General features: G+C 41.3%; 7 protein-coding genes across 8 annotated transcripts in view; 4 read left to right on the top strand and 3 right to left on the bottom strand.

Moving 5' to 3' along the window:
• tbcb (tubulin folding cofactor B) overlaps positions 1–5,179 on the bottom strand; it is a 5,581-nt gene extending 402 nt beyond the window's left edge. Inside the window, exons 1-7 of the mRNA XM_083886671.1 lie at positions 5,065–5,179; positions 4,315–4,442; positions 3,721–3,864; positions 3,351–3,447; positions 2,798–2,989; positions 2,085–2,157; positions 1–1,980 (exon numbers count right to left, since the gene is read on the bottom strand). The exon at positions 1–1,980 is cut by the window's left edge and continues 402 nt beyond it. Of these exons, the coding sequence (XP_083742797.1) occupies positions 1,866–1,980; positions 2,085–2,157; positions 2,798–2,989; positions 3,351–3,447; positions 3,721–3,864; positions 4,315–4,434 (741 nt within the window). The 5' untranslated portion in view covers positions 4,435–4,442; positions 5,065–5,179 and the 3' untranslated portion in view covers positions 1–1,865. The remainder of the gene's footprint in view (positions 1,981–2,084; positions 2,158–2,797; positions 2,990–3,350; positions 3,448–3,720; positions 3,865–4,314; positions 4,443–5,064) is intronic.
• A 2,552-nt stretch (positions 5,180–7,731) lies between these two features.
• six5 (SIX homeobox 5) lies at positions 7,732–14,088 on the top strand (the record flags this gene model as incomplete). The annotated part of the gene is made up of 3 exons (XM_083886132.1): positions 7,732–8,454; positions 9,735–11,251; positions 13,403–14,088. Exons 1-3 carry the CDS (start codon positions 7,769–7,771, stop codon positions 14,086–14,088), a joined length of 2,889 nt encoding a protein of 962 aa, XP_083742258.1. The 5' UTR covers positions 7,732–7,768.
• A 5,148-nt stretch (positions 14,089–19,236) lies between these two features.
• On the bottom strand, positions 19,237–24,835 carry LOC310924657 (arsenite methyltransferase). The gene is made up of 10 exons (XM_083886447.1): positions 24,686–24,835; positions 23,500–23,633; positions 22,041–22,191; positions 21,724–21,860; positions 21,532–21,601; positions 21,360–21,441; positions 20,579–20,710; positions 20,347–20,489; positions 20,116–20,238; positions 19,237–19,927 (listed from the first exon to the last, which is right to left on the bottom strand). Exons 1-10 carry the CDS (start codon positions 24,719–24,721, stop codon positions 19,850–19,852), a joined length of 1,086 nt encoding a protein of 361 aa, XP_083742573.1. The 5' UTR covers positions 24,722–24,835; the 3' UTR covers positions 19,237–19,849.
• Positions 24,836–25,070: 235 nt separating this feature from the next.
• On the top strand, positions 25,071–40,163 carry prpf8 (pre-mRNA processing factor 8). 2 transcript variants are annotated; one of them, XM_083886509.1, is made up of 43 exons: positions 25,071–25,219; positions 25,815–25,935; positions 26,046–26,214; positions 26,353–26,517; positions 26,652–26,870; positions 26,963–27,175; positions 27,301–27,426; positions 27,577–27,682; positions 27,948–28,138; positions 28,293–28,412; positions 28,528–28,717; positions 28,845–28,964; positions 29,111–29,245; positions 29,356–29,485; positions 29,597–29,793; positions 29,949–30,155; positions 30,576–30,739; positions 30,841–30,967; positions 31,243–31,435; positions 31,579–31,766; positions 31,882–32,120; positions 32,224–32,370; positions 32,503–32,713; positions 32,827–32,943; positions 33,052–33,299; positions 33,408–33,587; positions 33,737–33,872; positions 34,094–34,263; positions 34,438–34,567; positions 34,654–34,800; positions 34,895–35,055; positions 35,209–35,400; positions 35,785–36,022; positions 36,186–36,314; positions 36,468–36,581; positions 36,681–36,854; positions 37,030–37,223; positions 37,353–37,592; positions 37,717–37,858; positions 37,966–38,106; positions 38,217–38,356; positions 38,710–38,912; positions 39,677–40,163. In XM_083886509.1, exons 2-43 carry the CDS (start codon positions 25,827–25,829, stop codon positions 39,829–39,831), a joined length of 7,017 nt encoding a protein of 2,338 aa, XP_083742635.1. In that variant the 5' UTR covers positions 25,071–25,219; positions 25,815–25,826; the 3' UTR covers positions 39,832–40,163. The 2 variants fall into 2 exon arrangements, with proteins under 2 accessions (XP_083742635.1, XP_083742636.1); XM_083886510.1 differs by lacking the exons at positions 37,966–38,106; positions 38,217–38,356; positions 38,710–38,912; positions 39,677–40,163 and adding an exon at positions 39,212–39,630 and having other exon boundaries at positions 37,717–37,790.
• Positions 40,164–42,242: 2,079 nt separating this feature from the next.
• rilp (Rab interacting lysosomal protein) lies at positions 42,243–52,402 on the top strand. Its single transcript, XM_083885981.1, has 8 exons — positions 42,243–42,868; positions 44,272–44,395; positions 46,255–46,376; positions 48,073–48,258; positions 49,319–49,488; positions 49,581–49,706; positions 49,796–49,894; positions 51,278–52,402. The coding sequence occupies exons 1-8, from the start codon at positions 42,524–42,526 to the stop codon at positions 51,402–51,404; spliced, it is 1,299 nt and encodes a 432-aa protein (XP_083742107.1). The 5' UTR covers positions 42,243–42,523; the 3' UTR covers positions 51,405–52,402.
• Positions 52,403–53,020: 618 nt separating this feature from the next.
• On the top strand, positions 53,021–63,044 carry scarf1 (scavenger receptor class F, member 1; the record flags this gene model as incomplete). Its single annotated transcript, XM_083886430.1, has 11 exons — positions 53,021–53,121; positions 53,678–53,739; positions 53,858–53,959; positions 55,553–56,093; positions 56,598–56,816; positions 58,183–58,311; positions 58,825–58,931; positions 59,026–59,137; positions 59,902–60,026; positions 60,422–60,559; positions 61,805–63,044. The coding sequence occupies 11 exons, from the start codon at positions 53,021–53,023 to the stop codon at positions 62,905–62,907; spliced, it is 2,739 nt and encodes a 912-aa protein (XP_083742556.1). The 3' UTR covers positions 62,908–63,044.
• Positions 63,045–64,576: 1,532 nt separating this feature from the next.
• Positions 64,577–69,279, bottom strand: vtna (vitronectin a; the record flags this gene model as incomplete). Its single annotated transcript, XM_083886945.1, has 8 exons — positions 64,577–64,695; positions 65,547–66,062; positions 66,152–66,304; positions 66,405–66,561; positions 66,659–66,798; positions 67,634–68,116; positions 68,210–68,329; positions 69,216–69,279. The coding sequence occupies 8 exons, from the start codon at positions 69,277–69,279 to the stop codon at positions 64,577–64,579; spliced, it is 1,752 nt and encodes a 583-aa protein (XP_083743071.1).
• Positions 69,280–70,049: the final 770 nt, after the last annotated feature.

Genomic DNA, 70,049 nt, shown 5'->3' with positions numbered 1-70,049 from the left:
GTACATTGTAGTGGAATTGGAATTCTGTCAGAAAAAAATAAAGAATTGCATCATATATGCAATTGGAAGCCTAAATAAGAGCTGTTTTACACACCAGGTTCAAACCTTAAAAAAATGAAATAAGCATTAAACACAATTTAGAAAAGGAAATGCATACCTAGTTTTCTTGATTCTTTGTTACTGATCTTATTAAATGACTGGAAATGTCTGTCCACTATAACTTACAGGGACACTGCCACTTTTGATTTAGTGGCAATAATATTTTAGGGTAAATTTGTATTTTAGGGTAAACGTTGGAACCACTCAGTTTACAGTCCTCAAAAACTGTAACCATTACAGAAAAATATACACAGTTATATACAATTGTCTTTGTACAGTACACAACAAGTGTAAACTAAACAATAAGGCAGAACATTGAATTAAAGTGTATGGAGCGAATAACTAAATGTGGACCTCTCACATGGAAATTGTCTCTTTTTATGAAATGCAGTTGGTGGGAGCTTCGACGGTGAACATCCTGTATAGCGATCACATCCAACACACTAAGACACTACCAATACAAGACGGGCCAAACTAACAAGAAGTTTTTGTTTTTGTGGGTTTTTCCCCAGTATTTAAGCAGCTGTGAACCCTGGCTACGATAGAGCAGAGTCAAAGTAACATTGAGTGTACCAGAGATTACCAGAGAACAAATATATCATTTTATATGGGACAACTTTGGTTACAGTTTGGCATTATTGAGGCATTACATTGCAGATAACTTTGCTATGCTGACAACATGATGACTTGGCCTTGCTTACAGGCATGGTCACTAGTGCTTGAAGCAAGCCTAGACAAAGAATTGTGGGTCAATAAATGTAATTTATGCTTTCAGGTGCCACTTTTTCTCAAAATGTGTTCGTAATGGGATTTTGCCCTAATGATAATAACCAAAACAATTGTTTCAAGACCCAATGAAACAGCACTGAAACTCAAACAGTACTTGACTCTGAGAATTTATTTGAACAACACCTTCACTCCAGATCCAGGAGCATTTTTATTTCTTTACCGCAGTCTCTGTGACAAGGGATGAAAAAAAATCTTGGTGCCATAACAGATTTTAAATTATATTGTGTGTCGACTAGGTCAGACATGGTTTTGTCAGAAGGCAATTTTCTACTCTAAACACAAAACGACACAATTGAATTTAACAATTGGAGCATCTAACTCCTCTCTGCCGTGAGCTAACTTAGTTTTTCTGTATGGACTGGTAAGGAGAAAGTCATCTAATGATGAAATGAAGTGGCTAACATGTTGTAGCACTGGTACAGAGATGGCAGACCCCAAAGAACAGGGAATGTTTATTGGTTTTATTTTAGAGAGTAAAAAAAAGACCCAACACAAATGGGGTGAATTGATTTCACAGGAACAGAGCTTTAGAGGAGCTATGAGATGCATTTAAGGAACCCCTTAATTTGAATCACTTCTGCAGGCACACATCCACGCCACCAACCAAAAGCCTTCCGTGGTGACTGTTGTATTCAGCTAATCAACATAATTTCTTTTTGCACTTATACATTTTGCAGCCTGCAATCTTTAATAACATATTGCATCATATGACTGACATTTTTTTTGCAATGCTTTATTTTCTCGGGTAGTGAAGAGGCAAAAGGGACTATCACCCAATTGATTGAATCATGAAAAAGCCGATGGCCAAACTATTGATATTATATTGGCCTTTATCTGTCAACCTCTCTATTTCCTGACAATCAACTTGGGTTTTGTAGCACTGAAGTTACTGAGGTTAATATGCCTTGGCATCAAGACTGTCCATGATCTCCAGGTTGGTGAATTGAAAACTGAAACATCATGCTTAAACCTTAGTCTTACATCTCATCTAAACCATATTCCTCTTCAGGGAAGTCTCCCACAGTCACATTCAAGGGCTTCACAAATGCACCATATTTGGCCTCACACTCAAAGTATCTCTTCCCATCAACGCTGTGGAGACACAATTTAAAAAAGGGAGACGGTCATAAACTGGGTTAATCAAGGCCAACATAACAGAGACTAGGTATTGCTTTAAAAGAAAAAAATGCTTTTACCTTCCATTATTCTTTCCAAGGGGCTCGTCGTATTTCACACCCACCCAATGGCCTGGCTTAAAATCTGTTGTACCTGAAATAAACAACAAACATAATTTATCCTGAATTACTTATTGTTAATTGCTTGTTATGTGCTTAAATTCTCAGTCTCCATAAAGTGCCGTTTATGTAGACATTTAACATACAAACTGGTTATAGTACTTTATAGTTTACATAAGATCAGAGGTTGATGTGCCACAATTTTGAGTATGTTTCTTAATCACTGACAAAGTGACAAGTGAAACGCTTGAATAATAACAAATGACAAAAATGTGTTTTTGACATTGCTTTGACTCAGTATAGGCTTATTTACTGTCTGTAAATGAAACAAGTTTCTACAGGTTGAAGTATCTAAAGTGTTGAGGATTTGGTGTGACCTACCCTTGCTACTATGACCCCAGCTCTCTTTAACCTGATGAGTTGAACTCATAAATAATGTTTTTTGTAAAACCTGCGTTTGTCTTGCTATTTCGTGTCAACAATGATCTACTGAAAAAAGTCTGCCAGGGTTACTGATGTGATTAAGCATTGCATACACATATTATACACATGTTATATGAGTTAAACTCATGAGGTGCTTGATAATATACAAGACCAACTTTCAGTCACATAATTTTAATCAAAATGCCAATGATCACAGAATTTGCCAGACATAAAAACAACAAAGCACTTACCAACATACATGACTGTGCCAAGCTTTGTGGGTTGCCCAGGGACCTGAATTTGGCATCGACTGCCAACCGAAATGGCTTCAGCTGCAACCTTATTTTCCTCCTCCTGAGCAGCGAGCTCAGCTTTCTTCTTAGCCATTTCTTCATCGTTGTAACGACCAATGCCTCGTCTCTTCATGAATGCTCTTGCTGTGTCTGGGGGAAGGAAGCTGGATTATATTAGATGCAAGATGCTGCAAAACAAAAGTGAATGCTGCAGAGGCTGCTCTATAGTATAACACACAACACATTTGCTGTGGACACTGTGTGCTGGAGTACTTTTTTGTCTATGACTAAATTACTATCAGGTTTTATTATCAACTGCTCCATGAATTATTATTTAGATATATTTAATCAATCATTTCTCATGGATTAACTTAATCATCAAGTGATCAATTCAGATATAAAAGTCAAAATATCGTTATTGGCTATAGCAATAGCTTCAGTTAAGAAAAATACTACAAGCCTTACAGAAAAAACCTTTATCTTGCGAGAGTGTCAGTGTGACAATCTTTACCTGTTTTCTTTTCATAAGCTTCATCTGAAATATCGAACTTCTCCACTTTGGAAACGTCATCAAACATGCCCATCTGTCCTCCACTTGTATCAGTAACCTGAGCAGGAAATGAGAAAATGCAATCACTATAAAAAAAGTTCCTATACATGTCAATAACTAAACACCGTTTTAGTTCACTAAACACCACATTAGTTGCGCTAAAACAACATTACATCATTGGGGCACTGGATAGCTCAGTTGGTAGAGCCAAGGCCCTGTGAGGCCCCTTTCACACTTCTCTATCCTGTCCTATAAATATCTTTTTAAAGAAAAAACTCTATTCTTCTGCATTCAAGCTAGCTGCATTGATGTTAATACAATATACTCATACATGTATTGTGCAGTTGTCATCCACAGGATAGGAGCCCAGCAAAGCTGTATCATTGTCCATCTTCTGCAGGAACTTGCCTGAGACACTTAAAACTTCCAAGTCCATAGAGGAGGCAGGTGTGCCCACAACCATCTCCAACTTTCCCTGATAAGAGTAAAAACAAAAAGTAAATTAAGTTCATTTGATTACTTACTTAGTGAGGGGTCTATGATAACATGAAGACAAAGGACAGTAAACAGTTCATACCGAAAACCAGTATTAATTTTTTTTACGATATTCACTTTTGTATGTACCGCAAGACTAGTGGCGCAGCAAAACACTGTTCGAAGGGGGCCCTCTCACTGCTGCACCACACATGCTTGCGGTTTAGCTTAAGAAGTGACTGTGGTAGAAGTAATTGCAGGAATAATCAAAACATGCAGAAAACATGTCTGTGAATCACAAGAATGTATACAGTTACGTTACAGTTATGTTTTTTTGGTCGTACCGCTCTTATAGATAAAATCTGGGGAAATCCAACTACATGCAAACTTGGGATAAAATGGTATTGTCAATTTCAAGATGGTGTGTGATTTGTGGTAAGATTGGGCTCACCTTCAGTTCTGCAATAGTAATCCCTCTATTGAACCTGCGCAGCACCTCAGAGGAGGTGACGGTGCTGGTTATGCGCACCTCCACAATTGGATTGGAGACCACGGTCACTTGGCTGTCCATTGTTTAGTCTGTTTGGAAGCGACACAATTATACAAATACATTATATACAGTCCACTTTATAAGGTACACCTCAGCTGTTTGTGAACGAAAATGCCTAATCAGCCAATCCCATGGCACAACGCAATACTGTAGACGAGATGACCTGCTGAAGTTCACACTGATTCATCAAATGGGGAAGAAAGTTGATTGAAGTGCATCATGGATGTGCAGCAGAGCAATGTACGCCGACTGCGTGATGCGGTCATGGAAATATGGACCGACATTTCTGAGAAATACGCACACGCACATGATCCCTGACAAGCACATAACATGACACACTTCACACAAGTCAGCCTCTTTCGTGGTAGCAACGCATGTTTGGACCAACAACAACAGAGACCACGCCCTTCTCCACGCAGCACTTACGTTCACATTGTTCTCTCATCATTGAGCATCTTCTACCACAAATTTCACGACACACGATCTTACTTTAACTCGTCTACTCTCGTAGTTAAGAGTTAGAGTAGTTAGCTACAGACTGCGTTAGCTTTTTGGGGGTAGCTAACGGTTAGCAGCAGCACAATAGTCACGGCATGGAACGGTCGTTTAAGGTCCAACGGAGAGACGTGTAAGATTACCACGGTTACTTACTCGTGTTATATTCTTCAGTGGTGTTCAAAAATTCTCTGACTTTTCTGTGTCGCAGTTGAAGCCGGTGAATCCGCCGCTTGCACGTTGCAGTAACAGGAACGGTGTGGGAAATTTCTCAAAGTGTTTCCTGATTCGGCCTCATCTCTAGAACGTTCTAGCCCCGCCACACCGCAAACCACCAATCACATCAAAGAGCCCATGAGCTCGACCAATGGTGTCACAAGATGACCGGATATGCGGTCATGACCCGCCCATCAACGTGCTGATTGACATCGCTGCTAACCAATCATCGGACACAACGGTAAAAAGCTAATAGCCTCCGTCACCACTCGATGGCGCTCTGGTGCTGTTTTCCACTCTAAACATGGACTCTTTGTGAACACGCAGCTTACATAAAACGTTAATAATTGTAGTAGTATTTCACACAATATATTGCAATACAATGACTAACCAAATTAAAGCTGGAGAAAAAGACAGATTATGAATAAAACTAGGCATTTATTACTCTAAATTACAGTCATTGATTATTTCACATTTTAAAGCTTGTTTAAACACCAACTCCATATATAAACAATGTTATTTTCAAAGTTTTAGTCTCAAAACTGAAACACCTTATGTATTTTTTATTTTCTAAGTGCGTGTAGAAAGATCAACACTTTAATCTAAAACCATATCACATAGATAATCTATATTAGGATGTGAGCCAATCTTTTTCTTTAGTTTCTGATTCATTCCTATTCCTACAAGTAATATCAAGGCCAATTCCGCCTGATGTGAAAATGTATATATTGTGGATATTAATTTATACAGCTGCAATTTATACATTTTAGGAAGATTATGATTTATTTATCTTCTTCCTGCTGCATGCTAAAATAATAAGAATTTCCTCAGGTGAGTCACAAAATATTCCATGAATACAGAGAATAGACTGGAGCAAGAATGGGCAGAAAAGGACAGTGGAGAGGAGGGCAGGGGATGAAACAATCAAAGATTTACATTCCTAAGGTTGTTGCTACATTCATACCTCATTTACCACTCATATCTTATTTTATTCTAAAGACTTTACTAATTTCGGTGTGACTCAATCAGTGTCTATTACAAGGTTGCTGGTTAATTCAGGTTGAACCATGAACAAAGAAATGCAAGGTTTTCATTGTAATGGGCTATACAATGCTCTTTCCACTCAGTAAACTCAATACAAAGCATTGTAGGCTTCATTTTCTGTGTTCAGAGAGTATTTGCATTAGAAAATCACATCAGATACTACAAACCATACATGAAATCCAGTTTGGATGACTGGGATGATATTAAATCTAATCTGAGCAAACAAAACATTTGCCTTACAAAAGTCTCATCCATTACACACAACAAGTTGGTAATATTATTTTATAAATCTAATGCTACAAATGTAGGGTAGACCGACTGCTTCCATGCAACAAAAAGTTCTCACGTTTAATATTACAAGTGTATTCGATGTGACAGAGTAGAATAAGTAGAATACATTTAGTATAGTAGGTGTGTGAATGATCAATAATCATTATTATTGGCAGTAACAGAGGGCCCCAAAATCAAATTTTACTTAGGGCCCCATGGAGGCTTAGGCCGGCCCTGACTGCAATGTCATTTATACAAGCAGCATATCAACTTTAATTATTACAGCATAATAATAACAGTGGTGATGATAACATATCATTTTAGTGTGACAGGAGCTTAAAAAGACTGTACGACTCTGACAGAGGCGCTTGTGAACAGGCAAGGCAGGCAACTGCTTGGGCCCCCGAGCCGACAGGGGGCCCCCAACACTCGGAGCCTGAGGGCTGTTTTTACTGAAATGTGCAGTGACCAGCTGTCTCCCTGTTCCCCTTAAAAAACAATGGGTGATTTGCAATGACATCTCAGTAGGAAACCTCCCTAAAGGGGCCCCACCTCACGTTAACCTGTGTGAAGTTATCGTTCTGCAAGTTGGAAAATGGAGAGGATTATTTACATTGTGATGCATATCTTTTTTACTCAGTTTATATGTTTTTTTTTGGTTATTTAAGGTATTTTATTGTTATATATAGTTATATTGTTTTATAATGTGGGTTCTTTACAGTGTAATGTATATTTTTTTACTAAGTTTATATAGTTTTTTGAAAGCTATTTACAGTATTTTATTGTTCTTTACATTTATAGTTTCACATACTTTTTAATTACAAGGTTTTTCCATGTTACTTCATTCATTGCGAAAAAAAATAAAAATATTTTGCACTCATGCATTTTTCGTTGGTGTCAGATTATTTATAACATAATGGTGATGAACACTGGTTGGAAGGGCCTCCTGGGAATTTTTGCTTAGGGCCCCTACAGACTCTAGAATCGCCTCTGGACACTGATATCTGTACCAGAAGGAAATCAAGGTTGTCATATCGGTGTCGGTGTCTTACACAACAAAGTGGTATCGAGTCATTCCCAGACAGCGGGGGCTTTTTAAAGTAAATAAGTTGCCTTTATCGGAGCTCTTTATCGTGGCAGCGTGTGATAAACACGTTTTAGACGTTGAGACAAAGAGACTGTATTAGGAACAGAAAAGGGGCGTGTCCGCCCCTGGTCTGCATTCATGGCTCAGAGACTGGGAGAACGAGCAGAGGGAGGGCGGGAGAGAGAGAGAGCGAGAGAGGGGAGGAGGAGGAGGAACCAGTAGTGGAAAAAAGTTAAAGTAAAAATGGCTTCCTTGTCTTTGGAGTCCACAGAACAATCCGAGAACAGCTCAGACGAGCCGACGGCAGTGGACCCCAAAGAAGAGGAAGACTCGGTTCAAGTTTCGGAACAGTTGCTTCAAAGTTTCCAGAAGTCGGCTCTGAGTTTTTCCACTGACCAAGTATCATGTCTCTGCGAGGCCCTTCTGCAGGCGGGCAATGTGGATCGACTATGGAGATTTCTATCCACCATACCGCCGTCGTCCGAGCTGCTACGTGGCAACGAGACCATCCTGAAGGCCCAGGCACTGGTGGCTTTCCACCGGGAGGAGTTCAAGGAGCTGTACGCCATCCTGGAGAGCCACGACTTCCACCCGTCTAACCATGGGTTCCTGCAGGACCTGTACCTGAAAGCCCGCTACAAGGAGGCGGAGAGGTCCCGGGGCCGCAGCCTGGGCGCAGTGGACAAGTACCGGCTCAGGAAGAAGTTCCCTTTGCCCAAAACGATCTGGGACGGAGAGGAGACTGTGTACTGCTTCAAAGAGAAGTCACGGAATGCACTGAAGGAGTGCTACAAGAAGAACAGGTACCCGACCCCGGACGAGAAGAAAAACCTGGCCAAAGTCACAGGACTGTCCCTCACACAGGTCAGCAACTGGTTCAAGAACCGCAGGCAGAGGGACAGGACCCCGTCCGGGACCCACAGCAAAAGGCAAGACCCACAGCACTGGACTTTTAAGTCTCTTATTGCATGTAACACTCTGTTTCAGATACATTTTACGAGGCGTGTTGCAGCTGCAGTACAGGCCACACATGCTTTGATATTTTCCTTTATTTATATTGGAGATCAATAACAAAGTGGATTCAGAAAAGGGCACTGAAACTTACACAGATGATCCACCTGTAATGGCCAACAATGCCTTAAGGCCAAGCACAGATAATCTCTGCATGTAATCACTGGCAACACACATTAAAACATGTTAGTAACAAAGTCAGCAACTTCAAAAAAAAAGTGAGAGGATGGTCAGAGGAGCTGACTTTTGACAGCAGTGAGGCCACACGGCTCTGGAGAGACCAAGAGCATGTCGCTTTGTTATGAAATGTGAGATCTAGGAGCTCAACGTGGCTCAAGTTTCCTGAAAGCCTGCACTGCTGCCTGCATACAGGGCCTGCACAGTCAGGGGGGAGCCAGCTTAAGCTTATTGTAAGGGGGATGGAGAGGTGACACTCGGTCTACAGTGATGACTGCCCCAAACACAGAGGGAGGCAAGTTCTCTGGAGATGAGAGAGAATAAAGGAGTTTTATCTTATCAGGCTTGGGGGTTTGTGGTGGTCTGCAGAGAGATGATGTGCTGGATACAATCACTTCTAACACATATTAACCGAGGATGGGCACCAAGAGTTTCGAGGAATCTGATCTGGCTTTTGTCAGTCTGGCCAGAGAGTTTTGGTTGGTGTTGTTTTTTGTAGATAGTATGATTAAGAAGAAAAAAGCATTTCCTATCGACGATGATGTAGTGGGGAATGCTGAGCTCTCAGTGGTGCCCTTCTTAATAAATAGTATGATGGAATTTAAGAATAAATGTCAGGAACAAGCTGCATGTTTTCATACCAAAATAAACCAAGTATGTACAAGTAAAAGACCTAAAATGTATCCAACAACTAATAATAATAATAATGATAATAAAGAACTGGAAACCCTTCCAACAAACTGGAGAAAAACTGCTCAGATTCCCACACCGGATGGCCAGGAGGTAAAACTTGATCGCTAAACAAGGAAAAGGTATAATGCTTTTGCAGAAACAGGTGATTCATATTGACATTTTATATAATATAGCTCGACCATTTCACTCCAGGAGCTCAAATCATCAAGGGTTCAAGTTAATATGTTCAAGTTAAGTTCTTATAAAATGATTTGGCTCAGTCCCCATCTGTCTCTAAAGATGCACACATCCATTTTATCTGACCCGTTTTGGTTCTCCTTTATTTCAGTGAATCTGATGGAAACCACAGCACTGAAGACGAGGCGAGCATCATGGATGACGCCCCGGACAAACCGGATGAAGCTGCTGGCTCCACGGCCTCTATCATCTCTCTCTCTGCCGTCCCCTGCAGCACAGGAGGCCAGCTCATCCTCAATGGGTCAAGCGGCTTCCTCACGGCCTCTCAGCCGTTGCTGCTTAATGGGAATTCACTTATCTCCAGCACTGGTGCCGGTGTTATAATTAATGGGCTGAGTTTGAGCGATTGCCAGACAGTCACGCTGAGTCCTGTTGCAGCCAACCCTCCTGTGATACTCAACGGGGCTCAGGTAATAACCAAATCTAATATGAGTGTGCAGCAGCCATTGCAACAACAAGCTGTATCTCTGGCAGAGCAGGTATCAGCCGTGGAGGCTAAGGCAAGCGGTCTTCAAGCGTCGGTTCTCTGCACAAACAACACAGTGGTCTCAAACCCTCCATCGATAATCTCTCTTCCTCTGCAAACCAAGACAGACAGTGGCAATGCAATGGATTACATCAGTGTGCATGAATCAGAGGGCAGCGCCCAGACAGTATCCTCCTCCTCCTCTTCGTCTTTATCCCCCTCTTCACCAAATCTGTCCTCCCCAAACAGTGTCCCTTCACTAGTCTTGGCACAGAACACACACAATTCCCTCACCCTCCCATCCCCTCTGTCGTCTTCAGGCATGGTCATGGTCTCCAGTTCTGCTGGGCCTCTCTCCAATCAGCACGGGGAGTATGTCGTCTTCGCCACTGGCAGCTCCCAGTTAAATCCTTCTAGCTCTGTGGTTTCCTCCAGCAGTACTACCCCCCAGGTCTTCTCTCTGCCCCAGGTTGTGCCTTCCATCCAGGGTATACCTGTGTCACAGCTGGTCCAGCACTCTTCGGGCGCACAGGTGTCCCAGTGCCCTCAGCTGGTCCCAGTATCGCCACTCACCTCGTCAGCTCCTCAGTTTCAAAGTCCCCAGACGGTGAATACTGGCAACAGACTGGTGCATCAGCAGCAGGATCATACGTCACCGCTGCCTGCGGGTGCAACAAATATAGTCTCTATTTCACAGCTCAACAACAATCAGCTGCCGCAGCGACTGGTGCACCAACTGGGGGAGCAAATCACAAACTCCACGCTCAGCAAAATCCAGTCTCCACAGGTTGTTTCCATCTCGTCCCCAACGCAAGTAGTCCCAGTCCCTCAGCCCAAAGGCACCACACCAACACAGCTGGTTCCACTCTCAATGCCTCAGCTGGTCCCCGTCTCCTCCATCCAAACGTCCTCCACGATGTCTTTCCCTCAAGTAGTGCCAGCGAGTCCTTCTCTCTCCATCCCCTCTGCTGGTGTGCCTCTGCAAATCCTGGCTTCAGCGCCTGCACCTGGATCAATCGCACAGGCTCCTCTGAGGATAAACCAGCTACGGCCCATTCAGAATGTGGGTCCACCAACCAGCATGGCCCCTGGCGTGCAACTCCTTAACTCTGGAATCATTCAGCTGCCCTCTGCTTCTCCAGGTATGCTGAAATCAGGTTTTCCTTAATATGTTTTGACGTTAAAAGGGTTTATGTTAGAAATGTATCATAGTAGAGCATGAAATGTCACCAGAGATTAAGGAAACATCCATCCATCCATCCATTATCTACCGCTTTATCCTCGCGGGGGGTGCTGTGCCTATCTCAGCTGACATAGGGCGATAAGTTTGGTCACACCCTGGACAGTTTGCCAGTCCATCGCAGGGCCACATATAGAGCAAACAATCACTCACTCTCACATTCACCTAAGGTCAATTTAGAGTGACCAATTTACCTAATCCCATTAAGGAAACATGTTATATTGAAATATTTGGCTCACTAATAAAAATGATACAAATGGCTGGTTTATTCAAAACATTTAACATAAAAAGAGTAACGGAGCTCCTAACACTGGGACACTTGTAGAGCTGCAACTAACTATTATTTATTTCATAATCGATTAATCGTTCGGACCATAAAATGGTAAAAAATGTTGATCAGTGTCCGTCAAACCTGGAAATTACGTTATGTTCTCTCATGTCTTGTTTTGTCCACAAACCAAAATGATTCAGTTTTAATGATTTCTTTATGTGGAGTGAAGGAGCAAAGAAAATATTCACATTTAAGAAGCTAAAACAATCAGAAATGTTAATGAAAAAAGCTTCAAACCGATGAATCGATGATCAAAATAGTTGACGATCAATTTAGTAACTGATTAATAATTAATAATCGATTAATCAAACACAGCAGAAGCAGTTATGGGTCAGAAATGCAGAATGTTACTAAACCTAAAAAGCCTCTCAACCCAATCTCAAGAAATTGCCTCGAGCAGAGAAGAAAAATGAGGTTCTGTGAACAGACGGCTGAAAAATGATGAGGGAGGTGAAGACAGACGTGTGGCTGTGTGGATACTTTTGTCCTGAGGCAGTTTTAGCCAAGGTTAGACAATGCTCTCTAGCACACATGTTCTCTGCATGACAATGGTTCAGTGTTCGTTGCTGTTTGGGAAACCTTGTCAACCATTTGGATAATCAGTAACTGTTTTAAATGCAAAATATCACTGTTGTACATATTTTCTGCATATACCCTCTCACGGCAACAATCAGTGGGAGTATACTGAATGCACCCAATGCATCCTGAATGTGTTATCACATCCTATCACAAAAAATACATTTAGGTGGTTTGAGGAAAAATGGGGCTTAATTATTTTGAACTGTGGGTGAAAATATACATTTGGTGATGTACCGTTGTCTTTCCATGTGCAATATGATAATCGATATGGCAGGGCAAATACCAATATTTTCATTCACAAATTAAGGCGTTCGTAAACACTCGACCGACGTCACTACATCATGTTTCCTTGCGGCGGCTCTGCTCAAATGAATGAGGGAAACTTTGGCGGAAGTTATCTGGCCAAAGAAGAGGGAGTTTACGGTGGGATAACGGTGGAGAAAGCTGCGGTGAAGGTCCCATATTATGCAAAATCAACTTTTTAATCATTTAAATCCTTATATTTGGGACTCTGGATCACCAAAGTGTGAAAAAAGATGACTCACTCATGTTTTTGTGGTCCTCCTCAGTCTAAGTGCAGGCGATAAAACGTGATGTTGACTTATGCGCTCATTGCGACGTCACAATGCGCTAAATTCCTGGAATTGTTTTCTCGCTCCGCTTTGTCCGTAAAACACGCGAGAGTGCTGGCGAGGGCAGCGGCATCCAAAAACCTGCGAAAAGTTCTATTCTTGGCTCTACAGTGCAGCACAGAGTTCTACACAAACTTCCAGCCTCAGAGGATTTATCTGTCCAGTGGATACATGTTGTATATGACGGCAATATTCCTGCTAGAGCCTGCAAATGATCACTTATCCAAATGCTAACTGCTGTTAGCTCCCATTAGCCTCTGTGGCTGATGTCATTTCCTGTCCCTTAAGTTTTGTTTTACTTTGAACTGCTGTGGTGCTTCATCCTTATGGTGTTTTTACCAAAAGCATGTCACAGACATGTTCATTAGGACACCAGGGAACTAGGTTAACTTGTAGAAATAGGGTATAATATGGGACCTTTAAAGTCAAGGGTGAAAGGTCATACCAATGCTGTTGCATGTATGAATGTTGTTACACAGTCTTGACTTCTGCCACTTTATCACCATTGTAGGTAACCTCCTGCTCGGTGGAAGCCCTTACCTGAGTGTCCAGCAAGGCAAGTTGATTCTGACCATCCCAGCCGGCATTCAGCTCACCAGCTTGCCCCTGAAACCAGTCTCTGAAGCGCCGACCATCTCTGCCAACGGATTGAGCCCCGCCTTCACAACCTCCGCCCTCCCTGTGGCCTCTCAGTCTCTCTCAGCCATGTCGGGACAAACCCCCGGTGGCATCACGCTATCTCCTCTTAACTTCATCAACTCCTCTCCACCATACCATACTCCAGAAACTGGGCTTTTAAGCAGCCAGACACCTGTCACCCACTCACCTCATACGCTGGACCATTCGATCACCTCCACGCTGCCAAACACTCTGACTCCTGAAAGCATGCTCACCCTCAGTCCCATGTACAGTGGCATCACGTCCACCGCCCACGTGACCCAGCCAGCATGGAGTCCCGTGCCCCTCTCCACGTCAGCCAGTTTAACTCTGTTCGACGTCCGAGGGAAGGGGGACCTACCTGTAGACCCGGGTTTGTTAGGCCTCCCTGGTGGAGAGTCGCTACTTCTGGGAAGCCCTTCACCAGAGCAGGATGTGGAAACCAGCTCGCCGCTGGGGGATCCAGACGAAATGGACGGAGACTCCAAGATTCTGACTCAGCTCCAGTCTGTCCCTGTGGACGATGAGCTGGGCTTGTAAAAAAAAAAACACGTAGCAACCCTTGTGTGTCTGAAAACCAAAACAAATGCTGCAACGTCCAAAAGGTTAGAGACCCTGCCTTTTTCGTTGAATCTGAATGATTTCATTTCGTTGTCAACCCTCCAAGACTTAAATGCCCTGACACAGACAATTTAGTTCTCTTAGCGAGACCTGAATCCATCATGGTCTTAGCTGGCACTTATGAGTCAAACTCTCTGCAGCTCTGCTTTACACGGACGTGCAGAACCATGTGGGATAATCATCACCTCTGGTTGAACATCAGAATATTCTTTTTTTTTATTATTATTATTATTATTATTATCATAATAGATGATTTTTTGGGGGAATAAAACCGTATGTGCCTTACCCGTTTTATTGTATTCAATACAGAATCACTAACTCGCATTAGTGTGATGGCCCTGTTACAGATCCTGGTGTTTTAAGACATTATACAAACCGCCATGATTTTGCCTTCTCTCCGATCTTCTTTGTACTTTTGTGGACTGCGTACAAAGTTCAGCTGTCCTTGGTTTGTACTGGAGGTGCAGCAGCAGCAGCAGCAGTACACTGAGGATCCACCACAGTTACGACACAGTTACTGACCGTCAGGCTAAGAGACCCACTCCTGAAACACTCGCCCGTCTGTCCACAGATTCAGGAGTTTGGGATTTGTTGCCTGAACGTGTTCCACACAACACTCCAGGAATATTTGTGTTCCTCACAAACAGAAGTGAGTTTGTGTCGTTTTCTTCAGCTATAAACGACATAATAGCCTATACAGTGAGTGGCTATACAGTGTTTTCTTTACTACATGTTACTGAAGCCTTGGTTTTATTCGTGCAGCCTCCTCACAGTTTTTCGCCACGAGGACGCTGCTCTATGTTAGTGAAAAAAAAATATATATACCACAGGAAATAAAAGGGTTTATACTCTATGCAATGCATGTTTTTTAGTACTTTATAGGACACTAGTGGCACAATGTTGAGTGAAAGGCAGTGGCCTTGGGAGATTTGAAATACTGAGCTTTTAACTGAAGTGAGACAGTGCTTCACACTACACATATTGTACTGTGATCCAAAATTGTGCATTTCATATTGATGAGGGCCTTATATATATATATATATATATTTTTTTTTTTTTTTTAAAGCTTAAATGTTTGACGTTAATGTTTATTTTCCACACGTCTGTAACAAGTGAAGCGTAATGTGACAGCTTTGGTCGTGCAGTGAAAAGCTCAGTCTCCTCTTCTCTTTGTATATTTTGCACATTTCGTCCACACGATGTTTACGCTGTGTTGCCACGACGATGCGACAGTGGTACAGACTCATGTAATGTCCGGCACGTTTCTCACTCGGACGGTCGGGAGTTCGTTACGTCCAAGGATAAGTAAGGATGACGTGAAACGGAACGGATTAGTTTCTGAAGTTTTTTCTTTTCTTTTTCCGTTTTCTGAGAGGATTTCTACTGTCATACGTCGGGTAGCGGTCAAATCTTTGGCCAATTATGGTACACAGAAATATACTTCAATGTCGCGTTTAGTTACAATAACAGCCTGTTTGTTTTGTTTGTTTTTTGGTATGTTTGTTGTTTGTCTCTTTTGTCCATTTTATCTATTTAAAGCATGTTTTTTTAATTATTATTATTTCTTTGTTTTAACTGAGAGGAGTCCTTAAAGGGGTGAAGATGATAGGAAATGATATTCATTTTCACTTGGAACTTCATATTGTTGTGTTACATGAAAAGAATCGCCCCTCCAGTATAAAGAGGAAGGGCAGTTGTTCCCGATTGCCTTTGGTCAGATAATTAAATGGCTCAGACAAATCAATTTTAGATTTAATTTTACTGAACTTTTAAACCAGTGAGGGGGAAGGGAAATGTGCTTCATATATGAAAATGTGGTAACTTTTGTCTGTTCATATGAGCCATTTCTTGCCAAAGTATGTTGTTGATTACAGCCAGTGAGGGTACATGCACATTTGCTGCCCTGTCTGTTTTGTAGCATGGCATTTGTTTTTTTGTTGTTTGTTGTTTTTTTTACTCTCCTTCCTGACATATAACGGCGTACCCAAAGATTTTGTGTTTTCGATCAACGTTTGTCTTTTGATACTTTTGAAAGGGATGATTTGTGTCTTGTTATTCAAGGTTTTTTTTTTCCTTCTCATTTTTATATTAAAATGCATTCTATTTTTTATATTATATGATATTGTAATAAACTACATTCAAAAAAATAAATGGTGATGGTCTTTTTCGTCATTTGCGAGCTTACGAGAGGAAAGCCTTTTTCCGAACAGTAAAAACACTTTTGACAACACAGAGAAAAAACACTAAGGCACTTTGTCTTCAGTTGAAATGAAAACATTCCCTCAGAATTTAAGCATACATACCAGACACACTACGCATCTGGTATGCAATTCTAACTGACGAAAAGGGTGTCTTAGATTTCTTTCTTTCTTTTTTTGCTTTCTCCACAGTTGTCCGTATTATTCAGCGTCTAGAATTTAACATTTTTCAGACAAGTTGTCCCCTAATTTGGTCAGAAAACTTTATTCAAATGCACACTGTGAAACCATCCTAAGCTCTCCCTCCCTTTCATGAGTGGAGAAATGTGTTTGTCATAACCTCAGTTTACCTGTGATGTCATTCTAAAAAGGGTGAGCTATGATAAAATAACATGCAAAACAGATGCTATCTCATGACTGAGCTGGTAGCCTCTGTGTGTGTGTGTGTGTGTGTGTGTGTGTGTGTGTGTGTGTGTGTGTGTGTGTGTGTGTGTGTGTGTGTGTGTGTGTGTGTGTGTGTTCTTGTAGTTGCGATTTACCGAGGACCAGTGAGGGTTTTTAACCAACAAAGTGAGGGTTTTTTTTACGGAGTGAGGACATTTTGGCCGGTCCTTTCAAAAATTGTATAAACATATACTTTCATATTTTTTGTCAAACATTTTTTTCAAAGTTTTTGTCAAACATATTTTTCAAATTTTTTGTCAAACATTTTCTTCAATTTTTTGTCAAACCTTTTATTCCAAATTTTGGACCAAGCATTTTTTTTAAATTTTGGACCAAACATTTTTTTTAAATTTTGGACCAAACATTTTTTTCTAAATTTTGGACCAAACATTTTTTTCAAATTTTGGACCAAACATTTTTTTCAAATTTTGGACCAAACATTTTTTTCAAATTTTGGACCAAACATTTTTTTCAAATTTTGGACCAAACATTTTTTTCAAATTTTGGACCAAACATTTTTTTCAAATTTTGGACCAAACATTTTTTTCAAATTTTAGAACAAACATTTTTTTCAAATTTTGGACCAAACATTTTTTTCAAATTTTGGACCAAACATTTTTTTCAAATTTTGGACCAAACTTTTTTTTCAAATTTTGGACCAAACATTTTTTTCAAATTTTGGACCAAACATTTTTTTCAAATTTTGGACCAAACATTTTTTTCAAATTTTGGACCAAACATTTTTTTCAAATTTTGGACCAAACATTTTGGGTACAATTTTTTTTTTGTTTTCAAATTCTGTACGACAGTATCGTACGACGTTTTTGTCAAATTTTGGGTAAAATTTCTTTTTCAAATTTTGGACGACATAGTATAGTATGCCGTTTTTGTCAAATTTTGGACCAAAAATAATAATAATAAAAAACATAAAAAAAATAAAAGTTTTCCAGCCCTTTTTGCTCTTGGGCTCCACCTGCAGACATGTTATGGTACTGCAACCAGTAGTTCTTTGTAGATGTCATTTATGAAGTAGATATTTGTAATTGTGTTGATTTATAAAGTGGAAATGCTGGTCCTCACTTTGTCAGCACTTTTACCTGGTCCTCAGTATGCCACAAGTACAAGAATGTGTGTGTGTGTGTGTGTGTGTGAGGTCCACACTGCAGAGCAGATGAACGGCTCGTGTCGCTGGCTTCCTCCACGCTCTCCCTTGCTGCTGCTTCCTCCCTTTCTCCCCCCCCCCCTCTGCTCTTGTGGGCTAGAGCGTGTGGCTGAAGGCTATAAAGCCACAGCGACCTTTCACCGGCGACGTTTCCGTGACCTCTCCACCATGCTGGAGGACTTCCCCTTTCCCACCATGCGGCCCCCCTGCTGCTATAGGCGCTCTGGCTCAAAGCCCACGACACAGAGGCTGAGAAGCAGAGGGGTCAACCACTGGAAACACTGGAGGAAAGTTTCCTCACAATCTGACATGAAGAGTAGGCCAACTTCAGCGTCTCAGTTGACAGAAATGCAGTTACTTGGCCTTTAATTACGCACTATTGCATCAATAAGATGTAGTTGTTGTGACTAATCGCTGAAATATGCAGCCTTGAGGGTATGAAGTAATAATGAAAGTAAATAGTTTTTTGGTAGTTTTTCCTTACCCTGGTCGAAGGTCTAAGGACAGAGAATGTTACCAACCCTGTGAAGTCCCGTGAGACAAACTATGTTTTGTAAACTGTGGGCTATATAAATAAAGATTGATTGATTGATTGATTGATTTAAAAACTATTTGGACTAGGATTTAGACTCAGTTGGTCACATGACATGCAAGCGAATGAAATAAAACTTTTTTTATTCAAACTACTATTATGTAATAAGTGATTACATATAGCGGTTGTTACTACATAATGCGGGTGATTTTTTCCCCCGCAAAATGTAACAATTGGTGCATTATTTAATTGCAATTGACATTTAAACAGCCAAATAATGTGTATTTTACTCAAAATTAATACTTAAACAAATACTTTTCCTATGTTTAATGTTTAGTTAAAGTAAGTAAGTATTCTTAAGTATTCATTTTGAATTTTGAGGCTGCACTTAAATTCAAATAATAAAAAAAACCCAACAAGAACAACATAGGAGCTGCATCTGAATGTAAATGTTAACATTCAAACACCATTTCCCTATCCACACCTCAGGGGTGTGCTTCATGACTGGCTCGTACACTAACGTTCAAAAATTTGGGGTCACCTATACAATTTTTTCCTATTTTTGTCTAATCATCCAATAGTCTTCTAACACGATTAGCAAACACAATGTACCATTAGAACACTGGAAATGGGCCTCTATACACCTATGTACATATTCCATTAAAAACCAGACGTTTGCAACTAGAATAGTCGTTTAACACATTAACAATGTATAGAGTGTATTTATGATTCATTTAATGTTATATTCATTGAAAAAAAAGTGCCATTCCTTAAAAAATAAGGACATTTCTGTCCATGTACAATCCTGTAACATAGCACCACCTACTGGCCACACGTCGCTATAGACAGCATCCGACTGAATTACACACACGCTGTAGTTAAAGAAATTGTAGTTCTGCCCAAACTAGTGAATGCTCTTAATCACAGCTTCGTCTTGTGAGAACAGAGAAAATGTCTTCATGGAGCAGGAAGCAGCATTTGAAGGGCAAAAATATGAACTTTGTATGAATGATTTTTGGGGATTTCAGTTTAATTTAGCTGAAATATAGATTTAGAACACGGAGGAGTGTTGCAACAAACAGATTCACCTTTATTTATGTATATAAGATATGCACTATGTTAGTGTCACGTTATTAAATTGATAAAGAATGTCGAACAATGAAAATAGAACTATTAAAATTGCAGCCTTTGCAATTTGCTTATTAAATTCTTTCAAATCACAATGTTGATGTAAAGAAGGCAATTATAGAGAAAACATGGAATTATTATCCTCTAAACTAATGAATCTTTAAAGACAGAGTGTGAGATTTGACTTTGCAGCTGTCCTCAGTCGTCTTTGTCACTTCATTTTCTTGTTTTGGAGCATTGTTTGACAGAGGATCCACATTTGTCAGTCAACACAAATGGGTTGAGGTGGCAGTACTGAGGGAAAAGAAAACAAAAAAAAGAAGAATATCAGCGTGCTGTGTGGTAATGAAGAGCCATATGCCATCATTAATCAGGTTAAAGGTTGTGTCTCACTATTTCTTTTAAATCTTATAAAAGGGCACATTTTTAAATCAAATATGTCAAATTCGATAAAGGATCGTTGTTCAAGATACATCAGCTACCTGTGATGCTGACTCTGAGCTGGACTCTGGTTTATCCAAAGTCTGAATTTCAAAATCAGGGGAAAAACGGGAACTCTGGAGGATCGCTGCCATCTCTCCATCGACCTCCACTGCAACATCTTTCTACACAGCACAAACCATAAGATTATTAACATAAAACATCCATTCGTAAAAACAATGTATTATTATAATAATAATAATAATGATAATAATGTGTTGCTTTTATTATACCTTGAAGCAATATGTTGAATCGAAGCCCAACTGATCTGGGAAACTTGGCACAGTCCCTTTATAAGTAACCAACGCCCGTGACGTGACAGTAGTTTTGGGCAGCTTGAAGAGCCGATAAGTACCTGAAGCATACCTGATGTCTCCTGCAAAATCAAGAGTCACCTCATTTGTAGATTGTTTTTCTTTCAACCCATTATTTAAAGTATAAAGTATTACATCCATTTCCCATTACCAGCTTTCGCCTTGAGTTCACTGTTGTAGACGACAATGTGGCTCGCCGAAACGAGGCGTGGAGTGCTGAAACCTACGCTGTGGGCCAAGGAAATGAGGTCTTGCCAAAACAGAGAACCACCCATTCCTTCACCTAGATCAACAAAAAGAGAATTATTATATACTAGTGCAGTGCACGTAGAAAGTATGTTTGTAGTATGGGAGCTGAAGAAGATTTTTCCGTTATGGTAATGCATGATAAGGAAGGCGTGGCTCACAGTCACAACATCTAGCTACACTAAAGCTAATCGAAAATGAAAACATTTGCTAATGAGGTTGCACGGTGTTATGTTAGCCCTACGCTAATGCTAATCGTAGCCTCGCTAGCTTACCTTTGGTAACAGCTTCGCCAAGTTAGCCGCAAAGTAGTAGCATGCTAAGGCAAAAATAAATATGTGCTCGCATATTTGTGAGGACAGCCTCTTCACTCCCACCTCCCTGCTACAGACAGCGCAGCTGCTGCTGATGAGCCGCTGCCTCCCTGGTGTAGTGTGATGAATCAGCGAAAGCGCACCGTGATAAATCAGTGAAAATTAAAAGTATTCCAAAAAATTAGAAAATCAAGGATGCACACCATCGGGCCATGCTCAACCCATATCCAAAAGTCTTAGGGCAATCTGACTAACGGTCAGTGAGAAACGCCTGTCACAGACAGACTGACGCAACTTGCTTTATAGATAGATGCTATACAGAATCTATACATTCTTACGTTTTAAATGGTAACTTTTGTGTGTTATTTTTACCCCACAGGACTTCATCTTGCTTCATGTGGTCAGGAATAACAGCGCTTGCATACATGTCACTGTAATACATTTCGCCTCCTTCCTGTTTAAAAAGAGGGAGTCGTGAAAAACATAAATAATGAATAATGTTTGAGATGAATAGAGTTATATAGTACAAATTGTTCAGATTAACCTTGAGCACATTGTAGGCCTGCTGTAGGACTGCTCTCTTATCGGGACAAAGACAGATTACACAGTTGGATCTAAAGGTTCAAGAGGCAAAAACATTTTAATCATCAACCAAACAAAGCTCTTTCTCTGTCACAGTCACAGTAAAACCATAAAACCAAGTGTAGCATTATTAACATTTTACTGGTAAACTTACAACAAAACATCCATGGAGTCACTCTGTATGCCGGCGTCACCGAGCTTCTCCATGTACCCGTGCACAAAGGCGACGTTAGGCTTCTCATAGCCGAACTTCTTTTGATGATAATCGATGTACTGACGAGACACGTTCACCTAAAGAACGAGACTGTGTGAGTACAGAGTCTATCTATCTATCTATCTATCTATCTATCTATCTATCTATCTATCTATCTATCTATCTATCTATCTATCTATCTATCTATCTATCTATCTATCTATCTATCTATCTATCTATCTATCTATCTATCTATCTATCTGCTTGCGTGTAACTACCAGCTCCTCTGTCATGTCGAGTCCAGTCACATGTCCATTCTCTCCAACAAGTTTAGAGAAGGCATAGCAGTCTCTGCCGGAGCCGCTGCCGAGGTCCAGCACTCTGCAGCCTTCCAGCTTGGCTGGGAACGGAAGGCCGCATCCAAAGAACCTGGAGACAAGTGATGCCGATGACAACAGTGCATAACCACGAAGGCTCAGTTCAATGATGGGAAGTATACACACATGGCAGGGATAATCCTGTGCAGAAATAAACTAAAAAAAAAAGACCAGCAGTAAATGAGTTTTATCTGCTGGATTACATGTTGAATCTCTGCACACATTACTGTTTTTGAGCGCTGATCAATAACTAATTTGTCATTGAATCTGAGGCCTGATCAAAATGTCTCTTTGATGACGATTTGCAGGTGTTTCATGTTCTGGTCTGTCCTGGACTCTGTGCCTCACAGCTACCGCTGATGTAAAATGATATAAACTACCATTCAAAAGTTTGGGGTCACTTAGAAATGTCCTTATTTTTTGAAAGAAAAACACTTTTTTTTTGGAACTTTATTCATGGATCATAAATACACTCTTTACATTGTTAATGTGGTAAACGACTATTCTAGCTGCAAACGTCTGGTTTTTAATGGAATATGTACATAGGTGTATAGGTGCATTTCCAGTGTTCTAATGGTACATTGTGTTTGCTAATTGCATTAGAAGGCTATTGGATGATAAGAAAACCCTTGATAAAAAAAACTTGGGCGTTCTTTTCGACTCTGAGCTTGATTTTATTCCACACATCCAAAATACTACAAAGATTGTTTTTTTTACCATCTTAAGAATATAGCCAGAGTTCGCTCGGTTCTCTCTCTGACCGGCACAGAGGTGCTAATGCATGTTTATCTCTAGCTGGTTCGATTACTGTAATGCCTTGCTCTATGGTCTTCCAAAAAAGAGTATTTCACACCATCAACTGCACCAGAACTCAGCTGCACATGTGCTGACCAAGACCAGAAGGTGGGTTCACATTACACCAGTTTTAGAATTGGCTCACTGTGTGCTTCAGGATCAACCTTAAGATTCTTTTATTAGTTTATAAGTGTCTTAACTGCCTTGGGCCTTCTTATCTGTCTGACCTGATTTTACCGTATCTGCCCTTCCGGACCCTGAAGTCCTCCGGTACTGGTCTTTTATCTATATAAAGTTGATTTGATTTGATTTTAAAACCCTTGTGCAATGATGTTAGCACAGCTGAAAACAGTTTTGCTGGTTTTTTGACAAAAGCAAAGTTTGAAGGACAAAATTATTGTTTTGAATAAAAATCATTATTGCTAATCTTGACAATGTCTTGACAATATTTCAACTCTTCTGATGAATAAAAGTGTGACTTTTTAATGAGAAACACAAAAAAATTGTACAGGTGACACTAAACTTTTGAACTGTAGTGTATATAAAGAAAGAGCAAGTGCTTTACCTTTTGTCCACCTCTGGGTGAACCAGGCTCAGTGCATCGATGACAGGTTTTGGTACACGGGCAGAGGGCAAACTGCAGCCGGTGGCACTTGTTTGTAAATCGGCAGAAGACTCCAGTCGACTGCCATAGTATTGCTGTACAATCAACACTCGTCAGCATACACAGTCTTTAACACATGAACACAAGTATACTGCTGAGAACCTGATTTATCAGCACTGTCTTTACGTCTGTTGCACATTGCCCAAATTGGACAAGGTACAGAAAAATGTCTCCAGATATTGCTCAAGAAACCTCTGTGCAGCAGCTCAAGTGACTTATTATGTAACGCAGGCGTCAGCACTTTTCAAGCTTTACTGTGAAACCTGATGCACAAATTAATCAAAATAATAGATTAAATATTCTTTCCTCAACCACAGTCAAAAAGATTCATTGATTATCATTGTACTGTAGTTGCAGCACTAAAAATAATTCACTAAATATTGCTTTGCTCCAATCAGTAGGTTTAATTTCTGACTCTAAACTTTTCTGTTGTTCTGCTTTCTTTTCATCTATTTCTGTTTGTTTATAATATTTGGACCTGGTAGTAAACTGAACTGAAAAAAAACCATACTAACCTTAAGCCTATACTTGTCAAATCTGGACTAGATTATCACCTCATTAGAACATTCCAGGGCAAAGTTGGTTGTAAAAGTTTAACTGGATGATAGATTATTGGACGCTAAAGCATTTATTTCGTTTTGCATTATGAAGTAAATATAAATTGCCTAATTGGTGCAATATACCTTGGACACTTGGAGCTTGAGTATTTATTTATTGTATTTGACAATAATAATATAATAATTACTTTATTTTCATATAAATATATCGTTTTACACACGTTCCCATAATGAATTCATTCATGATAAAAACAATAAGATTATATTCTATATTCACAACTACACGTTTTTAATGATGTCACTAAATGGAAATGTTAAAATATTTTTTAATAAGCGCTTAAACAGTAGATTGCATGAAAGGATTAAAAATCAATGCATTTCCCGCTTGCTGCAGCAAATGATTTCAAAGTATTAAAAAAAAATATATATATATATATAAATCTACATGCGCATGAGCAGCTTTTGTGGAATCGTGGCACCGCTGCTTTGGAAGAAAAGTTCGCATTGAATTATAAATACATCTGAAATACCTTCACGTTTCCCCTCACGTCGTCAGCACTCGCCATAGCGTCCGACTCAGAAAAAGTACTTTACTTTAACTGTTGATTATTGCACACGCGCAGTTATTCAAGCTGGATCAAATGTCTTTGGTCAAATTCAACACTTCCTAAAGCGTGATGTGTCCAGATAGCGTGGACGTATCATAAAATGGTCCATCGTACTACTCCGCAACTGCAGGGGGCAGTATTGCACCGGAAACACGGGTCATACGGGCATTTTGCAAAGATACGCTTGTGCTACGTTTGCGTATTTTTCTACGTAGGTCTCATTGTGCCTTGATGATCAGTCCATCGTAGCACGCGTTAGTGAATCCCAGTAAAGTGCGTTCATCGTGTGGCCGCCGTCGTTCGTCGTGCATGCAGCCGCACGCAGACAAGTCAACACTGCAGCGAAACAAAGATATCAAAGAATCGAAGACCACGTCGTGTTGAAAAAGAAATGTTGTGGTAGCCGCGCGTGGAATAAGGTCGAGAGGAAATTACTCTGGGAGTGAAGGTAGCGAGGTATGCGGAGTTTTATTTTCCTACTTAACGTTCAGGTGTTAGCCATCGTGCTAATTTTTAGCATTCGGCTAGCTTACCGCCTCATTCACGTTTGGCCTAAGCAAAAAAAAAAAACAGTATGAAAAACGACCGCGGGTGCTACACAGACCCGATGTGCAAATCACTTTTTGTCACCCACGGAATATTTTTTAGATTTTATACAAATCTAATGAATGTGTTGGTAGCCGGGTGATACAATTGTTTAGTACGTAAGGGCCGTCCAGGAAGCCATGTTGCTGAAATAGTTGACTGTGAAAGTTTACCTCCATTGTGTCAATGGGCCTTATAAACGAAACCTAAAAAGTTGAATGAATTAATATTATAAGAGACTCATTGTCGAGTGCTCTGTATTTCAATGAATTTTTAATACCATTAGAACTCAAATACTATACTAATAACTATAAACACACAATGTGTCCAATTGGAGCACAGACATGCGTTCCTGGAGAGATAGTTGGCAATTCATTTAATACTTGACTTAACAATTAATTATTTAATTTGTGGCACTATGTCAAGTACTTTATGGTGATTTATTTTGTGGTGTGCTTGTTTTTAGTAGTGAGGCATCATGGCAGCTACCTTCCCCTATAGAGGGGTCCCTCCAGCAATGCCACCAGGTGTACCCCCTCCTGTGCCGGTCCCGGACTACATGTCTGAGGAAAAACTACAAGAGAAAGGTTTGTTTCACTTGGTTGGTTTTCACTAAATGCAGCATGTTTATGTTGTAAAATGTGGAGTTTGTAGTGTCACAAATGGATGTGTTTAACTTTGTCGTCCATCTTTACAGCAAGAAAATGGCAGCAGCTGCAGGCTAAGCGATACTCTGAAAAGAGGAAGTTTGGCTTTGTGGATGCACAGAAGGAAGATATGCCACCTGAGCATGTACGAAAGATCATCAGGGACCATGGGGACATGACCAACAGAAAGTTCCGGCACGACAAGAGGGTCTACCTTGGGTAAAAATCAGTCATAAATGTTTCACTTTTCAGCTGAGAATATGAAGTCACAGAATGTTTTCTAGCGGAGTAACATATCAAAATGTACCCTTTTTACTTCTCTCCTACCAATCTTACTCTACTTTTTTTTGTAAACAGTGCCCTCAAGTACATGCCCCATGCAGTGCTGAAGCTCTTGGAGAACATGCCGATGCCCTGGGAACAGATTCGAGATGTGCCTGTTCTTTACCACATCACTGGAGCCATTTCCTTTGTGAACGAAATACCATGGGTCATTGAGCCAGTTTACATTGCTCAGTGGGGGTAAGAGAAAGTGTGGTGTTGAATAATCCCCAGTTGTGCCATTCCTTTTGAAATACACTTTAGTTAAATACCACATGCACTGCATTCAGTTGTATCTTTATGTTGTTCATAGTAGATGTTTATTCTCCTTCCAGCTCAATGTGGATCATGATGCGTCGTGAGAAGCGAGATCGTCGGCACTTCAAGCGGATGCGTTTTCCACCATTCGATGACGAGGAGCCTCCGTTGGACTATGCTGACAACATTCTGGATGTAGAGCCACTGGAGGCCATCCAGATGGAGCTTGACAATGAGGAGGACAGCTCAGTTGCAGAGTGGTTCTATGAGCACCAGCCTCTCAAGGACACTGCCAAGTAAACTAGCCCATCTTACTTTGAAGACAAACTTTTTAAGCTTTACTCATGAAAGTCCAGACTGACATGTAATTCACTTGTATCATCCTCAGGTTTGTAAACGGCACCACCTACCGTCGCTGGCAGTTCACACTGCCCATGATGTCCACACTGTACCGTCTGGCTAACCAGCTTCTGACAGATCTGGTAGATAGCAATTACTTTTATCTGTTTGACCTCAAGGCCTTCTTCACCTCCAAGGCCTTGAATATGGCCATTCCTGGAGGACCAAAGTTTGAGCCACTGGTGCGGGACATCAACCTTCAGTAAGTAAATTATGGATCTACTGACTTAACACTGTTAAATGATGGTGTTGTATTGCCAACAAAGTGTTGATTAACAATAGATGTTAGAATATTTGTTTCTTAACTGATCCTTGTTTCTTATATAGGGATGAAGACTGGAACGAGTTCAACGACATCAACAAAATCATCATCCGACAGCCCATCAGAACAGAGTACAAAATCGCGTTCCCCTACCTGTACAACAACTTGCCACACCATGTCCACCTCACCTGGTATGAAGTGAATGAATTGGTTGTATATCGTAGTGGAAATTGTTGTAATTTAATGTACATGAACTTGCTCACCCAGGTGCTAAGTTTGCTGTAAATTGTTCTATTGGTTGTAAGAAATGAGTTACTATATTTGTGACTAAACCCCCACAGGTACCACACACCGAATGTTGTGTTTATTAAGACTGAGGATCCAGATCTTCCAGCGTTCTACTTTGACCCGCTGATCAACCCCATTTCACACAGACATTCTGTCAAAGTAAGTTTAGTTGATAATCTATCTTCCACTTACAACACAACAGTTTTGAATGTGATCCTCTTACAAAGGCGCACTTGCAATTTTCTGCTTGTCTGTGCGTAAGAATTGGAGGAATATTTAAATGAATGGTTGAATGTTGACTGCTGGCTTCAGTTGCAGTTGGCCTCTCACCACTCAAACATTATTTTTATTTATTTAGATTGAGGGTTTTTTTTTTTTTAAAGATATTAAAACTTCCTAACTTTTATTCCTGTTCCCTGCCCAGAGTCAGGAACCTCTCCCTGATGATGACGAGGAGTTCGAGCTTCCTGAATATGTGGACCCCTTCCTCAAAGAGACGCCACTCTACACAGACCACACAGCCAATGGCATTGCACTCCTGTGGGCGCCAAGGCCTTTCAACCTCCGATCTGGACGCACAAGGCGTGCCATTGATATTCCTCTCATCAAGAACTGGTGAGCTATCTGCCAACATGTTTTTGTGCTGCACAGTGTGTCATAACTTAAGGAGATGGTTAGGCTTCCTGAAAGTTTAACTGAATCTCACTCAGTTGTGTAAAAGCAATTTTTGAGTGATCGTTAAATCGGTTTGTATTGAATAATTTAACAGGTACCGTGAGCACTGTCCTGCTGGACAGCCGGTGAAGGTGCGCGTATCATACCAGAAACTGCTCAAGTACTATGTGCTCAATGCCCTCAAGCACAGACCACCCAAAGCCCAAAAGAAGAGGTGAGTGTTGGTCCTTTTTGCCTTAATCTTGACTGTTTTGTTTGTTTATTTTAAATTGTAGTTTGATCATCATCAAGGTTTTTCCTGTAAAGATCTTGTCTCTGTTGTCTCTCAGGTATCTCTTCCGCTCCTTCAAGGCCACCAAGTTCTTTCAGTCCACCAAGCTGGACTGGGTGGAGGTGGGCCTGCAGGTGTGCAGACAGGGTTACAACATGCTCAACCTACTTATCCACCGCAAGAACCTCAACTACCTGCATCTTGACTACAACTTCAACCTTAAGCCTGTCAAGACGCTGACCACAAAGGTATGACCCCCAGTTCAGAACCATTTGTTGATGAACTCATTTGTCAAATTTGAATGTGAAACAACTAAATATTCAATGATAACATTACCAGTGTTGGCTGACCACTTTGTTCTTGTGTGTCCCACAGGAGCGTAAGAAGTCCAGATTTGGCAACGCTTTTCATCTGTGCAGAGAGGTGCTGCGTCTCAGCAAGCTGGTGGTGGACAGTCACGTTCAGTACAGACTGGGAAATGTTGACGCTTTCCAGGTTTGGGGACTTGACACAGCATATTCAATAACATTTTAAAGCTACGTACATTTGCCTGCATTAGATGTTTGTTAGACCTGAGATTCTGATTATATCACAGTTGCTTCATGCTAGGCTAATCTCTGAAACTCCTCTCTGTATTGTAGTTGTCAGACGGACTCCAGTACATCTTCGCTCACGTTGGCCAGCTGACAGGCATGTACCGTTATAAGTACAAGCTGATGAGACAAATCCGGATGTGCAAAGATCTCAAGCATCTCATCTATTACAGATTCAACACTGTGAGTGCATACAGATTAAATATTTTAAGTCATTCGAAGAGATGAACATAAAAACACACACGTATGTACCTAAAGTGTGGTTTAATGTCTGGGTTTTCATGTGTCATTAGGGTCCTGTTGGCAAGGGTCCAGGTTGTGGCTTTTGGGCCCCTGGCTGGAGAGTGTGGCTGTTCTTCATGAGAGGCATCACTCCACTGTTGGAGAGGTGGCTGGGAAATCTGCTCGCCAGGCAATTTGAAGGTATACACATAGGACATGCAATGTGATTTGAACATTGCGGTACCAACGTTACACTTGAATAAAAAAAAAAAGGTGTCCATTTATGCAGCAGTTGTTTCTCTTTCGCAACAGGGCGTCACTCCAAGGGCGTTGCCAAGACCGTGACCAAACAGCGTGTGGAGTCTCATTTTGACCTTGAGTTGCGAGCAGCGGTGATGCATGACATCTTGGACATGATGCCCGAGGGTATCAAACAGAACAAGGCCAGAACCATTTTGCAGCACCTCAGTGAGTCCTGGAGGTGCTGGAAGGCCAACATCCCCTGGAAGGTCAGTGCATGCATCATAGAAACACCCTTACTGTGACTGAGCACTATATGATAACTGGAAACTTTCCTTGTTGAAAGATATAACAATGCTAAAACACTAGTGTTAAGTATTTGTATTACAAAGGCTGACTACAATTTTTTTTTTAACACTTTCAGGTGCCAGGTCTGCCCACGCCCATCGAGAACATGATCCTGCGCTATGTGAAGGCCAAAGCAGACTGGTGGACCAACACTGCCCACTACAACCGTGAGCGAATCCGTCGCGGAGCCACTGTGGATAAGACGGTGTGTAAGAAGAACCTGGGTAGACTGACGCGTTTGTACCTGAAGGCAGAGCAGGAGAGGCAGCACAACTACCTGAAGGTAACGCACCACAATCTCACTTCTCCTGTGTTGTTATGTCAACTTGGATACATTTATGGATAAATCAAAGTCCTCTTACAAAGGCGCACTTGCATTGGTTTGCTTGCCTGTGCGTAAGAACTGGAGGAATATAAAAATGAGTGGTGACTTTTTTTTTATTTATCACTGGCTGCAGCAGCAGTTTGTTTGTCATCATTCAGACACTGAGTCTGGCTCATTTATACTTAGATTTATACTTTTTAAAAATGCATTAATGTTTGTTATTTCACTGTATGGATCTTTAATTGTTAATAACACAGTAAAACATGAATATTAAATGATAAAATATGTGCTTTTGTAATTTTGTAACTGCGTACTTAAGTTCAATTTATTCAAATGTTTCCGTATTTATTTAATAAAGTGTACATATTGTACTTGCAGGATGGACCCTACATCACAGCTGAAGAGGCAGTGGCCATTTACACCACCACTGTTCATTGGCTGGAGAGTCGACGCTTCTCCCCCATTCCATTTCCTCCACTGTCCTACAAACACGACACCAAGCTTCTCATCCTGGCCTTGGAGAGGCTCAAGGAAGCATACAGGTGAAGAGGCTTCATACATGAATAAAATGGTGACTTATGTCAATATGTCACTTTGCCACAATGTTTTTCCTACTTAATTGTTTTTTTTCTCTCTCTTCTAGTGTCAAGTCTCGACTGAACCAGAGTCAGAGGGAGGAGCTGGGTCTGATAGAACAGGCTTACGATAACCCCCACGAGGCTCTGTCCAGGATCAAACGTCACCTGCTCACACAGAGAGCCTTCAAAGAGGTCAGGGCCGAAATGTGCAGACATTTATTTTTCATGGAAAACCAGGAATTCTCTGCTTTGAAACAGTGTTATGCCTATTAACCTACACATCAGTAGATCATAGTTAGGAAAAATTGTGACCTAAAACCTCCAAATTAGTTTTTATTATTAAATTAATTGACTATCATTGTCAGTCTTGTAAAAACGGTGTAGAAGTGTTTGACACACGTCGAGTGGTTGTTGCTTTACCTATCATCAATTCCTCTTCAGTGTAAGAATGACTTCTTCTTTTGCAGGTGGGTATCGAGTTCATGGATTTGTACAGCCACTTGGTTCCAGTGTATGACGTGGAGCCCCTGGAGAAGATCACGGACGCTTACCTGGATCAGTACCTGTGGTACGAGGCAGACAAAAGACGCCTGTTCCCACCCTGGATCAAACCTGCTGACACTGAACCGCCACCACTGCTCGTCTACAAGTGGTGCCAAGGTCAGACTTTGATATTTAATTTTGAATCTAAGTGCCATTGGTCTGTCAGTTTGGTTAATAACATGGCCTCAAAATCTTAAAGGCCTCACTATCTTAACACACAGGTTTCCAGCTTTATTTAATTTGTTTTTCTTCTCTACCAGGTATCAACAACTTGCAGGATGTTTGGGAGACTACAGAAGGAGAATGCAATGTGATGCTGGAGTCGCGCTATGAGAAGATGTACGAGAAGATTGATCTGACATTACTCAACAGGCTGCTGCGTCTTATTGTCGACCACAACATTGCTGATTACATGACAGCCAAGAACAACGTGGTCATCAACTACAAGGTAAACTCTTAGTTTTCTCTAGCTCAGTGTATGGTCTTTCATGTTCAATAAAATATTTCTATTTATGTTATTGCTATTTCATCCTCAGTGTTTGCATAATCTCTTTTCTTTTTAGGACATGAATCACACCAACTCATATGGCATCATCAGGGGGCTCCAGTTTGCCTCATTCATCGTACAGTACTATGGCCTGGTGATGGACCTCCTGGTGCTGGGTTTGCACCGTGCCAGTGAGATGGCCGGTCCACCTCAGATGCCCAATGACTTCCTCAGTTTCCAGGACACTGCTACAGAAAGTGCCCACCCAATCCGTCTGTACTGCCGCTACATTGACCGCATCCACATCTTCTTCAGGTTTGATTCAATCATCAAAACAATAAAGTCAAAGCTGTTTAATGTGTTCTTATTTTCTATGCACAACTATAGGATGTGTAAAAACAAAAAAGTGTTCCTCTAGGTTCTCTGCTGATGAGGCCAAGGATCTGATTCAGAGGTATCTGACTGAGCATCCTGACCCCAACAATGAGAACATTGTTGGTTACAACAACAAGAAATGCTGGCCCCGTGATGCTCGCATGAGGCTGATGAAGCATGATGTTAACCTGTGAGTTCCTCTTCAAAACTGTGACTGAAAAACTAGTTTATATAAAATTGTGTATGTCTAATATAATACTTGTTTGACAAATTTCCTTTGAGGATCTGTGAAGTAACTTTTCAAACCTGTTATATTTTTCAGTGGGCGTGCCGTGTTCTGGGACATCAAAAATCGCCTTCCCAGGTCTGTGACCACTGTCCAATGGGAGAACAGCTTTGTGTCAGTCTACAGCAAAGACAATCCAAATTTGCTCTTCAACATGTGTGGTTTCGAGTGTCGCATCCTCCCCAAGTGTCGCACCAGCTATGAGGAGTTTACTCACAAGGATGGTGTCTGGAACCTGCAGAATGAGGTGAGGATTGAGAGGTTTTTAAAGCGTATTTGAAAAATCATTACTAGTGCTTACTTACTGTCAAATGATAATATTCCTTAAACCAAGTTGTTACTCTGTATTTGCATGTTTAGGTAACTAAAGAGAGGACAGCGCAGTGTTTCCTGCGCGTGGATGATGAATCAATGCAGCGCTTCCACAACCGAGTTCGTCAGATCCTGATGGCATCCGGATCCACCACGTTTACAAAGGTCAGCAGACAACTTCATCCTAATAACCAGAATGGATAACATTTAAAAACACAGGGAAGAATACATACCCTGTCAGGATATTTCAGCATGCCATGTCTTTACCTCCAGATCGTGAACAAATGGAACACGGCTCTCATCGGTTTGATGACATACTTCCGTGAGGCCGTGGTAAACACTCAGGAGCTCCTGGACCTGCTGGTGAAGTGTGAGAACAAGATTCAGACTCGTATCAAGATCGGTCTCAATTCCAAAATGCCTAGCCGCTTTCCTCCAGTAGTCTTCTACACCCCCAAAGAGCTGGGCGGTCTTGGCATGCTGTCCATGGGCCACGTCCTCATTCCACAGTCAGACCTGCGGTAAGTCGGCATACCAGTTTTATTTGACCTCGCATAAGTAAATGTCTTGTGAATTAGTACAATTATTGTGCCACTTAAAAAGCAAGTAATTTATCTTCGTTTTATCAGGTGGTCCAAGCAGACAGACGTGGGCATTACTCACTTCAGGTCTGGAATGAGCCATGAAGAAGATCAGCTGATTCCTAACTTGTATCGTTACATTCAGCCATGGGAGAGTGAGTTCATTGACTCTCAGAGGGTTTGGGCTGAGTATGCACTCAAGAGACAGGAGGCCATCGCCCAGAACAGGTGAGGCCTTTAACACAGCTGGCTTATAAAAGTCAATGTTAGAAGTAGAAATTAATTGATTCATGATATTAAGTTTTGTTTTTTGTTTTTTAAAGAAATGAGAGCCGATAGTAGACAAGGCAAGTAACGGTGTGAGCTCTATGTTTCAGGCGTCTCACCCTGGAAGATTTGGAGGACTCGTGGGACAGAGGAATCCCTCGGATCAACACACTTTTCCAGAAGGACAGACACACACTGGCTTATGACAAAGGCTGGAGAGTCAGGACAGATTTCAAGCAGTACCAGGTATGACATGGAAATCCCTTTAATGTGTTCAAGAGAGTATTAAATTATTGAAAGATGCATCATGATTGTAACACATCTGTTAGGAATACAGATACAACTATATTAATGTATGGAAATGTATTATGTTATTTTCTTATAATGTGTTATATTGCATTAATCAATTGCATTAATCATATTATGTGAACTGATGTCCTTTCTGTCTCTATTTTGCCTGAGTGCAGGTGCTTAAGCAGAATCCTTTCTGGTGGACCCACCAAAGGCATGACGGCAAACTGTGGAATCTGAACAACTACCGCACAGACATGATCCAGGCTCTTGGTGGTGTGGAGGGCATCCTGGAGCATACACTCTTCAAAGGCACTTACTTCCCCACCTGGGAGGGTCTCTTCTGGTGAGAGAACTCGTGACTTTAATGCTTAACATGCATTTTGGAAAATCAGGACTTCTGTATTTTGATTTGCAAAAAAAATATCTAAATTGTGGCTTTATATTCTACACTTACTTTGTGTTTTTCTTTCACTTTATGATTGCACATTTTTTACTGACCTGTGTTTCTGGATTTTAGGGAGAAGGCCAGTGGCTTTGAGGAGTCCATGAAATGGAAGAAGCTGACCAATGCTCAGAGATCTGGTCTCAACCAAATCCCCAACCGTCGCTTCACACTTTGGTGGTCACCCACCATCAACAGAGCCAACGTTAGTCCTTGTTTAAAAACATCTTATCATATTATTGTGTTTAGAACTCTTGCACTAACTGACACTTTTTGTTGTTTTGTTTCTAGGTGTATGTGGGTTTCCAGGTGCAGCTTGATCTGACAGGAATTTTCATGCATGGCAAGATCCCCACACTCAAGATCTCCCTGATTCAGATCTTCAGGGCTCACTTGTGGCAGAAGATTCATGAGAGCATTGTCATGGATCTCTGTCAGGTATGTTTTGCCCTTTAACCCTCGTAAGGAGCAGATTTTCAACTGTTTGTACAGAGGTTATAACGTATACAACTTCTGTGTTTCTTGTTTGCAGGTGTTTGACCAGGAGCTGGATGCTCTGGAGATTGAAACTGTGCAGAAAGAGACTATTCATCCCAGAAAGTCTTACAAGATGAACTCTTCCTGCGCGGACATCCTCCTCTTTGCATCATACAAGTGGAACGTGTCTCGGCCATCTCTGCTTGCTGACTCCAAGTATGTCTTCTGAAATAATATTGTCATGACAGTTTTCTAACATCAGAAGTTGCACCATTACTAGCATAGCCTAAATATGAGCTTTTCCCCCCCTTTGGTCATAGAGTATGACTTGTGTTGTGAATAAATATAAATGTTCACCTCCTCCTTCAGAGACGTGATGGACAGCACCACCACACAAAAGTACTGGATCGACATACAGCTCCGTTGGGGTGACTATGACTCACATGACATCGAGCGCTACGCCAGGGCCAAGTTCCTGGACTACACCACTGACAACATGAGTATCTACCCCTCCCCCACCGGGGTGCTCATTGCTATTGACTTAGCCTACAACCTCCACAGGTAAGGATTGTGTCGAGCATAGATAAGGTTTCATATTTCTATTCCATTTTATAAGACAGACTTATTACAGTAATGTAACTGAAGTTATAATGTACTATTACGTATTAAGAGGGTAAACTAGTGATTTTATTTTGATTATTCAATTCACACTTGGTGCATTGGATATCTAAAAATAAACATAGCACCTGCTTTACACCAGCTGTTCCAAAACGATCTAACTTATAAAATGTGAGGAGTTTGTTTTACTTTGAGAAAATAAATTGTCTTAAACATTGATGGCAAATCTAACAACTGCTCTGCTTTCACACTAGCTTCCTAAGTTGTTGTACAAGGATATCTTGCATGTTCATCAACTTGATTATGAATGCTGAATTTCTTCTCTAGCGCCTACGGTAACTGGTTCCCTGGGAGCAAACCTCTGATCCAGCAGGCCATGGCTAAGATCATGAAGGCCAATCCAGCCCTGTATGTGCTCAGGGAGCGCATCCGCAAGGGTCTGCAGCTGTACTCTTCAGAGCCCACTGAGCCCTACTTGTCCTCACAGAACTATGGTGAACTCTTCTCCAACCAGATCATCTGGTTTGTGGACGACACGAACGTCTACAGAGTCACCATCCACAAGGTGAAAATTCTCTCTCTATAATAAATTAAGTCGTTTTGTCCAAACAATGCGTCCTTTCGTTAAATGTGCAAATCAAGCTTTTGAATGTTTATCATAGAAAAAAGGAAAATCTGTAAGAAAGTTAATGTAGTGACATTTTGTCCCTGTCATCTCATCTCAACAGACCTTTGAGGGTAACTTGACTACGAAGCCCATCAATGGAGCCATTTTCATCTTTAACCCCAGGACTGGTCAGCTCTTCCTCAAGATCATTCACACGTCTGTGTGGGCTGGACAGAAACGTCTAGGACAGGTGCGACATGAGTCTACTACTGCTTATCGTCTTTACACTGTCTTATTTGACCTTTTTGTGATTCAAGTTGGTTTCATTCTGTTATGTTACAGAAACAAAAGCAAAAGTTCTTCTTTATCTTAAGGTTGGTTTGTTTTTTTTCCCCCTTTGTAGCTGGCGAAATGGAAGACAGCTGAAGAAGTTGCTGCCCTGATTCGTTCGCTCCCCGTGGAGGAGCAGCCAAAACAGATCATTGTCACCAGGAAGGGCATGTTGGACCCTCTGGAGGTGAGACTCTGTCATGCTGGTTACAATAACAATAATATGCCTTTTTGTTTTTAATTTGAGATTTCTGTATGGTCCTAATGACATTGTTTTCCTGTGCAGGTCCATTTGCTCGACTTCCCCAACATCGTAATCAAAGGCTCCGAGTTGCAGCTGCCTTTCCAGGCCTGTCTGAAAGTGGAGAAGTTTGGAGACTTGATCCTGAAGGCGACAGAGCCTCAGATGGTGCTGTTCAACCTTTACGATGACTGGCTCAAGACCATCTCCTCTTACACAGTGAGTTTCACTTCATTTCAAACAATGGATTGTGTCAAATGTAAACATGCCCACATTGTTGTAAACCTGACTTGATCCAAGGTGATTACCCCAGAAAAAATAGCTTTTAGCTTTGGTGACATCAACTTATTCTCTGTGTAAAGTATTTGCGCTTGGTGGTTTGCTCCATCCCTAGGCCTTCTCCCGACTCATCCTGATTCTCCGAGCACTTCATGTTAACAATGACCGCGCCAAGGTGATTCTGAAGCCTGACAAGACGACCATCACTGAGCCCCATCACATTTGGCCCACTCTCACTGATGAGGAATGGATCAAGGTGGAAGTGCAACTCAAGGACCTAATTCTGGCCGATTATGGCAAAAAGAACAAGTAAGTGTGGCTTAAATACGTTGTATGTAGCCCAGGTAGTTATTCAGGTTGGGAGTGCTGCTCCTTATTTTTACTTTATGCTGTTAGAACAGGATAAAACCAGGCTTGTTAATGCTTCTCTCCCTCCAGCGTGAACGTGGCGTCGCTGACTCAGTCTGAGATCCGTGACATCATCCTGGGTATGGAGATCTCTGCACCGTCACAGCAGCGCCAGCAAATTGCTGAGATTGAGAAACAGACTAAAGAGCAGTCGCAGCTCACGGCCACACAGACCCGCACTGTCAACAAGCATGGAGACGAGATCATAACCTCCACCACCTCCAACTACGAGACCCAGACGTTCTCCTCCAAAACTGAATGGAGAGTGAGGTAAGCGGGCCGTTTTTGTTTTAATCAATCATGCACTGTTGTAAACTCCCTGGGTAATAATTTAAGGGTTTCATTTTGTTTAGCTATCATTGTGCTTTCTAATCCATCTTTTATCACCTGTCAGGGCCATTTCTGCCGCTAACCTCCATCTCCGAACAAACCACATCTACGTGTCGTCCGATGACATCAAGGAGACGGGTTACACCTACATCCTGCCCAAGAACGTGCTGAAGAAATTCATCTGCATCTCAGATCTTCGAGCACAGGTATGAATCTGTGGTCCCAAACGCCATCTTTATTAACCATCTTCCATTGGGGAGGTTATTTAAACTGCTTATTGAGCATGTTCTGAATGTCCACCGTGTGGCTCCAGATTGCAGGCTACCTGTACGGCACCAGCCCGCCAGACAACCCTCAGGTGAAGGAGATCCGTTGTATCGTCATGGTGCCACAGTGGGGAACTCATCAGACTGTCCACCTGCCCAACCAGCTGCCAGGTCATGAATACCTCAAAGTAAGCTCCATTTACTATTTCTTTTCTAAAGTTAGGCTATTTGTCAGTTTTATGAGCTTGAAGTTCACTTTTCTTTGTCTCACCAAATTGTTTTTATTTTTTGCCTACAGGAAATGGAGCCTCTTGGCTGGATCCACACGCAGCCTAATGAGTCGCCCCAACTTTCCCCGCAAGATGTCACCACTCACGCCAAAGTCATGGCTGACAACCCGTCCTGGGATGGAGAAAAGACCATCATCATCACTTGCAGGTAGGTCTTGCTTACTGGATGATCTCTTCTTCATTTTCGTCTTTGGTGTTTTATGTCAGTTTATATCAATAATGTTGCATTTCTGCTGCCATGAAAGTTTACTTAACCATAGCCTTTGATGCGTCTATAAATGTAGACTACAGTGGTTTAAATCTAGGTGAGATTGTGGGGATTCACATTTCATTTGTCAAATCAGAACAAATTCCACAAAATGTGTGGACCCATTTCTCCAAACATTACGTTGAGAATTCGTGGACAAAAAGGCTGATAGCAATGTCGCACATAAGCCATTGTTTAACTTGGGGATAAAATGTAACACGCTGGTACTTCAATGTGTTTTCTCTGGTTTTCAGCTTCACCCCTGGGTCATGCACACTCACAGCCTACAAGCTGACACCCAGTGGCTACGAGTGGGGTCGCCAGAACACGGACAAGGGCAACAACCCTAAAGGTTACCTGCCTTCCCACTATGAGAGAGTGCAGATGTTGCTCTCTGATCGCTTCCTGGGCTTCTTCATGGTGCCTGGCCAAGTCTCATGGAACTACAACTTTATGGGTCAGTAACTAAAGGTTTTTTCTTTTGTTTTATAGCTCTACAGTTTGACCCTAAAGGATTTTTGTTTGCTGATAATCATTGGTGGCATTCATTGATATTTCCACTCTGTCCTTGTTTCAGTATGATTGATTTTTTTTTCTCTGTGCAGCTTGGCTTCACAAACAAAACTCCATCACTTTGTCACTTTAGTGTGGAAAAGCAAAAGTATTTCATTCCTGTAAACAATTATATATTTTAACAAAGCTGTTTTCATTTAGGCACACATTAACCAATGAGACTCTTCTTTCTGGGTGTATGAGCCATGCACCGCATGCTTGACTCTTTGGGAATAGTCCTCTGGCTTATATTTCACATGAGCCACACATGTCTTAAAACAAAGATTTAAAAATTATCTTTAGTTTCAGCATCTATATCTGTATCCTATATCTTGTTCATGTTTCAAAGTAAAAGCATGCTAGCATTTCAAACCTCTACAGTCCTTTTCTAGAAAGTTTTGATGTAAAATATGTGGTATTTTGTTGAATACAGACTAGTTTAGGCTATTTACAAGGCAAAGGCAAACTCTATTTAAAACGTAGCAGAAGCTACACAGCAGACCTGCAGCAGGTGAGCAGGAGACGTGTCCAGTGCCACAGCCAGGAATGTCCAGTGTACCAACCCAACCCAAAGTCATGCATATCATAGTATTCAAACCACTGACGCCATGTTGTAGAAAAACAGCATTAGCAGAAAGGTGACTAAACACATTTTGACTTGTTTGGCAGGTGTGCGCCACGATCCCAACATGAAGTACGATCTTCAGCTGGCCAACCCCAAGGAGTTCTACCATGAAGTCCACCGACCCTCGCACTTCCTAAACTTTGCCTCCCTGCAGGAGGGCGAGATCTACAACGCCGACCGTGAGGACATGTATGCTTAAGAGCCGATGTCGCGCTCTCTCCATTTCATTTTGTAGATAGCTCGGCCAGAATGTTGAGGAGCCAGTCCAGAACAGCCCGAATATTTCTACTGAACACATTCAGTTTGACTGTGATGTTAGGAAGTTTTATGTAAAGGCTTGAGGATGTTTTAACAACGTTTTCTTTTTCATATTTTCTACATATTATCTGTTCTTGTCTGCTTTCTATGAAGTCTTTGATTGTGTGTAGTTTTCAGCATACTTAAATGTAATATTTGATAATTGAGATCGTTTCAAAAGGGGTCAAGAATCCTTTCCGCTCAACTCTTTAAGAAATTAAGGTTGTATTTCTATGACAGTCCCATTACTGTGTACTGTACATCAATGTGACATTTTAGTTTGGGTTTAAATAAAATCACAAGTTTTATAAACCTCTGTTTGGTTGTCCCCTTAATTGTACTTAATTCTCATTAATTCTTCTTTCTTAATTTGACCCTCAAATAGTCCTCAAAACGTTTTTTGAGATCTTCTTTTGTAGTCAACAGATTAACCACTAATGAAAATAAATGTTTACTTTCATAGTTTAAATCTTTCTTTCTGAAATACACATTTGTGTTGAAACGAGAAGTATTTGAAGTTAAGTACGGGGGAACTGTTGGCCTCATTTCCCCTCAGTCTAACCAGATGTCAGCCGTCTCCAGGCAGTTGGTTTTGGTTTCAGTGGCATGGCTCAGGCTGAGTGTAAGTATTACCTGCTCTTGACTTCCTGTAAACTCGATGTATGTTTCAGTGGAACTCGGTTTGTGCCGTTTGTTTGTTTGCTTGCTTGGGGCCTCATCTTTTTTTGCAAAAAAAAAACCTGAGCTGAGAGATGCCCCACGAGTGGCTGAGAAACTAAACCAGTTGTATGTTTAAAATGTAAAATAATTAGTTTTCCTTTTTTGTAGCTAAATCGGGGACATTTAAGAGATGCATTAAGTATTCTCCTCACATACATAACTAACGACTGTTTGAAAGAATGCAAGTAGTAGAAAGCGCAGATTTTCATGGTCAAATATCTGAAGTAAATGTACAAATTGTGAGAAAAATGAACACTCAAAGTGCAGATAAGTGAAGAAACTGTCCACTGTAACATTTAGAAATTAGCAAAAAAGACCTGGGTTTGCAACCCAGTCCTTCTAAGGATCTTTCTCTCTGGAGTTTGCATGTTCTTAAAGACACATCATACCCTATTTCTACAAGTTAACCTAGTTCCCTGGTGGCCTAATGAACATGTCTGTGACATGCTTTGGTCAAAATACCATAAGGATGCTCAATCACCCTGCCTAAAATCTCATAAAAGGTCTTAAATATAATTCGAAAGGTCTTAAAAATCTATTAACGTTACTTTTATTTAAAACATGCATAAACTTCAGTCTCGCGTTGAAATGTTTCTAATTTTGAGATTGCGATAACATAACTACAACACGGAACTAAAGTAGGCCACCTGTGCTTCCCGGTGAGAATTTATCGAGCACCACGCGCTAGCTGTGCTGTGCGCTTGCCGTGGTGTGTTACAGCTTAGCATAGCAGCGGAGAAAACTTAACGAAAGCCCACAGCTAATCCGAATTGCAATTTCAACAATTTGTGGTTCCAATTGTCCTTCATGTCTTTTGTACTTTTTTGCCAGTACAGATTTGAAATGGGTCTTAAATTGTATTCATTATGGTCTTTAAAAAAGTCTTAAAAAGTCTTAAAAAGTCTTACATTTGACTTGTTGAAACCTGCAGAGACCCTGTATTATATAATATCATAAAAAGCGAGAAGTCAATTTCTGGTAAGATACTTTTAGTCAAATATCCCTTTTCTGTACTTTATACAAGACTGCTTTTTTCTTCACAAATGCCAAAATGGAGTTGTGGTTTACACTGGCTGACCTTTCGGACAGTGTGACCGAGGAATGTTTAAAGGCGCCATATGTAAGAATGTGGCCAAAAACGGTTACTACATTCAAATTCAAAATACCGAGGTCTTGTAGGTCTCGTGTCGGTAGGTGGCGCCACATGCCAAAACATGATTTCAAAACATAAACATGATTTGCAGTCTGCATAATATTTTTTTTAATGCAAATATTTTATCTGTACTGTTGTTGTTGGTGAGTTCAGTTAGTTATATGAACATTATTCATGAGTCTCCGTGACATATTAGGAGGATTTTACGGCCAGTTGCTTTAGATCTATTACATAATGCACCTTTAATGTAGGGCCCCTCGGGTCCCTTCTGCCTGCCCCCCTCCCTCACACCCCCATAGTCCTTTTTAAACGCCCCTGGTAATAGCAGAGCTACACTGAAGCGTCAGCGTTCATCTACACAGGAAACCCAGTGTTCACGCTCTGCTGCCTGGCTGCATTACTATGCTCTCGGCTTAGTTGGCAGAGTTTCTTCTGCGTATGTAGAGCTGCTCACATTACATTGGTCGGGGTGAGTAGGAGGGGACACACGGGACAGGACTCCGTGTTCCCGTGTTGTTATGGTCTGTGACCGTGTGTGTGTGTGTAGCGTGATTATTACATGCGTGACGTGTTGTCGGAAGCGAAGAAGAGAGGAGAAGCGGAGCAGCGGGTCAAGTTCAGACGCGTCGCGGCTGCTTTCAATGTGTTTCACTATCCTTTTCAGACGACAGCGTCGGTTGTTCTTCTCTCTGTAGCTGCCCGCGGGAGAAAAGCGTGAGACATGGAGGCACCAGCCTCCGCGGGGGAAGAGAGCGGGCACACGGAGAGCTGCTTTGACAGGACGTGCTCGGCGCTCACCCTGGACGACGTGTACGACATAGCCAAAGTGATCGGCGCCGAGGTGGAGAAGCTCATCGACGGCCACGGCAAAGAGAGCGTGCTGGGACTGGTGCCGAGGGTGGTGAAGGTGCTGGAGCTGCTGGAGAGCTTCGTGTCGAGGAACCACGCTCACAGGCTGAGGGAAGAGGAGCTGCTCAAGACCTTTGAGGCCATTCAGCTCCAACAGCAGAAGAAGCGAGGAGGCAAAGAGGACGAGGACCAGAACTGCGACAGGAACCAAACACGGGTGAGAGAACACGACTGAGCTGCTAATGCTTCTAGAATCATCCACTGATTATAAACACCTGCTCTGTGTGTGTGTGTTACACCTCTGTTATAACTGTGTATCACACAAGCAGGGCCGGACCAAACCTTTATGGGGCCCTAAACTCAGTTTGATTTGACCCCCACCACCTCTGAGGCTACGTTTACACTAGCACGAGTATTTTTTTTAAATACGGAGACTTCCCCCTGCGTTTGTGCCTTTCGTTTACACACATATGGCGATTTCACCTCTGAAAACGATTCTTTCTAAAAAAGTGGAGATTTAAGAAAACTCAGTTTTTGCGTTTGCATGTAAAAAAAACCCGGAGAAAAGCGTAGATTTCAGGCAATCTACGCTCCAAAAATGCGACCTTTTTTTTACATTTGGTTATGATCATTTTTACATGTTTGCATTTGCAGATACAGCCCCTATATTACGCAGATGAGCAGAGACGTATTAGGGCTCGGAGGTGAGCCAGACCGTGTCGGAGAACTTTGAGAATGAGGTTATTGTCCAGGAGGAGTGGCGTGACAATTTTAGGATGTCGCGATCATCGCTGCTGTCACTCTGTCACTTGAATATTTACGTCCATACATCGAGGCTGAGAGGTCAGTCGTTGTTGTTGTTGTCGATGACGATTCTGATTGGCTTGTATGGCTTTCTCCTTCTTCCTACACTGCCGCCCACAGGCTTGGCGTAGTTATGATGGCTCTCGACAGCAACTTTTTGGAAAACGATGATGTGTGCACAAACTTATTTTAAATATCCGTTTATAAAAATGTCCAGCTAGTGTAAATGTAGCCTGAGTAGAACTGTGCTTGACTATTATTGATGTAAATGTATTCATAGTTGTCTACACCAAACCAGTTTTATGCTGCAGTGAGATAGAGAGATAAAATACCACATCTTGTCATGAAGCAGACATAAAACAATGTTGTGCACAACAAGACAACACAGCAAAAAACATTGGACTGGCTCAAGTTTGCTCCAGCCAATCAGAGACCAGGCCTCGATTACAGGCAATATGTATTACTACTATGTACTATGTAATGTATATTTTAGAAAGTTATTTTTTAAATGTCTTTCATTGTCCAATTAAAGGGTTCACTAATAGTCTAGATGTGTTGCTAAAGTTCACTATAATGCAGTATTTTTTTGTTACTGTTCATCCAGCAGTATGTTTATAAACACAGCAGAGAGACTGCATGAAGAGGTGTGTGGTTGACACAGAATGTGTTGTTTGTGTCTTTTTGCAACACACCCATTCTGACACCAGCTGTTGTGCTTGGAGCCACATTCATGGGTCCTCCAGAGACTCTCCCATCTCACATAAAACTCAGATCTTGTTTTATTATTAGAGGTTCACGGTTTAACCCTCTGTGCAGGAGCTGCAGCAGAAAGAGGAGCAGTGGAGGAGGAGGTGTGAGGAGCTGCAGGTCCAAGTGCAGCAGCTCCAGGACGACAAAGAGGAGCTGCAGATCAGGCTGAAGGGCAGCCATGCACAGGGAGGTATGACATAAGTCGAGTAAATAAGTATATTATCTATCTGTCTCTCAGTCACATTGTTTGTGGTCCTCGCAAATGACGTCTGATCATGAGAATCTTTTTTCTGTGATAGTAAAATACATAAAAGTCCCATACAATCACAGAGGAGAGGAACATGAAGTGACTTTTCCAAAGATAATTGTCTCTAATTGTAGTCTGAGTTCCCTAATGATCCCTTGAAAACCCTCAAACCCTGACATAAGATAAATAAGCAAATCACCCTTAAGGCCATTTGGTTATCTTCACTTTCTTACTCCGGTTCAGGAATGCAAACCCTCCCAGCCAATTACAGTGCAGATGTAAAGCAGTGGCTTAACGGTCAAATGCACTGAGAGTGAAAAGCTGTCAAACTTGTCTTTGTTCTTTTTTTTTTTTTTTTTTTTTTTTTTTTTAGAGCAAAGCAGTGGAAACTCTCTCTCTGGTATGAGAGGACATACTAGATAGGAAGGGTGTTGTTAATTTATAAGCGTAAAGTGTACAACAATTCAACAATTTCAGGATGTAGAATAATATACCTCCATAACTCTGGTTTTCTTATACGGACAGGAAATAACACATTGTCTTTACACTTCTGTGAGTTGTTAGACTAAAGGTGAACGTGAGCATTTTATGAGTCGAATGTGACAGGTTCACGTGCTTCGTTCAGCTGAGTCAAAGTTCACACGTAATGTTCCTTATTTCATGTTAATGCAGAGGAACTGAAGTTGAGCAATATATAATATGGTTAAATTGTATTTTTTACCGGAGCAAAAAAAAAAAGGACGCGAATGTGGTGTCTGTCTGTGGGAAGCTTCAGATTTATTTACTCAGGTTTGGAGACTTCTGAGTCACATGAGGTGAATAAAAGGCAGCGTGTTGTCGGTATGTTTGCACAACGGTTTGTCATCGTCAGCCTTTTCTGGAAAAATAAAGCTCAATTGCTGCAGATAATCCAGTGAGGTGGATTTATTGGCTTTGAAAAAATAAAACTATAACACTATATTAGCAAGCTGTTACAAAATACTTTTCTCTTTAAATTTCTATAAGAAAATGGTTCAGTTTTTCAAATTTAGGAAGGTTTATTTGCTGACATTAAATATACTACCCAGAAGTATGTATACAGAAGTATAATCCCCTTCTTTATTTGGCAAAGGTGTTTACCATCTTACACTGACAAGTTTCTGCAGCAGCCTGAATGGACACACATTCTTTTGTTTAGCGGCAGAATCTTACTATGCAAACTAAGAAGAACAAACTACACCAACAAAAACAGGAAAGAAGGAGTAGGAGTGGGAGAGTAGAGCGATGTTTAAGAGTTTATTATTTCTCTCTGGTACGTGGGGATCTTCATAGTTCTTGATTCTTACGCATTGGATGTTTAAGTCTGTGTAATCGTGTGTGTGTTACCCGTTGTGTAATGTAGGGCTTAAACTATTTGGATTATTGATTAATCTGTTTGACTGTTTTTTTTTTTTTTTTTATAATTAAAACAAGCTCTCTGATTTTTCATCCTCTTAATTGCGATTATTTTTAGACATCGGGACATTTCTGGGACCAGAAACAAACGATTTTCTCACTAAATCAGCAAAGTAATTGATTTGCTGTGGTTTTCACTGCACATCCAAATTCATGGCCACTGTCTACATTTTCCCAGATGCTACAAAACTACTACGGCCTCATTCTTCACCATATATATTTATTACTTGATAGATTATGTCACAATATAACACTATTAATACCATATCTGAGGTTTCTCATGAGCTGACGATCCATCATTTACAAAACAAAACAGTTATTCAGACACCGATTTATTTACCTGAACGTGTGTGTGTGTGTTGTGTTAGATCGTGTCCAGCGGCAGGAGCGGGAGGTGATGCTCAAGCTCAAGCAGGTGGTGGATAAGCAGAGAGATGAGCTGAGGGCCAAAGTCCAGGAGATCACCACCATCTCCAAAGAGGTGGAGGCGGTAAGGTGACCCATTTTTCATGCAACAGCAGCTCTAAACTCAAATTTTTGTCTTTTTCATGGATCAAACACTTGGCAAGTGGTGGAGGGAAATTAAAAACAAAATTGCATAATGGCTTTAAATCTTTAAAAAATATATTTTCACACGGTTCAACGCAGAACACTGTGTTATACTGAAACGACGAAGTTGGTGTCCATTCACCAATACGCAAGCACATATATATTTAGCATTAGCATGCTACTACTTTGCGGCTAACTTGGCGAACCTGTTTCCAAAGGTAAGCTAGTGAGGCTACGATTAGCATTGGCGTAGTGCTAAAATAATACAAACCACTGGCGTGGCTGACCGTCACAAAACAGCTAGCTACGCTAATGCTAATCAAAAATTAAAAAAATTGCGTTGTGCCTAATGAGGTTGCTCAGTGTTTGTATTATGTTAGCCTTTACGTTCCTTATCATGCATTAGCATAACTGAAAAATCTTCTTCAGCTCCCACTATAGGAATACTTCCTACGGGCACTGCACTAGTAATAATAATAAAATCAGTTTTTGATAGCTTTAGAATTAGCCTTGCTTTACAGAGGCCATTAAACACCTGCTATCGCCTTTTCAGGGTGAGAGCAGCCACCTTAGCTGGTTAATGTGATGCCTTTAATACGTGGACACACAGACACTTTTTAGCTGTAGCTGCTTAGGTTCACTTTTCTTAAAGGCAGTTTCCAAACCAAAACAATAGTGTCTTTTCATGCTGCCATAAAGCTGACGCTGTACATTTTGTCATGTCTGTGCACACACACATCGCCTCCTAACTTACACTGCATCACATGCAGTGTCAATAGAGAAGTTACGTCGTCTAAACAGAGGACAGGTGTTGTGTTCACTTGTTAACCAGGAGTGCAGAGTTAATCCACTTACTGTACACGAGTTGAGTATGATTAAGCTGCATTTCAAACATGTCTGAGCAGAGTTTGCACCCTTAGACACAGCCACTGCACTGTGTGTAAGGGTGTTCTGGTATGTGTTGTTTGTGCACGTGTCTTTGTATCACATGATTTTAAATAGCAGCCATAACTGGGTGTGTGTATTTGTAAATGGTTAGCTTTGAGAAAGAGAGCGATAAACAGTCAAAACGTGTCAACCTTTCACTGCTCACACTCATGGATGCCTCGAATTGTTTTCATCCTTAAGATGAATGCTGCACTTGTTTTGACACTGTGTCAGCTTCAAGCCCATTTCTCTTCTTCCCCCAGACATTTTGTTCTAAATCCCATGCATGGACACATTTTCACCCCACTCTTCTGCAGCTGTCTTGTTGATTTTGTGTTGGGCTGAACTTATATTTGGCAGGAAAAACAGAAACCAACTACTCTCTCACTCAACAAAATTCAGAAACTGAAGTTATCATAGTTTATTTATGTGTGAGATTTAGTTCTAGAGAACAAGTTCCTCCAATGTGGTTGGATTTTGCCATGATGCACACATTCATATATGACCATTCTCACTATGTTGTCACATATCACATATCTGATGGAGAACGACATCCTGAAGTGACACAAATAAAATGATTTTAAATCTATTTAGTAGCTCAGCGTGTTGCTCATAAATGAAAATTGGACTTCCTTTAATCAACCAGAAAAGGTTTTAAAGGTTTTAAAAGGAACCTCATATTAACCTAATCCCTGTGTGTTTGTGTGCAGCTCCAGGAGCAGCTGGACCGTTTCATGAAGATGAACGCGGAGCTGCGACACAAGCAGAACGTGCTGCAGGCTCAGCTGACCAGTGTCGTGGAGAGGAAGGCCGACATGGAGGCCGATCTGAAGGAGAAAACCAAAGACATTGAAAACCTCCAAGCTCAGCTGGACAGAAGCAGCAGCAGCAGTCCAGTATGCATGCTATATTTATTTGTTTCCCTCTCTCACTGTGAGCTCAGAAGTATATAATGCAGGGTATGTGCAGTTCCAATAACAAACAAGTCCATTTAAATAACAGTTTAACCTCATTGTTTTTATGGGATGTGCTTTATTGCGTAGTTGACCAGAATTTATTCTTAAGCCTGATTTGTATTTTACATCTAAATGCCTTGAGCATTGGAAATGGAGAGAAAAAAATGGGGCTGTCAATAGAATACAAAACATTTAAAATCACATTTTGAAATTTGTTAATCTAGATTAATCGCTTTTAATCTATTGCTATTCCTCTAATGGCTAAATTAGACTAACTGTGTGCATTTCAGACGCCATTATTTAACTGTATCTTTTTAAACATAGAACTACACATAGAACTATGCAAGTTCAAAGAGACTCAGGCCTATAAGCTCATGCCTGAGTGTCCAAATGGAAGTCGCCGGGCAGCTGCCAGCATATTACGGACACTATCTGTGCCTAGAGTGGTTAGTTTGCCACTTACTTAACACTCGTTGGAATTCCTCTGCACTGGTCTCAGCTATTAGGCACGCATCATTTCTTTTCACAGTCACGGCAAAGGATCGCAACGTCCAGTCATTGTCAATAAATTATTGTGCCGCGTTACCCGCGTAACTTTTGTTTTATTGGTGGTTCCATCGCTCAGCTTTCTAAAATGAAACCTTCCTCCAAACGATCACCTCACCATCTCCATCTTCAGCTACTATCTCTCAGTCTGACTCCAGGAAAGTTACTGTTTCGCGTGGATAATTATCAGGTCAGCGCACACCGACGCAAATTATGTTGCTCTCTTAATAGTTTAAATTGAAGCATTGATCACCACCTTTTTTGTGTCCTCTCTTTATATGTAAATTCAAAATGTCTTCCTACTCAATTATATAAACAACATCTTCAAATCGATCATGTCTGCTTAGGCTTAGTTCACACCAGTCTCCCCCTACTCATGAGCTCGAGGTATGGCATGGTGTCTGTCGTTTGAGGTAAATATCCCACAGTTGATGGCTGTCTGTTCTCTTTTCAGTCTAGTCCAAGTCAAGCAGCGCATGAGTCGACAAGAAAGTCACCGGGTGAACAGAAGGAATCCGATCAGCCGTGCTTCACCAAGAAGGAAGTGCGCGACATCATCTTTGAGAGGAACGAGCTGAAAACCAACCTGTTCCTGGTGCAGGAGGAGCTCAATTACTATCAGAGGTACGTTGTGTCCATCTTTGTGTGTGTGTGGAAACTACTAGAGTGTTTTACAGTTTGGAATTTCCTCGGGTAACTTTACATGCTTTGTGCAGGGAAATCCTAAATGAAGAGCGGTGTCCAGGTTTCCTCTTAGAGGCAGTCCGCTCAGCCATCAGGAAGAGAAGAAAACTAATCAAGGCCAAGATGCTCGGTATTTCTGTCCGTGAATGCAGCAGCAGGTCTCTCTCTCTTAACACCCAGCACACACAGTCATCATCACATGATCCGATAATAAAATGGGTTCATTCACAGTCTGTTGTCTCTGCAGCGATGAGGAGGACAGGAGTTCTCTGTATGGACAGACAGAAGTGGACGGCCCTCAAGTGGACGTCACTGACAAACCAGCAGAGTCACGCATTCAGCATCTGTGAGTACAACATCTACCTGCACTGCAGAGTTTGAAACACACAGGAAACCCATGTGTGGTCTTCTGGTGCTGCTTCAAAGGTTCAATGTGTTGTGTGTTCTTCTTCATACCGTGGTTGTAGCAAGTTTCAGTTGATTCAGTTGACAAGTCGATTTTAAGCCTCACATTTAATCTGTCTTCCAACATATGTGTAGACAAAGGATGTTAAACAGATGCACAGGTGCATTGGAGCGTTGTTAAGTCACAGAAGGGAAACAAACTCAGGTGTAAACTTTCAAATTTATGCTGGCTGAGTTCCATTTAGCTTCTTCAGTTTCAGGGAGCTTGCTGTCCTGACTTAGGTGAACTGAACGGAGCCTTTCCTGGTGAAACATGTAATTAAATGTCTGCTCTGCAAAGAGCCCATTTAGAAAGACAGAATATGTTATGATCTGTTCTATTCTATTCAAAAGAGAATTACTAATTAAACCTTTGCACTGTGGCTCTAATGCAGGGGTGTCAAACTCAAATACAGAGTGGGCCAAAATTTAAAACTGAACAAAGCCGCGGGCCAAGGTTGAACAAATTAACCTTTTAATAGGGACCCAAACAAGTTTTGCATTGAATATTGAACAATCAAGGCTTATATAACTTTATAGTGACATGCAAAATCGAGTTTCAAATAATAATAATAATAATAAAAAAATATCAATGGCATATGAAATAAAATTTAAATACAAATTGAATGCACCCTAAATACAGGATAAGCGGTAGATAATGGATGGATAAAAATTGAATGCCTCTTTTCTATTTGCAGCCTTCTGAGGTAAATATCAAAATAAACTTTTTCCACAGGCTAATAATAAATTTGAAAATAAAATGACAATAATGAATGAATCAAACATTCAACCCTTGAAGTAGCAAGAGAAGGTGCATGAATAAAACGTTAATTATTGCTCAGTTTGCTACACTGATTTGCTTTAACACTGAATATGGAACAAGCAACGCTTATATAACTTAATAGTGCAAAATCAACTTTCAAAAAACAAACGAAAAAACATCAATGGCATATTAAATAAAATTTAAATAAAAAATTGAATGCCTCTTTTCTATTTGCAGCCTTCTGAGGTAAATATCAACATCATGGTGCCGCTGTATAATACCGGCGGGCCAGCTCTAATGTTAATTTGATATTGCCTCAAGGGCCAAATTTGGCCCACGGGCCAGAGTTTGACACCCATGCTCTAATGTTACCAAACAATGACAAAACCACCACCCCAACTGCCATAAAACCAGAATCAGAACCATGTCATCTGTGAATAATCTCTCCGCTGATGTTTTCTATATTTAGCTTTAATCCCCACGGCAGTTCTGACCACAGGCTTTTCTTTTTCTCCTTCATAGTTTTGGCTTCCTGACGCGGTCCGGCAGCTTCCGGAGCCCCGCCCACATGACCAACTCCGCCTCCACGTGGGAGATCATCGGAGACTCGGAGGCCACAGATGAGACGGAGCAGCAACCGTCTCCCTGAGGCCGGTACCTGACTCCAGACCATTTGGATTTGGAAACAGATTTCCCTCAGCTGGGTCGTAGCTCGGCAGGGTCAGTAGGTCAGTGGGTCAGTCCAAAGGTCAGGAGGTCGTCTGAGTGCAGCCCCAGCGTAAATGACACAAAAGCACTGTGTGAGCGTGCGAAAAGTATGTGTGACTGTTTAAACCCTTCAGCTTTATTTTAACTTTCAGTTCCCATTTAAAAAACAAAAAAAAACCCATATATTTTCAGTAGAAGTGGAAAATAAGAGGAACTGTGTTTCACTACTGTACAGAAACAAATAGTGGTGAGGAAAACAACACAAAAATATTCTTCCTTTTGTAGGATTTTAGTATTAATAGAAAAAATATATATTTTTCCTCATTGATTTTTTTGTTTTAACTAATGAAACTATATTTATATAACCATTTTAAACCAAAAACCAAAGACATTACAAATACAGTATCATGTTTTTAAAATGAACATTATATTAAGTTAATCCACTAGAGGGCATTGTTTCATTTGACAAATAATATTTGACTCTTCCAGCACAGAGTGTATTTTAATAAAAAAGTAGCCTTAAATGTGTAAAAAAAAAAATACAGTATATTTTCTTACCTTTTTAACATCAGTCATTTCACAGCTCTAAAGTGTTTTGGCTGCTGTTTGAGGACATGTGTTGTGGCTGCTGTTCCAGCCTCTGCTCATTGGTTCGTTTCACTTGTAAAGGAAGTCGTGTGCTTCCTCGTGGAAACGAGAGCAGGCGTTGGGGATTTTTCTTCTCTCCAACGTTTAACTGACATAAAACATCTGAACGTCCTTTTTGTGACTCACGCTGACCAGCTGCTGTTGTGTGACCTTCAAATCAGACAGCGCTTTCCCTAAATGACTGCAATGTATTTTTGTAAGCATGTCCGTAATGAGACGGTTAATGCTGACAAAAGCACGTTCAATTTCTCAATTGCCAATTTCAAATGTGAGTGTACTTTATTGAAAAACGTGACAAAAACAAGTTTAAATGTGTGTTTTTTGTGTGTCAAGATTCAATAAAATCCATTCAGCAGTCTTTTTCATGTGTTCCATTGAGTCCAAAAAATGTTTTAACTTCAAGCATTGTTTTTACCAACATAGCAAGATAATGTCATCAGCTTCCTATTAATACAGTTATTACTATATAATTACCGTATTGTTACTGTACTGTAATATCATGTGTAACTATGACACATAACGCTTTCTTCATCATCTCCTGGAATCTCAACAACACATTCTGGGAAAAGGGGTGGACATCAGTGGTGTGTGTGTGTGTGTGAGCTCCACCAGTGTGTGTGTGTGTGTGTGTGTGTGTGTGTTAGTGTTCAACCATCTTTAAAAAGCTCCGTGTCTGGCTGAATAGAAGGAAGTGGCTCTGACTTCCCCAGGAAATGGGAAGAGGAAACTCAAAAGGTTTAGACCTCTCGGGCTGAAGCGGAGCCACAAGAAGACTCTCACAGGAGAGAAAGAGAAAGAGAGAGAAGAGGAAGGAGGGAAGGGTGTAGGGTTTAGACACTGACTCTCACTCTGACTGGAAGGGAGAACAAGTGTAGAGGAACCAGGATTTGGTTTTGGACTAGTGTGGAGATGGTTTTTCTCCTCAGAGCTCTGAGCGCTCTGCTCTGCTGCTCCCTGTCCTCCTCACTCAGTCTGGATCCTGCTGGGAACAACGTCTGCCTCAAAGCCAGGTACAACTTCACCTTCACTCACAAAGTGTTGTCATTTTCATTTTCTGGTTAACAATGACGGCATTTTGGCATTGCTTGACCTACCGACTATTTAACTAAATACACTTATATTTTAAGGTTTCGGGAATACAGAATACAATAAAGAACAAAAAATGACAGTTACCTCCAAGTAGAAGACTCAAACAGCTGTTAAAAATCTCTCTGTCACTCAAACAGGAGAAAACTATTAAGAATTTAATGGAAATACAACTAAATTATCCTTTATTTGTAGTTGGTGGTGTAGCCATGACCGTGTTTATGTAAAAAAATATGATTTTGTAATGTAAGTAGGGCGCTTCAGCCTACACCCTTCTTGGGTTTGGAATTAAGATTTTTGTCCTTTTTGTTATTTTTTTATCTGGTGAAAATTGACTGAACTCAAACAATCAATAATTCAAATAAATTCAGTGTTCTTGGGACACATTATTTCTTTAGGAGATCGACCCTCCTGTGCCACTCAGAGTGTCGTTTTGTGTTTCAAAAATGTTGATTTTCTGTTGATTTTCTGCATATCCAGAGACTCCTCTACCCTCGTCTGTTGCACTGGATGGAGTCAAACGGGAAACGAATGCTCTATACGTGAGTTTTAACATCTTTTGCGCAGAAGTCTAGAAATGATGCTTTTGCCTTGTTTTTAACTGTTTACTGTTGTGTGTGTGTGTGTGTGTGTGTGTGTGTGTGTGTGTGCACCGTGCAGCTGTGTGTGAGGGCGAGCAGGCCTGCGTAAAGGAAGAGATCTGTGTGTATCCCGGCGTGTGTCGCTGTCCACCTGGTTACTTTGGAGCTCACTGTAAAACACGTGAGTGACACTGAACAGCACAGATGAATGATGGGTAATGTTTTCAGAGCTGCATTCAATAGTTTTATTGTGTTAAAAAAAAGACTCTCAATGGTCTTGTGAGATTAAAGTAATACTGCATTTTCAAAGTCAGTAAAACAGGGGTTCTCAAAGTTTTGATACCTAAAAAAACCCAGAAGGAAATCCCATTTGTAATCATTTTAATGACAAGATTGCAGTTCTACAGTTTACACTTATTGGTCTGTATCCAGTAATGTCCAATAAACATTTAATCAGTTTAGTAGCTCCTGGATTAAAACTATCAACTGTAATTCATTGCGGGCCGCCAGACATGTTTCTGCGGGCCGCCATTGGAACCAATGCAGTAAAAGGACCAAACCACTCCATTAGTGCTCTCTAGCAAAGTAATTTCTAAGGAAAGTCTGAGTGATTGATAAATATGTATTATTAAAGGTCCAATGTTCAATACCTGTGCACCAATAGTCATAACAGTCAAAGCAAAAGCAGTATTGACAGCTAATACTATAAGCTATCATGCTTATTTTATCACATCACAGATGAAGACAGACACTAACCCAAGTGCTAGTCCAGTATTAAACCTGTTTTAAATACACTCACCGGCCACTTTACACTAGACAATAGGGAGTGTGGTCTTCTGTAGCTGCAGCCCAGAAAGTGGTTGTTCTAGTTCATTATAAACCAGTCTGGTCATTCTCCTCTGACCTCCTCTGGCATCAACAGGGCATTTTCACCCAGAGAACTGCTGCTCGCTGTATGTTTTCTCTTTTTTCAGATTATACTGTGCATGAAAAGCCCAGTTCATCAGCAGTATCTGAAAAACTCCAGACCAGTTTGTCAATCATAATACCTTGCCACATGCAGCTTTTTTCCCTTTTTTTTTACATTTAATGAAGCATCTTTTTTGACAAAATAACTGCAATTTCAATAATATTATCCCTAAATTTATCATTTACACATAGCACACTTAGTTTAGTATAGTATTTCAAGAGCAACTAATCCTGCGGGCTGGATCAGACCCTCTGGCGGGCCGGTTCTGGCCCACGGGCCTTATGTTTGACACCTCTGGTGTCTACACTACCGTTGAAAATTTGGAGTCACTTATAAATGTCCTAATTTTTGAAGGAAAATCACTTTGTTTTCAATGAATATAACATTAAATGAATCAGAACTCTATACATTGTTAATGTGGTAAACGACTATTCTAGCTGCAAACGTCTAGTTTTTAATGGAATATGTACATAGGTGTATAGAGGCCCATTTCCAGTGTTCTAATGGTACATTGTGTTTGTTAATCACATTAGAAGGCTATTGGATGATTAGAAAACCCTTGTGCAATGATGTTAGCACAGCTGAAAACAGTTTTTCCTGGTTCTTTGACGATAGGGCAAAAGTATTATTTTGAATAAAAATCCTTATTTCTAATCTTGACAATGTCTTGACTATATTTTCTATTCATTTTGCAACTCTTTTGATGAATGAAAGTGTGACTTTTAATGGAAAACACACAAAAATGGCATAGGTATAATTATACAGTAGTGTATAATTAAAACATTTTAATTTTTGCTTATACAGGATGTCCGCCTGAGTTCTGGGGTTCAGACTGTCGTCAGGTATGCCGGTGCCACCCATACGGCCGCTGTCACGCTGCCACCGGCGAATGCACGTGCAACTCTAACCGCTGGGGTCCACTGTGCCAGTACGCGTGCAAGTGCACCCGCCACGGCCACTGCCACCCCGTGCACGGCAACTGCACCTGCGATGAAGGCTGGTGGACTTCCACCTGCTCCAAGCCGTGCCTGTGCGTCAGCGGTGGCTCAGTGGGCCCGGGCTGCGACCAGCTGACGGGCCGGTGTCAGTGCCAGCGAGGACACTGGGGGCTGAAGTGTCCCGTCACCTGCAGCTGTTACCTGTCGGACTGCAATCAGCGCACAGGTGTGTGTGACTGCGAGTCGGGCTGGTGGGGCCCCAGCTGTGACCGGCGATGCAACTGTGACCTCACGCACAGCAGCTGTGACCCCGTTAGCGGTCAGTGTCAGTGTCAGCCGGGCTTCCAGGGTGTCTACTGTAACCTGCCCTGTGAGTCTGGGAGGTATGGCAGCGGGTGTAAAATGAGGTAGGTGTGTGTGTGGGGGGGTGTAAGTGTACACACACATGTGTGTGCAGAGGCGATTCTAGGGTCTATAGGGGCCCTAAGCAAAAATTCCCAGGGGGCCCTTCCAACCAGGGTTCATCACCATTATGTTACAAATAATCTGACACCAACGAAAAATGTATGCGTTGAAAATGTATATTTTTTTCAAAATGAATGAAATAACATGGAAAAACCTTGTAATTAAAAAGTATGTGAAAATATGAATGTAAAGAACAATAAAATACTGTAAGAAGCTTTTAAAAACTATATAAACTTAGTAAAAAGAATACATTACACTGCAAATACGGGGAGGCGGCTGGTCACTGCACATTTCACTAAAAACAGCCCTCAGTCTCTGAGTGTCGGGGGCCCCCTATCGGCTCGGGCCCCCAAGCAGTTGCCCGCCGTGCCTGTTTACAAGCTGTGCCTCTGTGTGTGTGTGTGTTTTTTTTTTTTATGTCATTTTCTATCACTTTGTCCGTATAGCTGTGGGTACTGTAAAGACAACCAGATCTGCTCTGACACTGACGGAGCCTGTGCGGCCTGTGAGCCTGGCTGGAACGGGACGTCGTGTGACCGCCCCTGCCCGAGCGGTTTTTACGGCGACGGCTGCCAAGCACAGTGTCCACGCTGCAGGAAAAATGAACCATGTGACCCCAAAACTGGAAAATGCTGGAGTTGTGACCCTGGATGGACTGGACCCAGGTGTGCAAATATGTTTTTTTAATTTTTTGTAACACTTTATAAGGTTTTCTGTCACAAATACAAATGCACTTGTAAAACTAAATCTTTCAATTAATATTTGGCAAAATCAGCAACTCCCCCTACTGTTGACACAGAGAATCAATACATAAAACCAAACCAAACCAAACCAAAAATCTAAAAATGTGCACAATCTTTGGGGGAGATGCAAAATTCGCTCCTGTAATACAAAGATTTGACTTTTATATGTAAAAAACACAGCATTAAATAAAATAAACAAATACATATCAAACAAATAATAATGTAAATCAACAGAGGCACCCGGAAACAAGGTAATAAAAATGGTTTATAAATAAAATATAAAGTTAAATAATCACATCTGACGACTATGGAAAAAACTTTGAAAAAACTTTGGTAAAAATGGGGAGAAAAATTCTAAATAAACTATCCATTTTTAGTCAATTGCTCTTGGGGGCCCTCTAGTGGTCACGGGGCCCTAAGCAGCGGTTTAGTTCGCTTATGCCTTGGGACGGCCCTGTTAAGTACACACTGTTAGCATTAGTTAAGCATTCATAAATATTGAATTCATCATTTATAACGCATGAATACTCATTAGTATGTAGTTTATAAACAGTTTACTCATCCCATCAGCTGAAGCTGTGTCCAATATAGCTGCTGTACTCAAGCAGCAAAATCAGCATCCACCTCCAACAAACTCAGCGTAAAAGTACCACTATTTTGATGACATTTAACCTAAGTAGATGTAAAAGTACTGGTCTAAAATGTACTGAAATTAAAGTAAAAAAAAGTAGCCTGTTTACGAATGTACTCAGAGTAAAAGTTACTTAGTTATTTTTTTCCACACAAATCTCACATGAGTTGTTTTTAATGAGTTACAAAGTAAATTTCTGACAGAGTAAAATATTTAAACATGTAATGTATCAGTCAGAATGGGTCAAAGGTCACAACATTCACCTGTCCTCGGTAATGGATGTGATTTAGTGAAGTACCTTTCTACCTCTGCCTAAATCCAACAAATCACAAATACTTGTAATGTGTTTTTCTCTATTATTCAACTAATTTACTACAAAGCTTTTCAAATAAATTCCGCAGAAAATGTATTACTAGGACATTTAGTCCAGCCTGTGCTTATTATTAGACAATTGGAGGAAAAAAAGTATTAATTTTTGCAGTTTTTATTATGAGCAATTTGTCTTTATGGTCCGTAGAAATTATTTAAACCTCAATCTGTGTGAATCTGTGTTATGACCCCAGTCTTTGCATATTTTACACTTCCACAGCAGTTTTGAAAATGAGTAGCGAGTCTGTGTGTTTGTGTATTAGTGTCGTAACGCCCTGTCTCACCCAGATGTGAGGACGCCTGCTCTGACAGAACATTTGGAGACGCCTGCAGCTTCCTGTGTAATCCCTGTATCCATGGTAACTGTCATCATGTGACAGGAAGATGTGTCTGTGAGCCAGGCTTCCAGGGAGAGAGGTGAGCAGCAGAGCTCATATTATCTTATATATAATGGTTGTGAGGGGCAGCAGAGTGTGGGAATCATGTGTTACAGAAATACTTGTGAACAAGTGAAATTCTGTCACATTGTTCACTGATCATCGAGATCAGCGTTTCTCACTCTCACTAATCCTGAGGAGCCACTGTCCTCCATGTTTTAGGTGTTTCCCTGCTACGACACACCTAAAAAAACAATTTTTTTTCCAAAAATTAATTTCCTCTGGCAAATCTGAGCTATATTTATTCAACACAGACAAAATGGCTTGATAATAAGAAAGTGGAAATGGTGCAAAATGTCCCTCGGAACTCTAAAAATAATCACACCTTTTAGTTCTGTTCTCTGTTGAGACCACGCTGTTTATTATTAGTCAGTAGAACTTCCAGTGTTTGTTGAACAGACTAACGTCACTCAACACTCGATTGTTTGTTTGCCGTGATGATGCAATTGTGGGATTTCTTTCTTTTCCTTTTTTTTTTCTTGTATTTTCTCAGCTGTAACAGCAGCTGTTCTGCCCTTCAGTTCGGCCTCAACTGCTCCTCCGTCTGTGACTGTGGCGAGGGAGTCGGCTGCCATCCAGTCACTGGAGTCTGCCCCAACAGTATGTCCTTCATCATCCATCCATCCATCCATCCATCCATCCATGCATGCATCATCCTCTTGCACATGGACCAGTCTCTGTGTTTGTGTCTCAGGTGGCAGGAGTGCTGTACTGGCAGGTGTTCTGGTCCCTCTGCTCCTGCTGCTGCTGGCCGTGCTCTGCTGCTGTTTGTGTTGTGGAGAAGGTCCTGTCCGTGGCAAAGACAGGTCTGTGCCGCACAGTCATCCACTCTCTTTGAGTAGAAGATAGAAATAACCAGGAGTGCAGGGTTACTCTACAGCAGAATGTCTAGTAATGTTAGATTTTGTAAAAAATCAGTACATGTTAGTACACATAAACTTTAACAGGGGCATAGAGATTCTTTTGAAAATACAGATTATCATTGAAACACTTTAGATTAGGGAACACATTCACCATTATCTAGGTGTTTACTAACATGCATATAAGTAGCATACTAGCCCTTTATTAGTAAATATTAAGCACGTATTAACACCTTATGTAAAAAAAAAAATCTTAATTCATGTCGTAAAGAGGTAGAATAAGGTGTTATATTTTTTAGTGGCAATGAATGAACAGATCACAACATGACTATTAGACCTTCTGCAACCCCCATTACCTAAATTGCCCTGAAAACTCGTTTATATATGAATTGAAGGGAGGCTGGAAACTTCTGCCCACTGTTACCGAAACAGTGACTTGTAATCTGCTCTGCATAGGAATGGAATATGCAAATATCAACAAATGACCTGCACCCTGAAAAAACACAGACTCGGAAAGAAACCTCACAAAAGCAGGTTTTTATTTAGTGCAGGCTATCCTGGACGTTTCAGCCTTCACATACACTTAAGCCACTGTAAATAAAGATATTTTCTTTTGTTCTGTTCTTACAATCAGCACAGATTCAGCGTTGGCGGCGTGGTACAGCACATATACATATAACTGATATACTTTCTAATCTTAACTCCTATAGTGCGACTGTGGCTGAGGGAGGATTGTCTGTTCGGATGAAATATCACGTCTACAGCGTCCTGGCAAACATCAGCGCTGCTCTGCCCTGTATCTCCAACTGGTCCTCTGGTCTGCCTCGTGTCACTGGTCAGTCTGACAACACAATGCAATAAGCGCACACTAATTCACGTGCAGCACGTGATGTACTGTATTGTAAATCACGACAAAGGAAATGATGTTCATTGTTATCTGAGTTATGCATTTTTGAAGTTAAAATAATGTAGATAATATAGAAATGTTTTATTTAACTATTGTTCAATTGAATTTAATTGGTTTCAACTGTTTAATTTATTTCAAAATCCCCCACAACTGCATTAACAGTATAATACAACACACACTTCAAACTGAAAATATGAAGTTGACGGGGTTTGTATAGATTTGCCTAACATTTCCTTCTCTATTCATACCACACACACACACACACACACACACACACACACACACACACACACACACACACACACACACACACACACACACAGTGTCTCACCACGACCCAGAGCTGACCTTCAACCACAGCTTCATCGAGCCTCCGTCTTCAGGCTGGGTGACCGAGGGCTCGTCCTTCGACAGCGATGTGGAAGAGGGAGAGGCTCTCTACTGTGTCCCTCCAAGAGAAGGTACACGGACACTTTTTTTTGTCCACAAAACGTTCATTGCCCATCATTGTGGTGGTGAGCAGAAGTGCCCACAAGGTCGTTCACATGCAGCATCTCTTACACACACAAAAAAACACAAAGAAATACAGACAAATGAGAGTGACCCAGTTTTCTAGGAGGAAATTATCCAAACTTTTTGGAAGCGAATGCTTTCAACACGCCTTTTGACAGTCGGACAAAAGAAGTCAAAGTCAACTTGATTGTCATTTCACTGCATGTACAGGACATATACATTGAATTGAAATAGCGCCTCCCTCTGCCCCTACGGTGTATACATATAAGCTCAAGGAATTTAAAGAACTAAAGTAGCATTTAACATTAAATATAAGCATAAAATAAATATATAGATAATATGAAGCAAATTACAATATAATATACAAACAAGAGGTAGAGTTAAAAAAAAACAACCAAAAAAAAAAGTCTATCTATAGACACATTTATACACATCAGAGTCTTTGTCGACTCTGAAATAAACCTTGATCCTCCATCATTTAGACCAGGGTTTCTCACTCCTGGTTCTGGGGAGCCACTGTCCTGCACGTTTCCCTGCTCCAACACACCTTATTCAAATGATATCAGGCTTCAGCAGAGCTTATTGACGAGCTGACCATTTGAATCAGGTTTGTTAGAGCAGGGAAACATCTAAAACATGTGGAACAGTGGCTCCCCAGGACCAGGAGTGAGTCAGATAAAGCTCCTGAATCAGTTGGTGAAGGAGAGGATGCATCCAAACTCAGCAAGTTATTTTCCTCCTTGTCCTCTACATGCATCTAACAGCACTGGTAATCTATTTTCTATAGATATCTATTTTCAGTGATTTAATACAGTCTCTGTGAGAAGTTTAAGAGAGAACGTAACATTAAATTGTGGGTGATTTGAGTGGAGCAATTAGTTTTATTAGTGGAGACGTTGACAAACGTTCAGAAATTGCTATGTAATGAGCAACACAATGCATATTGATATATTTGACTATGATTCGGTTATTTATTTCTGGAATCTCAACTCTCAAAGTAGGCGTTTAGGCTTGTGTCCTATTCACAGGAGCCACGCTCCCCTTCACTCCCTCCTAATTCGAACCATGAGCTGTGGCAACTTCACTCATCTCAGCAGGTCCCATGTTCTGTCTGGTAGAGTTTTCAGATGCTGTATTTGAATGACCCCTAATTCATGCCCTTTGTCGTCTGTGTCCGTCCCTGACTGTGACAGACATCCCAGCGGTGGCAGGCGGTGAGTTCCAGGAGATGAGCTCAAAGTGTAACATGTTCTTAGACCCGTCTGGCTTCAGCAGTGAGGACATCACCTCGCCTTTCAACATCCCACGTACATCCAGCATTGCCAAGTCAAAGAGGCCGTCTGTCTCTTTTGCAGAGGGCACGCGCTTCAGCCCTAAAGAAAGACGTGGCTCTGCTCAGGACGCTCTCCCCCGCACCAAACCTAAAACCTCCTGGGGCGTTTTGATGCTGTCTGCCCTCCAAAGTCAGGGGAGTGCGGCGAGACCCGGAGAAGAAGACGCAGCAGAGGCTGCTGAGAAGGAAGATGCAGTGGATGCAACAGACAGCCAGGAGTCAATCTATGAAGCAGGGGACGAGGAAGAAGATAGAACCCCATCCCAAGCTACCTCCCAGGTCCCCGGCTCGGCAGGAAGAAGACAGACTACGCCCAACACAGCTGCCCAGAAAGGGAACCAGCTGCCAACATCTGGCTCCAGTGCTCAGGTCGCTGCTCCAGATAAAGTCACCACAGTGTACGTGACGGTGGGTAAAGCGGGCAGACCTGTCTCAGACACGAGCTCCGACGGCCCCGTTCAGGCCATGCTGCGAAGACTCGGCAGCATTCAGAGACAAAGAGAGCAGGACACCGGCAAGGTCAAGACCAAGGGAGGAGAGGGGATTAACAAGCCGCCGAGGAGGAAGCTCGGCGCTCGGGCGAGCGCGTGGGAGCAGGGAGGGCCATCAGGAGGGGAGGTTCCTGCTGCTGTGTGTAAGCCCATAAGGCGAAAGCACGCTGCCCACAACTCCTGCGACACGACAAACGCCAGTGACGTTCCACTGCCGGACAGCAGCACGCCGAAAAGGCCGCTGTCGTCCATTTTGAAAAGCGTGCCGGAGATGGTTTCGGGGTCAGCTCTGACGGCTGAGGGTGACACGAGGCACGAGGACTCCAGCGCAGGACAAACCGAGAGCAGCTACCTTACTGTGGGGCCAACAGGAGACGCCGCGAGTCTGACTGAGGTCATCGCCAACGAAGGAGCAGTGGTCAGTGGGAGTGATGAACCCTGCTATGAAAATGTCATGATTAACCACTCGTGAACCTCCACTAAACAACATCATCAGCAGGTCTGAGCTTAACACAGACGTCAGACTGTTTATAAAAATGGACAAAACTCTCTCTCACGTGGTGCAGCCTTCAGATTCAAGATTTGACCCACGTCAGTCAGTTTGTAAAGGTGGACATTCACAGACGTCACCTGCAACCAGGCACCTATTGGACTGCACTAGCTGTCAATCACGCTGGTGTCCACTCATATGCTGTGCTTTATTGTCCATTTCCCTATAAATGGGAACATACCAAACAAAACTGACAACATTTGAAACTTAGGAAAAGACGAGTGATTGAGATCAGGAAACTGTTACTTCCTGTGTTTCCCCCCTTTTAACTGGAAGACCATGTTCCTGTATACTTACATTTACTTATATAAAGTCTGTGATACAGACACAGCATTTATTTTTAACACGTGAAGAAGACCCCGAGATACTAGTACCGAACTTAGATACTAAGTGACCGAAAGAACGAGATCGCAAATACAAGTGGCCGAAATGAGTTTCTCAGAGTAGAACCGCTGCTCCTCCACAGAGAAGCCAGATAAGGTGGCTCGGGCATTTGGTTAGGATACCTCTTGTACGCCTCCCTGGTGAGGTGTTCCGGGCACGTCCCACTGGGAGTAGGCCCCCGGGGAAGACCCAGGACACGCTGGAGAGACTCTGTCTCTTTGTTGGCCTGGGAACACCTCGGTATTCCCCCCCGGAAGAGCTGGACGAAGTGGCCGGGGAGAGGGAAGTCTGGGCTTCTCTGCTCAAGCTGCTACCCCCGCGACCCGACCTTGGATAAGTGGTAGAAGATGGATGGATCGATCAGGTCCAGCTTGAGTCCTATAAGACACACCACTTGTTGCTTCCATCGTCTTTATTTTTATATGAAGAGAGTACTGCGACAAGTGAGTGAAAATGGCTTTTATTTGCTGCAGTAATGCACAAGTGTTTATACGTTATATGAGAACAAGTACTGTAATAGTTGTGTTTGCTTTAGTCAGAAAGGGGACAAACATAGAAACAGGAGTTCAGCACAGTGTTTACAGAATGAGAATCGGAAGACTTTCTGATGTCCTGACGTTTTATTTACCATGAAAAACAATGTTTTTTGCGAACAAAAACAAGTCGTGAATATGCAAACAAAAGTAAGTCCTTGCACATAATGTCCTGTTAAAGGCCGAACCATCAACCCTGGGTTGTTTTGTAAGGATTACAGTTTTACATTTTGTTAGAAAACTGGGATCCTGAAAGTGTTTTCACATCTACAACCAGTGACCTCTGACCTCATATCATGCTGCAAGGTTTTTATGACCTCTTGTGTCATACCTAGAGTGTTTTATATGTTCACATCACTGTATATATGTTCACAAATAATAATGAAGAGAAAAAAATACTCATAAACATGATGAATTTAACATACACTGTGAATGTATAAAATATGATTAAGTGTTTCAAATAAACATTGTTTTACAGTTTTACACTGACAGTCGTGTTTGATAAAGGAGGTCAGAGTTCAGAAGCTCAACCTGTTGAACTTTGGTCACAACGAGCGGCGCACGCATGGATTTCACTAATCGATATTCACTAAAGTTAATTTGTTACACTGAACATGTCTGAGTGAAAATGGACCACGTTTTAGTCAAAATGATCCATATAATACGGAACACTATTACTTCTCTGCTCCCTTGGTGTCTGAGCAGCCGAGCCAGAAGTTAGCGATGGATCTGGGATATGGAGGCACGGCAGGGTCCACTCTCTTGGTACTCAGGTCCACTCTGTAGTATTTATCTAGAAGACACATAAACAAGGCAGTCAGTCATTATGTCTTGTACCATAACGGCATGTTTTTCTCCGGTTAAAGAATATGAACTTGTGGCTTTTGTGTCAATTTCTAACTGAAAGCACTACCAGCACTCTTAAAAACAACATAAGTCAAGGTCATGAGCAGAAATACACAAACAGTGAGTGTAATAGTGAGGCATGTGTTTCTTTTTCATGTGGACTAATACACAGCATGTGAAACGAGTTATACTGAGCTTTTATAACATGAATGACTTCCCCTTCACTGCACATTAACTAACTCTTCATCCCTTCATTTAAAAGTTTTTTCTTTGTTGTTTATATACACTAATACGCTACCTCTATGTACTCTCTTCACCCCTGGTTTAATGAATTTTCCCAATTTGACAATAAATTGCGTTTGATTTGATAATGTCCATGAGGATATGATAGATATCCAATAAGAAATACTGTTGTTGTTGTTGTTGCAGCTTCTCTGTTCATAAAAAGTGATGCTTGACAAAGTCTTTTCTCCATTGTATGTCCAACTCAATCATATATTTAATAATTTACACATGTTTGTGTATATATAATATAATTTTAAATAAAAAAATTAATAACTTTTAGGTTTTGGACACCATTTTCTGATCTTACGTCATTTTAAACAAAAAAAAATTCAGATAAAGGGATGTTATTGTGAGTAGCAGGGCTGACGGTAATCTCAGTGTTTGTGTACACAGGACATTCATGTAAGGCCATACGGAACAACTCTGGTTGCAACATTCTGAGGTCTAAAGGTGAAGTGGATAAATATTGTGTTGCAACTGTTTTGTCTGCGGCTGAATCTCTCCTCGTGTTACCTCCTTTAAAGAAGAAGACGCTCTGGATGGGCAGATTCCTCTGTCTGTCCCAGTACGACCGGTCGTATCTGGAGTCGTAGTTGCCCCTGTTGTTCTGGTTGTATCGGTCTCTCCGTCTGTCCTGGTCCCAGTCCTGGTCCCACCTTCTGTCCCAGTCTCTCCCCAACCTCTCCTCCATTTCCATTCTCCTCTCTGCCAACCTCCGTTCCAGCTCCATCCCCCTTTCGACAATCTCCTTCATCCCCTGCTCAGCCATGGTGCCCCAGAAGGGTGAACGGCTTTGCCTCCTGTGACCCCACTGTTGTCCATACTGTTGTCCATACTGTTGTCCATACTGCTGTCCGTACTGCTGTCCGTACTGCTGGCTCCACCACTGGTCACGGTTGTAGTCGTTGCGGCGTGGTGCCGTCCTCCGGGGAGTCACATAGATCCTGCCTGCCATGGCAGCATCCACCGGGGACTTAAGGCCCTTCCAGTCTTTGTTGATGAAGTGGTGATGGTCATGATGCTGAGGCACTGAAGTAAGATAGAATAAAAAACCATGAAACTAAAATTAAAGAAACCTGCCTCCAGTCCAGGAAATTCAGAGATGATCAACAACTCACAGTCAGAGAAGAGCTCGCTGAAGAAACTTTCATAGTTGTTGTCGTATAAGTCAGTGTAGCGCCTGAAGAGCGTGGATGGGAACCTCTCAGACATGGTGATACACTCCCCATGTGACGGCTGGTGCAAGAACTCATACATGTAATACTGATCGTCTGGGGAAAGCAAAAAGAAGCCGTGACATTTCAGTATCTTTTTTGTACTTATATATATATATATACATATATATATATATATATGACGACTTATCTGCACCTTTGAAAAAATAAATTCTCTCTTTTCCGTGGTGACCAGAGGCAGGGAGGGCAAAAGCTGCATCCACGTGATCAGGGATTTTGTCAAAGCCCACGTTGATAGCTCGAGGATAATCATCTTCCAGGGCGCCATTATCAAACCTCCAGTACTTGTTTCCCTATTGATTCATTTAAACAGTAATTTAATCACAGCAATAGTCTTCTCACAAGCTGGTCAAATCAATAACGGATCATTTTCCGTGTGTCGTCCCCCACCTTGAAGATGTAGGTCTTTCCTTGACAGTTGACTCGAGTGAAAGCAGCATCGATTGGACCGTCCATGCCCCACACGTCCTTAATGAGCTTTGGATAACCAGGCGCAACGGACTTGTTGTCCAGCTCAAAAAAATACTTCCCTAGGAGACGCACACAAGTAATTCCTCTACTTAACAAAGCCACACACCTCATGAAGACGCCAATATTCAGGGTTCATACACATGTTCTACACTCTTAGAAATAAGGGATCCAAAAGTGTCCTTCTACAAGGGCTGAGGTTCTACCTGGAACCATTTGCTTCTGAAAAACCCTTTCCCAAAGAAAGGGTTTTTCAAGGGTTCTTGGTAACGCCAATGGTTCCAGTAAGAACCATTTTGATCCAGAGAACCCTTTAAACACCCTTTCCTGAATAAAGGGTTTTAAAAGGGTTCCAGGTGGAACCTTTATAAAAAGGTTCTACCTGAAGCCAAAAAGGGTTCTCCTATGAGGACAAGCCGAAGAACCTTATATGGTTCTACTTAGCACTTTTATTTCTAAGAGTGTAAGGCTGTATTCAAGCATTTTTCAAGCAATTTTAAGGTCAGTTTTCATGCTTTTCCGGCCCCTTAAAGCTGCAATACATGTATACTTGTATGAATACGTACAAACTCAAAATGATTGTATAATAACCACACCCAAGCGAGGTCCAACACAACATTGAAATTTAAAGCATTTCCAAGGATTTCAAGTTGAGGATGTTCTCCTAAATTAAAAAGGCGAACAATAAGCTTATAGCAAACGGGCAAAAAGCTGTAGAAAAACCAAACATGCATCTCAAATAAGGGGAACAAATTAAAAGCCACTGCCTTGCTCTTGCTATTCTTGGGCTTTGTATTATTAAATCTAAACGTGGCTGTGTAGATAAGTGCTTCCCAGAGCCATACTTCTGCCTGATGTCATTGTAAGAACAAGAGGGTTAGGTCAATAATCGCTCACCTCTGAAGGCAAATATAGAGCCATTTTTCAGCTGCATAAAAGAGTCAAAAGGTCTCCCACTGCAGACTTCAGCGTCTGGGTCAGGGGCTTCAGTGGGGCCTGTGGTGACAGCTGAGACAGTTGTCGTCTCAGCTCCTGTATCAGCCTCAGGCAGTCGGGTTGTGAAGAGGACCTTCTTTGTAGGTCGGACAGTGGGTGTAGTGGGTGTAGTGGGTGTAGTGGGTGTAGTGGGTGTAGTGGGTGTCCTCTGTCTAACGGGGACTCTCTGAACCATGGTGTCTGTGCGTCGCGGCGGTTTGCTCATTTCCACTGAGGTCTCTGGAGGCTGCTGTGGTCTGAAGTCTGAGGCGGGCTGTGGTGTGGGTGTCACGTGACGACCGCCTGTGGTGGAAGACCGTCTGGAAGAGGGTGTGGTGCCTTCAGTCGCTCCATCATCATCACTATCATCATCATCCTCTGCGAAAGAAAATGTGTCTCCGCGAGCTGAAAAAGCGGGATAAAAATGAAATAATTAAGAATATCATCATCCTTTTTTTTTTTTACACCACTTGACAGTTGAGCAGAGAGGCGTCTTACTCATCATCCCACAGGTGACGTCAAAGTCAGAGCAGCAGCTCTTGTAATACTTGCACATGGAGTCACACTGGCACTGCCTCTGAGCGTCAAAGCCATTGTCACAGCGGCCCATACAGGACTCTTCAAACAAGATGAAAACAAAACATGTTATCTCTCTTATTTCATTTGTATAGTCTTCCTCTGACCTGATAAACTGCCTTCTTTAGATCATAAATCTCAATTTGAATGGAATAACAGCATTTTCCCTCTCTGTATATTAAATACATGTATACTTTTCTGGCTTTATGTGATGGGCTTTCTCTAAAAATTGTATTTGTTTTAATTGATTTCACACAAAATATCAGAAGAATGACAAGAAATTGTAGTAAAACGTTACGAGTGAGGGTGTGGTAGAAACCAATGGGGGCTTACATGAAAACCACATCCACAAAGATAGTATCTGTATAGACTATATTAGTTGACACTTAAAAATCATTAAGATGTTTTAAAAATTAAACAAGAGAAGAACAAGGGATTTAAACAAGAGGTGGGTAATCTGTATCAGTCAGTATCAGTATTGGTCCGATACTGGTCAAAATCACTGAATTGGACATCGGACAGATAAAATGTTTAAATCCAAAAAGCCTATAAATCACATGCTTCACTATGTACAGACTGTAAAATATGTAAATACAAATCAGCAAAAGCATTTTAGTCATGTCATGTTTGGACTGTTTATTTCTTCTTTTTGGGGAGACCAATATTTGTTGCACAGTTTGAGAAGTATGGCTTTGAAACGACTCAGCACAAATGTGTTCTTAACTGCGTCATACGTCAAAAATGGTCTAAAATGACTGTATCGGACTAGTATCGGTAGATTTTCGAGTTTGTGATATCGGTATCAGGAAAAAAAGAATTGTGTTATTTGTAAATAGTTTTAACATGAGTAAATATAAACAACCGAATATTACACTGCTGCATCCCCTCTTTACTGTACATACACTGGTTAAACTTTAATGTTACTCACCTTCAGCAGCCAAAGCGTGAGCGAGCAGAGCGAGCAGCGGGACGACGACCTGCCGCATCTTCATGTTGCCAGTGCTGTGTGAGAGCAGAGAATGAGAGAGTAATGATGGACTGTACGCTCACGATCATTGGAAACATGTGTCAGTCACCCCCCAGTCCCTGTTTACTTAACTCTATTTGGCAAACCTCTGTCTCTTACTGGAGCTAATAATAAACAGACACAGAAAAGAGTTCAACAGGAAATAGAAGTTAAAACCACATGATTGTCTGCTGACTTCACAACAAACCTCTCAAACTCTCATTTTAAATGTAGAAAAAAGTTATGTAAAAACAAAATACTCAAAGCAAACTTAAAACATTACTTTCATTCTTTATATTTTTTTAAATTATATTTGGAGACAAAGTCATATATTAATAATCAAAGTCAATGGTCATCATTTTTTTCATCTCAGTTTCTTTCTTTCTTTTTAAATAAAGTCAACACTTCCTCCCATGGCCCATTTTAATTGCCTGCTGGTGTTTTTCGGCTCCAAACAATATTCCTATTTAATTTCTACAGCTACAAAAACATGATACATATTTTCATTATAGATTTAAGTTAATTTAATTTTCAATAAAACAAAATAACCCAGAGTTTTGCAAGCAACACTCGAACCTGAGAGAGTTCAAATTAGGTGAACTATTTACACCCCCACGAGAGTGGTATGACCCACTCTACTGCGGAATGGTCCACTTTAGGAAGTGGGAACACACCTGTTGCTAATTAGTGCAGATGCTAGCCTAGCATCACAGAGAGACGTTAGCTTGTGCTGCAGCAGGTTCCTTGTTTTGGGGG

The sequence above is a fragment of the Microchirus variegatus genome (genome assembly GCF_963457635.1).
Source record: "Microchirus variegatus genome assembly, chromosome: 3".
NCBI classification, from domain to species: Eukaryota; Metazoa; Chordata; class Actinopteri; order Pleuronectiformes; family Soleidae; genus Microchirus; species Microchirus variegatus.
This window is presented reverse-complemented; position numbering and strand designations above follow the sequence as displayed.

Excerpts from the sequence above, each read along its gene's own strand:
- rilp (XM_083885981.1), top strand. The coding sequence starts at position 42,524 with ATGGAGGCACCAGCCTCCGCGGGGGAAGAGAGCGGGCACACGGAGAGC. Across the intron at positions 44,396-46,254 it reads GGGCAGCCATGCACAGGGAG|ATCGTGTCCAGCGGCAGGAG; the intron begins GTATGACATAAG and ends GTGTTGTGTTAG. Across the intron at positions 48,259-49,318 it reads GAAGCAGCAGCAGCAGTCCA|TCTAGTCCAAGTCAAGCAGC; the intron begins GTATGCATGCTA and ends TTCTCTTTTCAG.
- LOC310924657 (XM_083886447.1), bottom strand. The coding sequence starts at position 24,721 with ATGGCGAGTGCTGACGACGTGAGGGGAAACGTGAAG. Across the intron at positions 20,490-20,578 it reads TGAACTCAAGGCGAAAGCTG|GAGACATCAGGTATGCTTCA; the intron begins GTAATGGGAAAT and ends TTGATTTTGCAG. Across the intron at positions 20,239-20,346 it reads ATTCAACATATTGCTTCAAG|AAAGATGTTGCAGTGGAGGT; the intron begins GTATAATAAAAG and ends TGTGCTGTGTAG.
- prpf8 (XM_083886509.1), top strand. The coding sequence starts at position 25,827 with ATGGCAGCTACCTTCCCCTATAGAGGGGTCCCTCCAGCAATGCCACCA. Across the intron at positions 26,215-26,352 it reads GACAAGAGGGTCTACCTTGG|TGCCCTCAAGTACATGCCCC; the intron begins GTAAAAATCAGT and ends TTTTGTAAACAG. Across the intron at positions 30,740-30,840 it reads AGGCTCAAGGAAGCATACAG|TGTCAAGTCTCGACTGAACC; the intron begins GTGAAGAGGCTT and ends TCTCTCTTCTAG.